The 72089-nt window shown below is 46.9% G+C and overlaps 1 long non-coding RNA gene across 1 annotated transcript; it reads right to left on the bottom strand.

Moving 5' to 3' along the window:
• Positions 1-24076: 24076 nt before the first annotated feature.
• On the bottom strand, positions 24077-25205 carry LOC100938530 (uncharacterized). Its single transcript, XR_151897.3, has 2 exons — positions 24926-25205; positions 24077-24276 (listed from the first exon to the last, which is right to left on the bottom strand). It is a non-coding gene; the product is annotated as an uncharacterized LOC100938530 (long non-coding RNA).
• Positions 25206-72089: the final 46884 nt, after the last annotated feature.

Here is a 72089-nt window from a genome sequence, read left to right as displayed (position 1 = left end):
CAGGTTTCCACAAACATGTGTGGAGGCAGAGGGCATGATGCCAGTTCACTACGCAGCCACCCAGAAAATACAAGGACACTTGCTGGCTTCTGGGGGCCCACGAGTGCCTGATGGTTTGAATACTGGAGAAACAGTGGCCGGTCATGCAAATGTGCTGTTTGTACTCTTTTCTTTTTCTTTCCAACTGTGTGTGATGTGCTAAGCCTTTCATGACTTACAAGCTGATGAGGGTGGGTGGGGGAAAGGTGAGTACTCGTCTTTAAAACACATAGGTGACCTTTACCCTTCTCCTGTGAGAGAAATTCACAAGCTCCCTGACATTTGGGATCCCTGCTAGAAATATAGTCCTGCAGCCGGTTATTCCTCATGACTTTAATTAAATTGAGAATAGTATCTCACCTCCAAGATAAGCCCAAAAAGAAAAGAGACTATGAGATGTCCTTGCTTCTTTCTGCTTTAGAACTTTATTGTAAGCATTTTTTTAAAGAAAAAAAATTAAGGTTATTTATTGACTGAAACCCTTAGCACAACTTTCTCCATTTATTAATTATTATTCTTATTATTATGGGAACAGTACCCAAACAAACAGAAATCAACCACAATTTTCTATTGTCAAAGTTCACTCATAAGACTGGGCAGCTGAAGTGAATCCCCAGGAATGCTTGAAAAATTACATAATTATCTACAAAGTGCACTAATGGTGCTAAAGCAGATGGCTTCCACTGCACTTGCCATCCTTGACCTTGCAGCACAATAATTCCAGAGAGAGACACCACAGCCATTTCCCGCTAATGGGTAGGGGTAACTGCTGTGAGGTGTGAGGTTATTTCTGGCAATTTCAGAGAATTAATTCTCTGAAATAGAAAAGAGTAATACCACGTAGAACGATGGCTTGACAGATAAAACTGTGGCAGAAGGATGGTATTTGAAGTCTGTCCAGCTCAGGGAGAATGGATACAGAACTGAGGGAAGAGGGCCCCAAACTCAGGTGTATTTGCTCCTCCTTTCTGTGCTTGGAAACTCAGCTGGGGGAATGGAGGAAAGAGACATCTATGGCTGAAGACTGCGATTAGATGGAACCTGAAGAATGTTAGATAACGAACACAATTCCAGGGAGAAACAGGTTTAGCAGACCATAACCAGGAAGGGGACTTCATAGATGCTTAAAAAAATGCAAATAAACAACAACCAGAACTTCTTTAATTAATAAGATTTTATTTAAAAACAGCTTCCACTTGCAACTATATCTGCACCTCATGCCGAGCTGAGTAATTTCCATGGTCAACTGGGTGATTAAATGTTGCAGCAACTGAAAGTTAAAGAGTTTTATTCCAGGTTGTCGATAGCAGCAATGAAGATGATAATGACACCGTTGCCATAGCGCTGTGCAGTTTACAAAGCACTTTCGTGGTCCATGCACCGTTTGAGTCACAATTATCAGGGAAGGGAATCGTTTTAGAGGCTGAAGAAGCAGAATGATTTGCTGAAGGGTGATTCAGTCTTTAATCCATCATCATTGATCAAAGTTTGATTTTCTATTAACAATTAAAACGTTTCCTTTTATATCCCAAAGTGTTCTTATTAACGTCATAGGCAAACTTTGAATACTTTTCAAATTTGGGAGATTTTTTTTCAAGTTTCCTTCATACAAATGAAATGATTTGGAAGGATTTTCCACAGACTGGCTCCTGCTGCCGTGTGTCTCCCCTCCACTCTCCATATTCTTCTGGAGTCTAGCACCAGAGTAGTCATTTATATCACACCAGAACTTCAGCTTTTGCCATATTGTGTAAATGTTGAGCGATTGATGTGGGGAAGGGGAGCAGAAACACTCCTGGAAGCCGCATCTACAGTGGCCCGGCTGTCCTCACTGAACTGGAAGCTAAGTCTCAGTGGAAATGCAGAACAGTCTTAACCAACACCACTCAAAATAGCTTATTTTTGCAAATTTTACCAAAGTGTTTGACCATATGAACATATTGCTAGGGTTCTTCCTAGGGCCTGGAGGAAGCCCATGCAGGTGAGAGGCCTCAAAGTTCATCTCTACCAGGTTCACAAAACCTCCACCTGCCTTGGGATGGTGAATGGTATTGGAAAGAACAGGAAAGGAAACGGCAGGGAGGCCCTTGCCTTAAACCACACCAAGGCATGTGGCTTCTTCTTGTGTATGGGTAAGATAAACACAGAAGAAAAGCAGGTGCACTATTCTTCCTCGTTTTCAAAATGGCAGCAATTCTTTGCTAAGAGGTGTAATTCTCTCTTATACCAATAATGGACACATGGATACTAATGTGTTGGCTGCGAGGATTTGTGAGGAGAGGCCTGGAGCTGGGAGTCTAAAAAGAAATGACTGCAGCAGGCACCTGAAATCTTTCTGGAGGTGACAAAAATGCTCTAATATTGGATTATGTTGATGGTTACACAGCTCTGGTTGCATTTATTAAATTGATAACATTTTTTAAGCTTTAATATTGAATCATATGCTCGAAATGGGTAAACTTTCTGGTATGTAAATTATACCCCAAAAAAGTTCTTAAAAATAATTAGAGGAGGTGGCCATCTGCCTTAACTCGGGGTGTCTCCAGGTGTGGCACAGGACGTAGAGGAGGTGGCCGTCCACCTTCACTCTGTGTGTCTCCAGGTGTGACACAGGAAGTAGAGGAGGTGGCCATCCACCTTCACTCTGTGTGTCTCCAGGTGTGACACAGGAAGTAGAGGAGGTGGCCGTCTGTTTTTACTCTGTGTCTCCAGGTGTGAGACAGGAAGTAGAGGAAGTGGCTGTCCATCTTCACTCTGTGTGTCTCCAGGTGTGACACAAGAAGTAGAAGAGGTGGCCATCCACCCTCACTCGGGGTCTCTCCAGGTGTGACACATGAAGTAGAAGAGGTGGCCATCCACCCTCACTCGGGGTCTCTCCAGGTGTGACACAGGAATTAGAGGATGTGGCCATCCACCCTCACTCGGGGTCTCTCCAGGTGTGACACATGAAGTAGAAGAGGTGGCCATCCACCCTCACTCGGGGTCTCTCCAGGTGTGACACAGGAATTAGAGGATGTGGCCATCTGCCCTCACTCGGGGTCTCTCCAGGTATGACACAGGAATTAGAGGATGTGGCTGTCTGCCCTCACTCGGGGTCTCTCCAGGTGTGACACATGAAGTAGAAGAGGTGGCCATCCGCCCTCACTTGGGGTCTCTCCAGCTGTGACACAGGAATTAGAGGATGTGGCCATCTGCCCTCACTTGGGGTCTCTCCAGGTGTGACACAGGAAGTAGAGGAGGTAGCTGTCTGCCCTCACCGGGGTCTCTCCAGGTGTGACACATGAAGTAGAAGAGGTGGCCATCTGCCCTCACTTGGGGTCTCTCCAGGTGTGACACAGGAGTTAGAGGATGTGGCCATCTGCCCTCACTCGGGGTCTCTCCAGGTGTGACACAGGAAGTAGAGGAGGTAGCTGTCTGCCCTCACCGGGGTCTCTCCGGATGTGGCACAGGACGTAGAGGACATGGAGGTCTGCCTTCACTCGGGGTCTCTCCAGTCACAGGACTTGTCAGTGGGGTTTTGTTTTAAATACAGTGTTTGGGGCCTGCCTGCCCAGTGACCAGACTTCTGCTGTGGAGCCCGGGGATCTGTCCGGTCCTATCGTCTTGCACGATCTGTACATGTACCAACGTCTGAGAACCTGCTCTGCACCTGTGAATCAGCCTCATGGCCACCAACCCACAGCCTCACGCTGAGTTCATCACCCCGATCACTCCACAGCTCCTCCTGCGGAACCTTTCCACGGGTGCAGGGAAGGGGGGTGCCGCTGTGCCAGGCCCACCAGCACTTGCTGGACCCCTGAGTGAAGGCCTCTCCTGCTCCCCCGCAGCCTAGCCCTGTCTCTACACAGCCCTCTCAAGACGACCTGTGCTCACCCCTGTTTTTCAGTAGTTGTAGAAAGCACTGTTCAATAACTGGATGCTGCTTTAGCAATTTGGACAAGGAAATTTGGAGCAATTTAAATGTTAAAAACAGGAATCCTTATATTTTGATTAGTATTACTGATTTCCAAAAGAGACGTTTTCCTTTCAAAATCCGAAAAGAAGAAGAGTGGAAAGCACCAGGGAGAAGCGTTTTGGGGCCATCGGTCGTTCCAGGACTTCCTTCCAGAGACTTGAGGCTGCAAGACCCTGCTGAGCTGCTGAAGTCAGTTTCATTCGACTGCGTGGTTTACAGTAAATAGCTTGGACAACTCGGAGAGGAAGTTAATTTATCCTCTTGCTGGAACATTTCATTAGATCAGGGGTCTCCTTTTCTTTCAGTCGGCCAAGAAATTGGAGCAAGCAAGGAGAGGGAGGCGTCCGTGAAGGGCCAGACGTGCCGGCTCCTTTGTGCCGGGAGTGATGGAAGGAGTCAGTGTGGGCAGCGCTCCAGCCACGCCTTCCCTGCTCTGTGCAGCCTGTTTCTTCTTCCTTTTCTTTGTTGGCTGAAAATTCTGGATACTTAGTGGAATAAGTGAAATTTTGTGGGGCGTAAGACACAAGAGGGCAACGAGGTGGGATGAGGGGAGGCTGGGCTTGCTTTTGCCTGGGTGCCGGCCGCGACTGTGCTGCCTGCTTCTGATGAAGCTGCTACATCTGAACACAGCACCCCGAGGCAGTGCTGAATTGGTGGGAGAGGCTCTGGCACCAAGCGAGGCCTTGGGTTCAAAAGGCCTGCCTCCAGGCACTAGCTGTGTGACTCTAGGCAGGCAGTTTCTTCCTCTGCGTCTGTGAAAATGGATTTAACTGAAAAATTCACAGACCCTTGATAAGGTTAAATGAAAAGGTGCCCACCAAGGGCTCTTATACCTGAGGACGAGAAGGCAGTGGCTGAGAAGACTCACCTGGGGACCACGGAGTCATGCCTATTCCTCTTGCAAAGGGCTTGACCTGGGTGGTGATTTAACCCCAGTGCAGCCAAACGTAAGGCAGGGAGGCTGATATCCACCCCTCCAGGCTGGGATCTCACTTCAGGGCGCCCAGCCTGGGACCAGGGGTTGCATCAGAGGCTCCCCATCCTCACGTGGGATTCTCCTTCCTCCAGTCCCTGGCTGGGGTGCTCGGACTCTGTGGTCAGATAACTCTGGAGCTGAATTTCATCTCTGAGTGTTATCAGCAGCATGGTCTTTTTGGCGAGTTATTTTGACTCTCTGAGCCTCCTTTTTATCTTTTAACAAATATTTATTGAATACAAAATTTGTGCCAGGCATTGGGTAGGTATGAGGATATTGATAATGAACAAAAAGAAGCATATTTTCAAGAGGGGGTGGTAGGCATTAAGCTCTGATAAATGGGAGGCTGCCACCCAGGGGCAAGGCACGGATGAACCAGGGATGCTCACAGGGGCATGCTGAGTATGGTGCTGGCCCCACTGCGGTGCCGAACCCATGGTTAGAGTCATTATTATTATTTGTGCTATTACTATGACTATTATCACCCATGCATTTTAGTCCTTAGTAGGCATGAGCCCTCAATCAACATTATATATTGCTGTTATTAGTAATTATTTTCCAGCATTATACACACATGGGAGCTGTCAGACAGGTGAGAGCCCAGTGTAGCCAGAGCTGGGAGGGTAAAGCTACCAACAGAGACACTGCTCAGTCTTTCTTGCTGCCTCCTTTACCTTGGTTTAAACATGGTCTCCCTGGAAGTGGAACCAGCATCTGATATGCTTCAGGGTCCAGCATTGCCAGGAAATTTCTTAGAAATGCAAATTCTCAGAACTGGTAAATTAGAAACTGTGGGATGAGGCCAGCGCCTATATGTCAGGAAGCTCTCCTGGTGACTTGAATGCTGGCTAAGGTTGGGGTCAGTTGGACCCCCAGGGAGGGGAAGACCAGGAAGCCAGACAAGCTGCACATCTGAGGTGGCACCTTCAGCTGCATAGAGAAGCATCCTGAAGCCTCCCCAGAAGTCCAGCAGATGTTGGTGTCATGCTTGTTCATCCTGCAGAATCATGAGCCAATCAAATCTCTTTTCTTTATAAATTACCCAGCTTCAGATATTTCCTTATAGCAATGAAAAAAAATTGTTGGATGGAGTGGATATGTTCTGGAGAGCTATTGTAAGCGTGGTGACTAGAGTCAATCATAATGAATCCTTTACGTGGAAATTGCAAGACAGTAGATCTTAAATGTTCTCACCACAAAAAAAAATGGTAAGTGGCTACGTTAATTAGCTTGATTTAATTGTTTTACAATGTATACATGTGTTAAAACATTATGCAATGTAGTATACTGTAAATATATATAATCTTCATTTAGCAATTATACCTTAATAGTGCTGGGGGTGAGGGGGGAAGAGAATTGTTTGGAGCCTGCAGGAGATGGAGGGAATGGAAAAAAAAAGGAAAGAAAGAAGAAAGCTTTAACCTTCTTTCCATGTTCAACAAAGTGTACATAAATGGGGAAGTCCCTCTGTTTCTCCAGAGTGAAGGCATTTCAGGATGCGAGAGGGAAGTCAACCTGGCTAAGTGTTGGACAAGCACTGTGGGACCTCCCCAAGGAGAGAGAGATTTAATTCTTGCCTTTCCCATCCTTTCTTTCCTTTCTCCCCTTCCTTCCTTCCTTTCTCTCTCTCTTTCTTTTTCTTTCTTTCTTTCTCTTTTCTTTTCCTCTTTTTTTATTTTAAAAAACTTTGCTTGGTTGGGTTGTTATTTTGCTTTTTGCTGGGTAAAAGAACAGATGATATGGTTGGACGTTTGTCCCCTCCAAATCTCCTGTTGAAGTGGAGCCCCCTGTGTTGGAAGTGGGGCCTGATGGGAGGTGTTTGGATCATGGGGGTGGATCCCTCATGAATGGCTTAGCGCCATCCTCTTGGTGATGAGTGAGTTCTCACTCAGGTCATGTGAGATCTGGTTGTTCAAAAGCTTGAGACTGTCCCCTTGTTCCCGCTCTTGCCATGTAATACTCCAGCTCCTGCTTTGCCCTCTGCCATGATTGTAAGCTTCCTGAAGCCTCTCCAGAAGTCCAGCAAATGTTGGTGTCGTGCTTGTTCAGCCTGCAGATACATGAGTGAATCAAACCTCTTTTCTTTATAAATTACCAGCTTCAGATATTTATTTATACCAATGCAAAAAATGGCCTAACACAGAGGCTAGACCATTAAGTAAAGCAGCTGGTGGTAATGGACTTGCTCAATTTCCAGACTTGCATCTTTGTAAATTACCCTGGCACCAAACATAAGCATTAATATGTAAAACATACATCAGTGAAGATTATCTTACCATTTTCAACTATGCTGTCACTGGAGATAAAAACCAAAGCCATAGCTAGACAGAGTGGCCCCAGGTGTCAAATGGATCTTTTCTGAGTGAGGTAGGGGGTGGGGATGAAGGACAGAGAGATGCCAGAATCATCTGATGAACTTTCAAAGATCAGTAAACAAATGGAAAAACACTGATATTTAGGGAACTTTAAAGTAAACAACATGAAACATAATTTCCATAATCAGACCTGCAAAAAAAAAAAAAAAAAAAGGAAAAAGAAAGTCTGACATCACCAAGTGATGGCAAAGATGTGGGGGAGGCTGGACATCACACAAAGATCCTTTCAGTCAATTTCATTGCGGCTTCATTTATCAGAAACTTACAGAACACTTCGTAGGGTTTTGGATGCATCTATAGAGTTTCATGTAGGGTGATACATACTATACAGGTCATTTTCCAAATTTGAAATTAATATAGAGATTTATTTTAATGATAAAACAAAAATGCAGCAGCAAAACAACATAATAGAGAAACTTAGAGAATTAAATATTATTTTCCTATGGTTAGTGTTTGCATAGTATGTCTTTTTTTTGTCTTTTTAGTTTTAACCTATCTGTGTCTTTAAAGTGCACCTCTGATATACAGCAGGGTTGGGTTTGCTTTTCAGTCCAGTCTGACACCCCCTTGCTTTGCTGTTAGGAATGAGACAGCATAAAGGGTGAGTGAGCATTACCACTTGAGCTATGCCTCCTCTCAGATCAGTGGTGACATTAGATTCTCATAGGAGTGCAAACCCTATTGTGAACTGCACATTTGAGGGATCTGGGTTGTGTGCTCTTTATGAGAGTCTAATGCCTGATGATCTGAGGCCGAGCTGAGGCAGTGATGCTAGTGGTGGGGAGTGGCTGCAAATACAGATTAACATTAACAGGGAGGTTTGACTGCAGAGACCATAGCAAATCAACTGCTTGCAGACTCATATCAGAACCCTATCAGTGAGTGGCAGGGGAATATTAAGCTGTGTCTGGTGGCACGCTCTATAGTGGCAAGTGAGTTGATATACTTCAGTTGTACAGCTGCATCTGGTGAGCCTAAAAGTATGTTTGAGACAACTTCACATCGCCATACATTCTGGACTAAAATCAAGGCAGAATATTCTGAGATTGCCACAAAATCACGGAAAAGCCTGCTTCCATTTCCAACATCCTGTCTTTGTGAAGCAGTTTTCTGCAGTGACAGCCACCAAAATGAGATTATGGAATAGACTGGACATAAGCAACACACTTTGGGTGTCACTGTCTCCCATCACCCCCAGATGGGACTGTCTAGTTGCAGGAAAACAAGCTCAAGGTGCCCACTGACTCCACATGATGGTGTGGTGTATAATTATTTCATTATATATTACAATGTAATAACAATAGAAATAAAGGGCACAATAAATATGATGTGCTTGAATCATCCCCAAACCATCCTCCCCACCACCCAGTTCATGGAAAAATTGTCTTCTGCAAAACCAGTTCCTGGAGCCAAAAAGGTTGGGAGGCATCTTTTTGTTTTTATTTTTTCTGGCCACTTCCAACACTTCCTCTCTATCTTTGATTTTCAACAGTATGACTCTGATAGGTCTGGTATGTCTAGGTGGGTGTTATGTATGTGTTTATTCTGCTTGGGGTTCATGAAGTTTCTTGGTTTTACAGCCTGTTACTTTTCCACAAGTTTGGAAATGACCATCGTTTCTTTATGTATTTTTTTCCTGATCAAATTCCTTCTTGTCTCCTTTTTGGTATTCCAATTACATCCATGTTAGATCATTTGGTATTGTCCCACAAGTCATTAATTTTCATTTGTTTTCAATCTTTTCTCCCTCTCTTTCCCCTCCCTGCTTTATTTTGCATAGTTTTAATTTCTCAGGCTTAAAAATCACTGACTATTTTCCTTCTCTAGTTCTTGTTCTGCTGCTAAGTACATCCAGTAAATTTTTCATTTCAGATGTTTTATTTTTCCATTATAAAATTACCACATTTTTCTTTTTATAGTTTCCATTTCTCCCCTGAGATTCCCCATCTGCATGCTCATTATGTCCATCTTTTAGTTTAAATACTTAAACATATTTATAGTGTCTGCCTTAAAACCCTCTTCTGTTAATTAAAACATTGCATCATCTTTGAATATCAAATAAATTTATTCTTTTCGTGGGCTACATTTTTTTCTGTTCTTTATGTGTCTGGTGATTTTTATTGTATGCTGGACAGTATGAATGATCTATCATAGTGAATCTAGATTATGTGGTCTTCCTTTTAAGAGTGGTGAGCCTTTCTCTGGCAAGCAGTTAACTTACTGGCAGATGAGTTTTATGCTGTTGGACCTTGCTTTTAGGCTTTGTTAGGATGGGTCTAGGAATAGAGTACCTCTCTTCTTAAGACTTTGCCATTCTGGGTATCAAATGACTGTCTGGGATGCTCAGTCGGTGTCTGTGCACTGACTGTTCAGGACTGCAAGTTCCGCTAGTCTCAAGCATCCTCTAAAATCGCTAATATCTGTTCAGCCCACAGCTTCCAGGATCTGTTCTCTGCCCATCTTTGCAGAATCTTTCTCTGTGCACTTGCAGCTTAATATTCAGCCATGTAGTCAATGGGATCTATGTAGATATCTGAAGCTCCTTCTCTGCACAGCTATCTCTTTCTCCCATTTGTGTACACACAAATTCCAGTCAACTCGGCAGTCCCGGTTCTGCTTTCGGTTTCCTCCCCACAGTGAGACCATTGGTCTCCACTCAGCTCTAACTCCTTGTGTGACATTTTGGAAAGTCCTCTTGGAGGGAATGACTGGGTCCATGTGGACCACACCTTGTTTGTTTCTCTTCTCTCAGGATTATTTAATGCCTGAAAACAGGTGAAGCTGGATGGAGGGTAAGCCCAATACCTGTCACTCTGATGTGGCCAGGTCTGGAAGTTGAGCCTAACTAATTCCTAGAAGAAGCTGGAACCCATGTCTGCCATCTGTTCTCAAGTCTGACTCCGACTATCATTACAATCATGTAAAATACTATTGATGCTTACTGTGTACCACTAGGCCATGTAGAAGCACCTTACAGTCAGTTACTGGTTAGATAATACCTCACCTCTTAGAGCAAGGAGCGCTGCATTGAAAATATATTTATTACTTAACAAATATTTACCAAGCACCTGTTATGTACCAGGAGCTGCTTTTGGTGCTGTGGATATGGTGATGATTAAGACAGATGAGGTCCTTGTTGTTGTAAGAGCCTATTCTAGTGGGAGATCGGTGATAAGCGCAAAGTAAATTAAAATAGTTCAGACTGTGATAAAGGCTATGGAGAAAACAAAACTGAGTGATGGACAGACTGATGAAGATGGACATTTCTGAGTGACAGTTGCTTAAAACCCCTTTATAGATTAACATTTGAGCTAGATTGATGGTTCTCGGCTACAGGTGATGTTGTTGTTCCCTCTCCTCCAGGGCATGTGACAGTATCTGGAGACATCCTTGGTTGTCACAGCTGGGTGGGTGCTACTGGCATCTAGTGAGGTAGGGGCCAGGGATGCTGCTGAACACCCTGCAATACACAGGAGAGACCCCACAACAGAGAATCATCTGATCCAAAGTGTGAACACCCTGCAATACACAGGAGAGACCCCACAACAGAGAATCATCTGATCCAAAGTGTTACAAATGCTGAGGTGGAGAAACTGGGGAGAGAGCCTCCCGAGTAAGCGCGGTGCTTCTGGGTGCCTTTAGCGGGCGTGCAGTTGGCTGTCACAGGATTCTGCCATAGCCTTCTTGAGCTCAGTTTAATTGAGTAAGAAATGAGACTGGAGAGAGGGTGAGCAATTCTTTCGTATCACACTGGGCTTGCCCTGATCTTTCTGCAAGCTTGAGTGTGTGGTCAAAACAGGTTATTTTATGGGTTGAAATTAAACAAGTTACATGACCTACCACTATGTAGAAGAGCTTGCTGGCCATGAAGTAGGTGAATGGCATACTGAAAACTCTCTGTGGGCTCAGACTTTATTGGACTCTCTGGAGAAACAAATAATCCATATATTGTTGTTGCCCTTAAGGAACTCACAATTTAGCCCAGAATATTCATGCGTGAGTCAGTTAATGGGCAGTTTAGTGTTTGCCTGTTTTTAGGCACAGTGGGAAAGGAGAGATGGCTGTGGGGGTGGCCTCTTTCAGGAAGGAAGTGGGCATGGGAGAGCTCTTCCTCTCAGGCTGTGCTCTGCTTGTAGAATTACCACCTCCCCTGTTCACCACAAACTCTGAAGCCAAAAGGAACTCAAAAGTCAGCTGGAAGTAGCTCCTCTCCCCAGAAATGGCTGCGATTCCTTCTCTGAAGAGGCTCAGAGACAAGGGGTGTGAAACTAGTGCTGACAAAAAGCTGGGCTTCATGTAGAGTGGGAAGCTCATTTAAATAATAATAAAATACTGACTGAATGGGAAGATCCATTTGTGTATTGGTTTCTGAAATGAAAGAAGTGGTCTGCCTTTTCTGTAATTGCTGTCAGGTTTTAAGCAATCCTCTTTTCAGAACTCTCCTTTTAATGCAGCCGTGAAAATTGTTACCAAGCAACAAGCGGGTCTTGAGAGGTAAGCATTCAAGAGTGACTGACATGGAGACTTTTCATCCAGAGGAAGCTTCCGTTATGCCAGACCCGAAAATGGTGTGATGTCAGCTGCTCTGGCCTGCGAGGGCCAGGAGGTGATGTTCGGTTCAGGGAAGATCACAGGTCTGAAAATAAATAAATAAACAGGTGCGTCCTCTCATGCCAGAGAACAACACGTAGTGGATCTGACTTTATTTTGCTGCAAAGGGACTGCATACAAAGGTGTCTTCTTTATCTGGAAAGTTGTGTTCACTTCAGTCTTGGCCACCAGAAGCAAGAGGAATCCTGCTGTGGGACTCTACAGTGGCATTTAAAGATGGCGGGTCCCAAAATCCAGTCCACGCCCAATAATGCAGTGACCATAAAAGGGGCTTGAACTCAGCAAAATCGCCTTTATGGTGCAAGGAGTGTAGATTGATAAGATTCTCATCAGCAGCTCCTTATCTTCATCTCTGCCCTGGGCTCTAACTTGACCATCTCCTCCCTTTGAGGTCGTGGTGAGTGAGACCTACCTCCTTTTCAGCATCTGCCTTCGTTCTAGGCCTCTGTGGACTGCTTTATATGATTTTCACAGTCATAATTCCTTTAGGTTGGAAATTCTGCCCTGATCTAGGGACTTTATGGGTTTGATTCTTAGCCATTAGCTACCTTCTTCTGGAGCAAATTTTTCCTCAGACTTGAGTTACTTGTCTTTGGCCCATAAGCCACAGCCAGCTCCACGTAAACAACAACAACAACATCAATTGACTTTCCCCAAACTCATACATATCAATGTGAACTACTTAAGAAAGCTATGGGTGGTTGGGGGCTTGGGGAGAGATAGCGTTAGGAGAAATACCTAATGTAAATGATGAGTTAATGGGTGCAGCACACCAACATGGCACATGTATACCTATGTAACAAACTTGCACGTGTGCACATGTACCACAGAACTTAAAATATAATCAAAAAAAAAAAAAAAGAAAGAAAAAAAGCTACACAAGAATAAAAAAGAATGCATTTTGAAGACTACGGCCACATGGAAATGCCTAGCAGATGGGACCTCCAGCAACAGAAGCCAGCTGTGTAAAGGTGGGTGCTGTGCAGTTCCATTTCCATGAAGCCCAAGAGCGAGGAGCACAGTCCATGATGACAGAAGTCAAAACAGTGGCTTCCTCCCAGGCCCTTGACTGCAGGTGCAGGAGGGAGCCTTCTGTGTCTCCATGGGAGGTGGTTACATGGGTGTGTAATGAGAGCCTCATTCATCTCCTAAGATGTATGCACTTTATTCTCACATAAGGTACGCCTCAATTTTTAAAAAATGGAGAACCAGTATAATTTGCCCGCAAATAGAAAATTCATAATTGATGTAGGCCCTTGTCAAAGTCAGAAGGCTCTCTTCTCTAGGCCCCATCTGTTTCTTTTAAGGGAAACACACAGCAGAACTTGCAGGCTCTGTGGAGAGGGGGCCAGTGGGGGTCCACTGTCCTGGTCGTGGCTCACTGCCCCCAGATAACGCTGAACCATCAGGACGCAGCTGGTTCCCCACGCTGACTTCTGCTCCTGCCCAAGAAAATTCTTTTGTCAATTGCTGGAGTGGTTTGGGTGCCTTTTAAAAGGGAGAATAGGCCCAGAAGGTTTATGAGGCCTCTCCGGGGCTGCTGCAAAGGGAGGAACGTGTGTTGCCTGTTTTATTGCCTTCCCTGAGGAGAAATGAGATGATGTAAGGTCCAATCATCAGTGAACCCCTCGAGTTAAAGCAACACTGCAGGATGCAGCAAGCCACCTGGGGCTGCAGTTTAGATGGAGCCGGACTCTCTTGTGGAGATTTGCAGAAGCTCCTTGCTCAGCTCTGTGTTGCCCTGTGGCATCCCTTTTTGTGAGCCTGGTGCAGGTGGGCGTGCTCCATTTGTTAATTCCCCTTCCACAGAAATGTAAAATCATTACTTGTTGTTTCAGCACCCAGGCGTTCAAAGGGGAACTTGATCCTGGTCATTGCCTTATCAAAGAGTTATATGTAAATATATATTTTTTCCTGGTACAAATTAAAATTAGTTCGTGTAATGAAAACATTTATCCATTTTATCACCTAAATTCATCTCACGTAGCACTAGGGGTGTGCAGTCATTTACTTAACCATGGAGCCAACTAGTAGTAGCAGAGATTGCCTTGATGTGCCAGGCAGGATTCTAGGCACCTGGGTACAGAGATCGAATCTTTACCTGAACTCGGGTCAGAGGAAATAGACACTCAATGAACAAAGAGGTAAAAAGTGTCCTGAAGAGATGCAGCGGGGTAAGGGTCGGGCGGTGGTGAGCAGGATGCTACCAGGTCAGTGCTCAGGAGAAGCGCCTCTGACGTGGTGGTGTCTGAGCAGATGCCTGACTGCAGGGGGATGAGGGAGCTTCCCTGCAAATTGGAGAGAACAGCAAGTGCAAAGGCCCTGGGGTGAGAGAATGGACAATGTGTTTGGGAAGCAGCAAAGAGGCACGTGTGGCCCAATTGGATGCAGCTACCGGAGCATGAGAGCCAGCACGGCCTGGGCCAGGTCAGGCACCGGGATTCAATTTTGAGCACCATGGAAGCCATGGTCAGGCTTAGAACAGAGGAATAACATGCTTGAGACGAGGACTTGTCCTCCCAAAGGACCACACATGCTTTGAACAGAGAACCAGCAGTGTGGGGCTTCACGGTGGAGGCAGGAGGCTTGGGGGGTGGCCTCTGTGGTTTGAGCACCTTTTCTATTAGGCTCAGTGTCCAGACCCCACTGGATTTCAGGGGCCATTTTAATTTTCTTTAAAATCAGAAAAAGCAAAAGGGCTGGGCAAGTTGGCTTATGCCCAATAATTTGGGAGGCCAAGGCAGGAGGATTGTTTAAGCCCAGGAGTTTGAGACCAGCCTGGGCAACACAGCAAGATCCCATCTCCTCAAAAAATAATAAAAAATAAATAGCTAGGTGTGGTGGTGCATACCTGTAGTCCCAGCTACTCAGGAGGCTGAGGTCAAAGGATTGCTTGAGCCCAGGAGGATGAGGCTGCAGTGAACCACGATCACAACATCGCACTCCAGCCTGGGCAACAGATCAAGATCCTGTCTCAAAAAAAAAAAAAGAAGAAGCAAAGGAATACAATCCTGCCTGGATTGTGTTTGTCTTTTTACAAACACAACTGTTAAAAAAATGTATATAGGCACATACATATATATATATATCTACATACAAATATGCATATATGTGTGTTCATATGTATATATGTAAAATATCTTAAGGACTGTGGTCATTTTGCATACATATAGAATATTTAGATAGACAAACCGATGACAGATAGATGGAGCCAACGGAAGACAGCTGTTAAGGCCATAGTGGTTGACTCGTTAGGATTATGGGAGTATCACAGCATCCCCGGCAGCCATTGCCTTGGTCGAGTATGATGGTGGCCTGCCTCCAGGTGGGAAAGTGGAGTGGGAGAAGGGTTCAGAGTCTTGATCTGGTAGTGCTGACCACATCTGCTGACTGTTGGAAGCGGGGTGTGAAGAACGGAAAGCATCGGTGCTGCGTTTGGGAGCTCATTCTGCAGGAGGACCCATTTCTTCTTCTGCAGCTCCTTCACACACAGAGAGGGGTTTCCAGGAGTCTGGAGCCCAACAGAGAAGCAGGGAAGTGGAGTGGGGAGCTGGCGCAGGTGCTAAGAAAAACTTACAATTCAACATGTCCCCTGGGGATACAGACCGTGACCCTTGGATGCTGCCAACACTCAGGTGCAGATGTGGGCCTTCTGACAAAACTTCTCTGCAGCAGCCTGGGGGAGGAGGCGAAGTGGGCTCCCATTCTGAAGCTGGGCATTGTTCTCCTTGGTGTCAGCTTCTCCAAGTGTTGTCACCACGGTCCCCTTGTAGAGCGCCTTGATTGAGATCAAAGTTTGTGTGCATGCATCATTTTATCCAGAGCCTGCTTCCCTCCTGCCACTTTCAATGAAATTTGCGAGTCATTCCGGGCACCTTCAGAGGAAGCAGCCTTCTCTGTCTCTGGCTGGCTCAGTGAGGAGCAGCTCAAAGAGAAGTTACTTAATAAGCTCTCTCCCGTGCATGGCTTCTGTGAGCACGTCTTGCTTTCCCCGGCTCCTGGCTCTGGCCTGCAACTTTCCTGACCCATCTCATTTTCATGCCCTTTGTGGGGAGTTCCAGCAGGAGGTTCAGATGGGAGCAATTAGTTTCAGCAGGTAATTAGGCTTCTGGGCTTGGGCTCCAAGAGACAATTGGAAATTTTTATTTCAAGTCTATTTAAAGTCCTCCCAAGTCTGAATCAGATGGTAAGGTGTTTAGGAAACCCAATTACATCCCACTAGCATATGAAATGTTCACAATATAGTCAAGGAGGCATATTGCCTTTTACTTTAAAAATGAACCTCTTTCCCGTCTTTGCAATTTACCGTTTGCCTGGTTGCAAGGAACACAAGAAACAGATGTCTCCTGGTCCACCTGCCTCCTGTTGCAGATCGGCTAAAAGGTAAAATGGTCCAGGGACCATGGCTTCAGGCACTTGGCCTGTCTATCTCAACCATGGAATGAGGTCAGAGACAAAGACAATTACTTTAGAGAATATTCCCCACCCAGTGGTCATGTGAACGAGCTGAAAGGTGATCTTACGTGTCGAGGAGAGACTTATGGGGATTCCTGGAACGTCACTGGCTAAGATGCTGCTTCCTGCAAATACCATGCTGTTTCCTTCTGAATTGTTCCATGGTGTCCAGGCTCTGCCTGGTCTTCCCTGGAGATCGGGCCCTATTATTTTTAGAGAAGGCACTCTCCAGTGAGCTTGAATAATCGGGCATTTCCCCCACCCCCATATCTGTCTCCCAGACATTTCCACTCATTGCTCATTTTTATTTTTTGAGATAAGATTTCACTCTGTTGTCCAGGCTGGAGTGCAGTGGCACAATCATAATTCATTGTAACCTTGACCTTTCAGACTCAAGCAATCCTCCTGCCTCAGCCTCCCAAGTAGCTAGGATTTCAGGCATGCACCACCCTGCTCAGCTAATTTTTAAATTTTTTTGTTGAGACTGGATCTCAAACTCCTGGGCTCAAGTGATCTTCCTGCATCAGCCCCACAAAGTACTAGGATTACAGGTGTGAGCCACCATGCCCAGTCTGCCCATTGCTCTTAATTCTGGTCTCTTGAACACACAGACTAGGAAGGAACTCTTTACTGAAGTGAGAATGTTTGAAGTGTTGAAACGGATCTCAAGGACTTAGGAAGCCTACTTGGTGCTAGTCAGATTACTTGAGGAGCTCCAAAATGTTCTGTTCACAGCTGTTTCTTCAGCTTGGACGGGGCTGCCAGTAGCTGACAGGAGACTGGGTGATATGGTTTGGCTGTGTCCCCACCCAAATCTCATTTTGAATTGTAGCTCCCATAATTCCCACGTGTCATGGGAGGGACCCGGTGGGAAGTAATTGAATCATGGGGGTGGGTCTTTCTCATGCTGTTCTTATGATATTGAGTAAGTCTTATGAGATCTGATGATTTGATAAAGGGGAGTCTCTCTGCACCAGCTCTCTTGCCTGCCACCGTGTACGATGAGCCTTTGCTCCTCATTCGCCTTCAGCTCTGATTGTGAGGCCTCCTCAGCCATGTGGAACTATGTCAATTAAACCTCTTTCCTTTATAAATGACCCAGTCTCAGGTATGTCTTTATTAGCAGAGTGAGAACAGACAAATACAATGGGAAAATTAGAGAAAAGCAGCAGTTGGGACACATAAATTCAGGAAAGGAACTTCATCTGAATGAGCACAGCTCCGTGGACACGGAGCTGCGTTAGAGGATGCCATCTGTGTGCAAAGGGAGAAGATGAGCTGGGCAGTGCAGGTGCCTCCAAATCTGTTCATCCTGGTGAGGGAAGGATTTGGACAGTACCCTGATCTTGTTGCTAGCACCCACTTGTATATTCGTAAATTAATAAGAGGATGGGGCCAGGCATGGTGGCTCGCACCTTTAATCCCAGCACTTTGCAAGGCTGAGGTAGGCAGATTGCTTGAGCCTAGGAGGTCACAACCAGCCTGGGCAACATGGTGAAACTCCACCTCTACAAAAAATACAAAAATTAACCATGGGTGGTGGCATGCTTCTGTAGTTCCAGCTACTGAGGAGGCTGAGGTGGGAGAATTGCTTGAGCCCACGAGGTTTTGGCTGCAGTGAGCCATGATTGCACCACTGCCCTCCAGCCTGGGCAACGGAGTGAGACCCTGCCTCAAAAACAAAACAAAACAAACACAAGTGGATGAGCCGGTTCTCACACAGCAGTCAAGAAAGCATCCTGAGGATGAGATTGAGAAAATAATGTCCAAAAAGTCAAACTGAGTGGCCATTTCCACCTTGCGGCTCATGTTTGTAGAAGCTGGAGGGTTTAAGCACGGCATCATTGGTGAAGTCACAAGAATGATAAATCACAGGAACTGCCATCATATGGCAGGAAGAAAGCATTAAAGCTAGTGTAGAATCTGGGTGAAGTCCTGGCTATGTCATTCCCAGCTGGTCAGCACATGTTCTGCTTCTGAGCCACAGTTTTCTCATCTATAAAATGGGGAGGGGAGGAAGCACACCTGCTTCGGAAAGTTGTGTGGGGTGTGAAAGAAAGGAGTTCTGCAGCTTGGTAAATGATAGAGCCCCATATGTATTTGAGGTAGGATTATGTTGTCTAATTTGTGTTTGGCCAACATTCAAAGTCTCTTGAATTCTCAAGGAGAAAAAGCACTCAGGTATGTGGTGAGAAAATTGAAGGACTTTCTTCACTTTCTAGGAAACAATTCAGATACCAGGTGGATCCATCAGGGCTCTGTGCAGGAAACAGAAACTACTTGAGGTGAAAGTGGCTGAATACAGGGAATCAGGTGCTCACGAAATTACCAGATGGAAGGAGAAGTGGACTCTGGGGATTCAGAGACGTGCCACCTTGCAGAGTGAGTGTGCACTGCAGAATGACCTGCCAAGCAGCTGCCATCTCTTCCACCATCAGGAAAGTGAGGAATCAGGAGACTGCCATGGAACTGTTGATCCCAACAATATGTGAAAATGGAGATCCCTTGGTTGGGCAATGGGGCTCAGGAATCTGCTGCCACCATTGTAACTATGAGGACACCCAGACAGTATCATGCAGCTATGGAGGCTGTAATGTCATCTCCACACTTGCTCAGCTGGTGGCCTGACACAGGTGCTGGTGCTGGCAGAATCAGCCATGGGAAGCCAGGAGATGGCCTCATTTCTTCCACATCCCCCTGGGAAGCATCTTTCTGCTTGACAGAACTCAATCTCATCTGTGGGTGAAGGCGTGTTTGTGACCTATTCCTGCCTAACAGATTACAGCAAACTTGGCACACATTTATCGTCTTACAATTTCTGTGGATCAGGGATCCAGGTGGGTTTGGCTGTGTCCCATGTCTCCTGTGGCTACCATCATGGTGCCTTAGTTGAGGCTGGGGTCTCATCTGAAACCCCAACTGGGCAAAGCTCTGCTTCCAAGCTCACTTGGGTTGTTGGTGAGCTCAGTTGCTCCAGGGGTGACATAGGCCTCAGTTCTTTGCTGGCTGTTGTGCAGAGCCACCCTCCACTCCAGTTCCTTACCACAGGGACCTCTGCAATGTGAGGGCTTACATCCTGGAAGCTGAGATGGCCAGAGAGTCTGCTGGCAAGATGGAGCTTACAATCTCTTGTAAGCTAATCAAGGAAGTGACATCTTATCCCCTTAATTACACATGTCATCCCATCATCCTATTGGCTAGAATATGTCACTAGCTCACCTCACACTGACAGGGGTGCAGGATTCCACAGGGGCATGAATACCAGGGGGAGGAGATCACTGGGGACCACGTTTCTATCTGCTCACCACATAAGAGATTCTAGAAAATGTGTTTTTTAAGTTTTCAATCTTAGCAGTACAAGAAGAACTTGTGGAGGAGCTGGGAATTCATGGTAAATGCCAGTTGACCATATCCAGTGGACAACAGGAAAATAAAACCCACAGGGCAACACAAGGAGCACTCTGGACATCATAAAGCAAGTGGGAATCCCTCTACGTAGGTCTGGTGACAGGCAGGGCTTTGCAGCTTAGAGGCTACTTTCTACAAGTGCCACTGCCAGTGAGTGGTCTCCGGTGAAAAGACTGTAAAGCAATAAATTGTCCATAGCAGAGCGGGAAGGAATCCTCTGCTAAGAAAGGCATGCACAATGATGCATCTGAACCCAGTCATCAACAGCCCAGAAGCGAGCACCAGACCCCAGCCTTTCAGATGCAGCACATGCACCATCCTGAGCTCAATGACCCAATCTGATAAACGGGATTAATGACGGTCTCCACCTGCTGGGGTGTTGAAGAGTTAATAACTACTTTTCAATGTTAATTGTCTCTTTAATAATCAAGCGATTAGCACATTGCCTAGCATATTGCAAACGCTAAAAAATGTGGGCTATTTTTACTTTACAATCCAATATCTTCCTTTCCCAGATGAAGAAGCTGTGGACCAGAGGAATAAGGTGACTCACAGCACATTAGTGGCCAAAATGTCTATGGCTACTTAGTGGAGGTGAGCCTTGCAGCCAGGTCTCTTACACCCAATCCTCTTTCCATCATACTCTAAGAGAGAAATTTCCAGTAAAATAGGCAATGGTCCAGTGTTTCAGTTGAAATTGCTGTTTTTGTAGTTTAAAATGGTTGAATGTTCACATGGTTTAGGGGAGAAGCTGGCATCTTGAGTCTTCCTGTCAGGCACAAGTTGAGTTAGCCATCTGGCCTGAGCACACTTGTAGAGTCTCTGGCCTCTTGGTCAAGTGGTCAAGGATAATCTCAAGGTCAGATTCAATGCATCTGCCTCAGATGGCCTTACAGCTAACACAAATGACCCGAAGCTCAGGTTGAGAGCATTTGAATCAGCGGACTTCGTATGATGAGTCTGCATTAGAGAAACCCACACACTCTTCCGCTTCCTAATTAACATGAAGTTCATACTTACACATCAGGGTTTGGCTTGGTGTCTCTACCTTGCTTGCTGGTGTTTCTCTGACAGATAAAAGCTGGTGTGAATTGGATGCTTCATTAACTTGCTTGGAAGGGACAATATTCATAATCAACGTGCTGTCAAAATCTGCTAAGTCCCACCAGCTGTGGTTTTGCTCTGAGACGAACGGGCCCAGGACCTCATGGAGGACAACAGGGAGGGGGGCCAGAGGGTCCAGCCTGCTGCCGGCTTCCCACCTTATGCTTCAGAGTTGAAAATCCCAGGGCCATTGGGGTGCTCTTCTGGGACTGGTAAGAAGCTGAGTCCATGTAAGGCCCCACGAGGCTCCCCAGCTGACAGATGAGAAGCCCCCTCCCCCAGCCACATCTTACTGGTTCCAGCTCACTGGTTATCCTGGAAGCCATTACATGTGCAAGCAGCTGCAGGGAAAACAAGTTTGTGAAGCCGCCTGCAGGCGTGGATAGAAGGGGTGGGGGCAGGATTTTTACTTCCTCTTGCCGCAGGTTTTGCTGGGCCTTCTCCTGGGAACACTATGCAAGATCTCCCTGGAGAGATGACATCACATCATGAGGGTTAGAAAGGAGTTGGCTAAAATTCTGTGTTTAAATGGAAACAGGAGAGAAGGGTAGCCGTCAACCCTCTCTGCACATCAGATTGACCCAGAGAGAATTCAAGCAATAGCTCCACTCAGGAATCCTTCAAATAGCCCAGGATGTTTTGTTGCTCCAGGATGGGGGCTGTGTGTCTGTGCTTTTCAGAACAGCTCAGATGATTCTAGTGTGCAACCAAAGTCAAGTAACACTAATAGATGCAAATAAGTGTGTGCTGGAATTGTGAGGCATTGCTCGTAAAACTCCCCATATGTACATTTAGACCATTCATTGTCTACAAACACTTGTTGTATTTCTTATCATGCTTAAAGCTGCAGATACAGTGAGGAGGACTGGCAAGCTCCTGGCCCTTTCATGGCATACAGGCCAGTGCCTATCAGGGGACAAAGCAGAATTCAGCTAAGAGTAGCCAGCTTCTGCTAGGAGGACATTCAGAATGAGAGTTGGATGAATTTGGTCCATCACAGGTACACTCTATTTATGCCAGAAAAGGGTGATCTCAGGGGGAGGCCTGCTGTGGGAGAGTGACCGTCACTTCCATCATTGGGCATGAATGGTGGGCTGGGCATCTTCCTTGTATGGGTTTGTTTGGAGCAATCCCGTTTTACAGTGTGATGAGTGGGTGAGCTGGGAGGATAAAATGCTGATGAGCGGCTGCAGATAGGAACTCCTGGCCCATGTTTATTTTTAGACATTCAAGGTGGGCTTTGCTCATGCCCATATAGCATTTCCAGGACAGGTCACAGGATGTGTCAGCAGTTCAGAGGCATGGCTTAGTCCTTCCTGGTCAACATGAGGTTGTTGGTATTCACATGATGACCTGTTTATGCTCAGAGCGGGGCACCAGAGCCAGGGATTCAGGGCAGACTGTCACAGTGGAGGCAGGTGACTTGAGGGAAGAGGAGACTGCTGTGGGTCCAAACATAGCTTCTCATATGTTTACTAAACTCTACTGTGTAAGGCATGTGTCCTTATCTATATAAATGAGAATAACGACACCTGAACGGTGGCATCACTGGGCAGATCAGAGTTGAGTCTGTAAAGTCTCAACTTTACAAAGCGCCATCCCTGACACATAACATGTGCTTAATGAATGGCAGCTGGGGTTAGGTTTGTTATCAGCTACCTATTGCCTCTATAGTGCCACATAACAAATTATCCCAATACTGAATGGCTTGAAAGAACTACCATTCACTATTTTTCTTTGAGTTTTGGATTGGCTGGGCAGTTCTGCTGATCTGAGCCAGGCTCAGCTGCCTCTACTGGGATGGCTCGCTGTGCTGCAATCAGCTGCATGCTGGTTGGGGGCTGCTGGTCCAGGGTGGCTCTGGAGGCCAGTCCATTCTCCTCTAGATATCTTTTAGATTATTTTTCTGTCAAGTAACCCTGAATATGTTCTCTTGATAGTGGCAGAGGTCAAAGAGAGTGAATATCTTTCCAGAACTTGGCTTGGGTCACATTTGCTAACATCCATTGGCCAAAGAAAGCCCCCTGGCTGAGCGAGCCCAGAGTCAGTGGGACAGGAATACAAAGAGGCCATTAATCAGGTAATCAATGCAACCACTTGACCACTGTGGTCATGGGAGAGAGGAAGACAGTCTACAAATCTCATGTGTCATTTCTCCTTCACCTGATCTGAGGTGCTACCTACTTTTGTGACAGTGGAGGTAAGACATTTCAAAGCTGAATGTAAGATGTCTATGCTTACATTCAGCTTTGCAAAGTAATGTATTTTGCTGAATGGCCAGAAGACTATGATGAGGGTTTGGAGAGGTAGAAATAAGAATCTAATATTAAATCCAGTAGGTTGCAATGATTAAAAAACAAAATTATAGGATATGACTTAGAAACTGTGAAAATAGCCTCATTTTTATGAGACCTTTCAGAATGTGTCGGTTGAATGCATATTTTCTTTTGCAGTTTTCTCAACAGTAAACATCGAAATAATTGAGTGTTTGCTGTTCAGAGATGCCTCTTTGTGTGAACTAATAAGTGCCTTTCGGTGCTGCATTTTGGGGGAGAACTTAAATAAAAATGGTCAAGCATGATTAACTCTGCCCACTGCCAAGATGTTAATTGCTTCATTTTCCTTCATTTCAGAGTCAGAACAATGGGTCTTAACGGGCAGCCTATCTCTCTCTAAGAATGACCAATCAGAGAACAAGGCCAGGGCTTGAAGGTGATGGTGATCTGCCATTCAAAATAACAGAACCCTGAGGAAAGGTGACAGACAGGTCCTTCTCAGAGCTGGTCTGGACCCCATGAGCTTCCCGGGTCCCCCACCTTCCATGATCGTCCCTCTGAGGGAGTTAGTAACTCAAGAGTCGTTTGGGGGAACGATGTCTTTGCCTTTGCTCATAAATCAGTCCCACTGGTCACTTGAGGGAATTGTCGCATTTTGCTGTGACACATTGCTGCCTTTGAGAGAATAATTGCCAGATTTGGCCAACTTGGGAATAGCTTCCTTCATCTTCATTTCCTATCTGGGGATGCCCTAAAGAGTATTTACTTTCATTTAAAAGAGAGCAATTTCTTCTCATGAAATCAACAGTTTTCTCCATGAGCCAAGCTTGTTTTATGATGTTAAACATTTAAATAAAATTATAAATGTACCATAAAATGCTGATGGATGATTCATTTATTTTTATTTTGCATGTTTTAAGGCTGTGGGGATTACTGTTCTGAAGCAGATCCAATTATAGTTCTTGAATTCTGTGTAGAGCTGAAAGAATCAGTCCCCAGCAACGGTTGAGTGGGCAGTAAGGGATGGCGGTCCACTCTCTGTGCCGTTGCTGTCCCAAGGAGAAGAGAAGAAAGAAGCTGGAGGTGGAAGGGAAGTTTAGGAGCAATAGTGGGGATGGATGGATGAAAGGGAATTATTTCCCCTGTACCCTCTTTCCCTCAGCCAATGAGCCTTCCAGGATGGGCCTATCCTGTCCCTGCACAGCTGCCCTGTCCTTTAGGGTCATCCTGACTTTCTGTCCAGAGCACAGAACTTGAGCTGGGAGGCCCGTGTCTGAGCCATCACTCTACTCCTTTTAGCTCTGTGAACTGGAGCATCACAGGAAACTCCGTAAGCCTCAGTTTTGCCATCTGTGAAATGGGTGAGCAATTACCAACCAAACCACTGGGATACCTAGAAGACCCAGATAATACCCTGCCAACCCCTAAGGTGTCTGCGGACTTGATGAGCACAGCACCAGCCCACACTAACTTCCCTGTGCTGCCTTCACTGGCCTTGTGAATACACTGAGTAGTTCAATCCAGAATAAAAACATAATAGTCACACACCGTCTTTCCTTTATCATGGTGGAAATTGAGGATTTACTCAGTTAAGTAACTTGTCAAAGGCTAAAGGAGGAATCCAAACCCGGGTGAGCATCAGTCCTCTGATCTGTTCTTCCCAAGCTGTTAATAGATTGAGGAACCCAGAATTAGATCACCCACCCGGCACCTATGAAGCACTCACCTGTGCTTTCAAATACCACCCCTCCGCGGCAGGAGGGTCAGGAGGGGGTGGGCAGGACAATTGAACTAAACTAAACTACATTGAAGAGCAGGCCATTTTGCTCTGAGTGTGTGTGTGATGCTGACGGGGCTACATCAGGTTCAGATTTCGCTATGATTTCCCCTGGCTCCTGGTTCTCAGCTTGGGAGCCAATCAGGCAGCTCTTGTGTGCCTCTTAACACACGAGGCTGTGGAGTGGCGTCCAAAGAGGCGCCTGGCGCGTAAGTAGTGGGTGTGAGATGCAAATCTGGGCTCTTAAGTCATAATCCTGTTTGTGACATCGCCTCTGGTTGCTACGGTGATGATTATGTTATCAGAGGATTATGGTTTTCTGTGAAGAATGGGTAGAAAGACCAAACCAGCCTCCAAGAAACCAAAGGCCTCGTTCATAAACAATCACTCTGAAAAATTAAAACAAAGCATAGGAAGGAACACATTAGCTGACAAATGTGTGACACTGTGGATTCTTTTATTCCAAATAAAATGCTTTTCAGGTTTTTAAGTTCAAAGCTTGTTTTAGGGCAGAAAATAAGCCATCATAACAAAAGAACAAAAAGGGGAAATTTAATGAGAAATATGACAGAAGACAAGGAGAGCAGAGAAAACACAAAAGTTGAAATGTAGCAGATAACAGAACAGAAGGATATTAAATGACTTTTAATGAAAGGATTACCCTGAAAAAATACAACTCAGAGAGCAAAATATTTTAATTATTTTATTACAGGAAGAAAGAAAATTAGCTGTCACCCATAAATAAACACAATCCCCATATTAGAGTGAATTTTGAGAAGAAAGTTTTCAATTGAGACTGACCGAATAGAAGGCCCATGTTTGTACATGTATTTACATGTAAGTTGAACATTCTTCATTGACTGGACCAGGTTGTCAATTGATGTTTCAATCTAGCAACAGTTTAGTGTTAGGTATAAACAAAAGCCTTTAAAAAGTGAGAAGTACATTTTTGGAGACCTTGATGCTTCCATTCAAAACACCTCAAATGAAAAACGCCCGTCCCATATCAAATTCCAATTTCCTTTTAAATTGTAAAGAGCTAGCTTGAATACCGGTTTCAGTTAGCATGGGGCCATCTATTTTGGATTTTATGTTGTACATTCTTTCTGAATCAGAGAATAATCCGTTATTCTAAAGATATATTCCATATTTGTTAACCATCCAAGTTTAGACCCAACTGTATCAGTTACCAATGCTGTAATAATGCTGAGTAACAAATCTTTCCGTAACCCAGAGGCTGAAAACAACAGGCATTTCTCACTTATGAGCCAGTAAGAGAGTTGCATGGCACCACGGCTGGGCTAGGCTGGACTCTGGACTCCCAGCTCCTGGCTCTAGGTTCCAGGCTCCAGGCTGTGATTTGGGTTGAGTTCTGCTCTTTGAACCTCCCATTATCCTTGAATTAGTGGCTACCCAGGGCATGGTTTCTTGTGGTAACAGTAGGAACACAACAGGCCATGAGGAAGCACCAGATGCCCTCTAGCCTTGGCTCAGGATTGGCATGTTGTCTCTGCTTATGTTCCATTGGCCTGAACAAGCTACTTATCCAAGCCCTACTTCAGTGGGATGAGGCAAGACTTCAGTGGGATGAGGCAAGTGGCCCCGGGAAGAAGGGAGGGAAGATTTTCTGCATTGTAACCCAGCACATGGTGCCATTTGACCAGAGGCTGCTCCATCCGCTTTGGACCCTGAGGAGGAGGCATCTTATAGCAGCAAGAGCCTGGAATGGGAAGCAGTAGAATTTCAGCTCTGTTCATCACTTCTCAGCCATGGGACCTTTGGCAAGCCTCTGAGCCCCAGCCCCTTCATCTGCAAGGCAGTTGCTGCGGGGTGTGTGGGAGCACAGCCTTGGAAGCCTGGAAGACACACATCTGAGTCCTGGTATTTGCCACCTGCTGGTTGTACCTTCCTTGATGTTCAGTTTCCTTATCTGTGAAATGGGGATAAGGCCACCTCTCTTCCTTGTTGGAAGTCCAGTGCAACTCCTTGTTGGGAGCGGGGGGAGGTATGGCATAGGGACTATCAGATCAAATGAGCAAACAAAAGTGAAGTATGTAACACCTTGACTGGCATGCCATCAGTGTTTATACAATGTCCACAATTTTATCATTTATAAGTATATGGTGATCCCCAGAAAGATATGTGTGCTAATACCAAGAACTTGTAAATGTGACCTTGTTTGGAAAAAGAGTTTTTGTGGAGGTGATTAAGTTAAGGATCTTGATATGAGATCATCCTGGATCCTCCAGGTGGACCTTAAATCCAATGACGAGTATCCTTAAATAGACAGGGCACGGTGGCTCACACCTTTAATCCCAGCATGTTGGAAGGCTAAGGCAGGAAGATTTCTTAAGCCCTAGGGCTTGAGACTAGCTGGGGCAATATAGTGAGACCCCATCTTTAAAAGAAAAAAAATTAGCTGGGCATGGTGGCATGCATCTGTAGTCCCAGCTGCTTGGGAGGCTGAGGTAGGAGGATCACCTGAGCCTGGGAGTTTGAGGTTGCAGTGAGCCATGATTGCATCTGGGAGTTTGAGGCTGCAATGAGCTGGACTGCACTCCAGCCTGGGTGACAGAGCAGAACCGTGTCTCAAAAAAATAAAAAAATAAAAATAGACACACAGAGCAGAGACAGGGAAAGAAGAGGAAAAAACCATGTGAAATGGAGGCAGAGATTGGAGTGATGTGTCCAAGCCAAGGAACACCAAGAGCCACCAGTGCTAGAAGAGGCCAGGAAGGGTCCTCCCGCAGAGCCTCTGTCGGGAGGATGGCCCTGCTGATACCTTGATTTCAGACTTCTAGCCTCCAGAATGGGGAGGGAATATACTTCCCCATTGTGGTCATCGGTTACGGAAGCTCCAGGAGACTTCTTTCTACACACGGGTTGCTGTGTAGGGCATAGCCTCATGTGTGTGGCTAAATGTCCTGGTTGTGACTCCGGTTTGTACCCGGGGTTCAAGTTAGGCCCCTTAATCACAGCAGTTACAGAACAGAGGAGGGTCTTATACCTTGATCCAGACTGCTCCGGCCGCCCAGGAGAGGAGCCAGTCTATACAAGGAGCCAGCGCAGGCAGAGCTCGCTATGGGTGAGGAAGGCTGGATGGGGCTAGGCAGGGGGGCTGGGGAAAGGGCTCAGTGGGGAGGTGATGAGTGAGCAAAGAACTGAATGAGGTGACAGGAATGTGGGGGTCAGAAAGCACTCCAGATACGGCAGGTGCTGGGCCCTGGGCAGACGTGTGAAAGAACCAGCAAAGAAGCTGTGGGCACAGAGTTTTGAACCTAGCAAATAAGAGAAACATCATGCACACCAGACACTGTGATGAGCAGGCTCAGTTTGAGTCAGGGAGAGTCAACTCCTGCAGGATGTCCTGGAACCCACTCACGGAGCTAGAGGGTGAGGGGATCTGCTTTCCCGGGTGCTAGCCATCCTCCATGAGTCCTTCTTCTCCTCCCCTTCTTCTTCCCCCTTCACCATGCACGGTGTGACTTTTCAGATAAATGAAACAAAATTGCCCCTTTTAAAGATCTACTAAGAGCCTCCATCTCCTGGCTCTCTCAGCCTTTTTCCTTGCTACTTGAAAAAAGAAGGGGCCAGGTTGAGAGGAATGGCCAGGTTGAGAGGAGCTGTGCAAATGAATATGAAGCCCACTTCCTTCCAGCTGTGGGCTGAGAGATGGCTCTTCTCCCCCTCTCATTATTGAGGGCCGAATGGAGGCTCTTGGAGGCCTGTACCTTTCAGAGCTCATAAGCCTAGCAGCTGTGTGGAGAGGGAGCCGGTCCTTTCCAGGGTTGTGTCCTGGCTAGCCTAGGCAGTGTGAGGAGTGGTCCAAGGGATGCCCCGCCAGGGTCACTGGGCCCTGATGGCAAGTCCAAATCAATGGCCCATGCAAGCAAGGGGTGGTGAGATGGCCTTTGTATTAGTCCATTTTCACACTGCTATAAAGACATACCCAAGACTGGGTCATTTATAAAGAAAAGACTAAGTTCCACAGCATTGGGGTTGCCTCAGGAAACTCACAATCTTGTCGGAAGGGGAAGAGGCATGTTTTACATGGCAGCAGGCAAGAGAAGTGTGTATGAGTGAGGGGGAAAGAGCCCCTTATAAAACCATCAGATCTCTTGAAAACTCACTCACTATCATGAGAATGGCATGGGGGAAGCTTCCCCCATGATCCAACCACCTCCCATTGGGTCCTGCCCTCAACAGGTGGGGATTATAATTCAAGATGGAATTTGGGTGGAGACACAAAGCCTAACCATATCAGCCTTGCTTTGAGAAATCCAAGCTGACACTTTGCTGACCATCCACTCTGAAAACTCAGAGCTGGGTCACTGTCTGAGGCTGGCCAGGAGCACTGGACAAAAAGGATGTGTTTGCATAACTCCGTGTCTGTTCCTGCTGGTGGTTCCCAGTGGCATCAAGAGCCATCAGTAGCAAGTGTATGTCATGTAAAATCACAAGTGCAGAGCCCTCTTGACCAGGGTGCCTTCCCACTCGGACATCCCGTCAGCGTGAACCATTGCTTCACATTAAGATGCAGCCAGACATCAATAGACACAATATGTCACTAGAATCAGCTGCATCTGGCCACATCCAAGGTGGGTTTATGTGCCAGCCAATGTTATTGGGGACTTCACAGTTTTAAAAGGAGATTGGAAAAGTGGCATTTGGAGGAGTTTGACTGTGGTGATGGGAGGTCTACAAGCCAAGTTATGTAGGGTCTGAGTAAAGAAACTGGTCATATGAAGACAGAAGAGAGGAGGCCAAGAGAAAGGACAATGGTTTAAAAATATTTGAAGGCTTCAGAACAAAAGAGGAGGGCACTTAGTAAGTTCCTGTGAAACAAATGAGCTGGGTTTTTGGTTTGGTTTGTTTTGCTTTAGAAGAACGAAGTTTTAGGAAGTGAGTTGCAATCACATGGACACAGCCTTCCTTGACTAGAAGGTATCCCCTTCAATCTTGTCCATAGGAGATGTGCTATTTTGGGAGATGATTGAATAGAACTGAAAGACCAGACTCCTTGTGCCGCAAGTGAAAGAAAATCCATGGTCACTGGGTCGTCTACATAAATGTCCCCAGGTGGGGCTGCCTTCAGGCAAGGCTGGATCTAGAGGCTTGAACAACAGTCTTTGAAGACATGGTTGAGCTCCTGTTGACTCTCTCCCCCATCTTTTTCAACATCAGCTTCACCCGAGTTTCTCCATTGTGCCTGTGGCCAACTCAGGCTCTGGAGACAGGGTATGTGGGCTCCAGACCTGTGCTTCCATGGCTGGGTGGATGGGATCCCATCCAGGACACATGTTTTTGGTCAGACACATGTTTTTGGTCAGATACATGTTTTGGGATCCACTGATTGGCTCCAGTCCATCATGGCCCATCCTGGGACTCAGTGTGTGGCCAGTTACAGCCACTCCATGTGGCTTAGCATGGCACCAGGCTGTCTTCTCAAGCAGCATGGGCAGTGTGGCCAGAGGATGGGGAGAAACTGCTGGCCAGGAGACAGTCTGCCCCACTGCACCGTCTGCCAGAGGTGACAGAGACATGGTGAGCATAGGAGGTGGGGTCAGAGCAGGTGAGCTCTAATTTTCCTTCAATGGTCACAATAACACAGTGACAAGGGCATTGCAAGAGTTTGGCATAATGTCCCTGTGCTGTAGGAGCTACTGTCATTGCTGGTTTGCAGATGAGACCACAGAGTCTCCGAGAAGTGTAGAAACTTGCCTAAGGTCACACAAGGAAAAGCAGGGGACCGCAAACTGAACTCAGATGGATTTGACTCACAAATGCTCACTCTTAGTCACCACCCTACACTATTGGGGCACCAAGCTAACAGATGGGCCCTGTGTGGACAGAATGATGCACCCCAAAGATGTCCATGTCCTAATCACTGGAACTTGTGGATTGAGTGTGCTGCCTTACATGAAAAAGGAGAATTCAGGCTGCAGATGGAATTAAGCTTGCTAAGCAGCTGACCTGGAGATGGAGGTTATACTTGGTTACCCAGGTGGGCCCACCGTGATCTCCATGGTTCTCATAGGTAGGAGGCAGAAGAGAGGCAGGGTCAGAGGGGGCCAGGGGGATGGAACTGTGGGAACAGCACTGAGAGGTGCAGTGCTGGCTTTGAAGGTGGAGGAAGGGGGCTCTGGAAGCTGCAGAGGTGAGGAAATGGGTTCTCTCCTTGAGCTTCCAGAAAGAAGGCTGATTTGGGCCCAGGGAGACCCATGTCTGACTTCTGACCTACAGAACTGTAAGATAATATATTTGTGTTGCCCTGGCTGCTAAATTCAGCAAATTTGTCACAGAGCTGCTACAGTCTCTGACCCTGGCCCCCATGAGTTCCCAGCACTACAGGAAAGACAGACAAGTGTGGCTGCCCCAGAGGACCTCACAGTGCTCAGGACCATTACACAGTCTGGTGGGATAAGAAGGGCTCAGGGAAAGTCCTGACACCCAACAACTTCGATGCGAAAACGTTGGAAACTCAGCGACAAACCTAATGGTTACATATTTATTTCTCTCTCTCTGAACTGCCAAGCCCCCTCTCACTCTGTCCCCTTGCAACCTCCTTCAGTGAATCTTGCAGGGTCCCCCAGCAGCGGGCACTCTCTCCTTCCAGTCTCCAGCTGTAGGAGGTGATCACAGCAGCTGCCAGGCTTAAGCCAGTATCAGAATACCCTGCAGGGCAGTGAACACAGAGCTGCCCCCGCTACCCCCAACCAGAGCTTCTGAGTCAGCAAGTCCAGGTGGGGCCTGAGAATTTGCATTTCTAACACATTCCCTTGTGCCGGTCACACTTTGGGAAGAGCGGATCCATTACCAGTGCTCTGTTTGTGGCTCTAACCCCTTCCTCTTTGCACTGTTGTCATTGGGATGGGGCCTGTCTTCCCTAATTAACTTTCACAGATGATCTTTATTGAGCAGCCACCAGGGCTAAGGTGCTATACTGGGCTTTTCATATGTAAGATGACCTCATTAAATCTGCACAACCATGATAACATGCACTATCCCTACCTCCACTTTACAGAGAAGGAAACTGAGGCTCGGGGACTGTATCAGTCCATTTTCACATTGCTATGAAGAAATACCTGAGACTGGGTCATTTGTAAAGAAAAAGAGGTTTAATGAACCCACAGTTCCACATGGCTGGGGAGGCCTCATAATCACGGCAGAAGGCAAAGGAGGGGCAAAGGCATGTCTTACATGGCGGCAGAAAAGAGAGAGCGTGTGGAGGGGAACTCCCATTTATAAAACCATCAGATCTCATGAGACTTATCCACTATCATGAGAACAACATGAGCAAATCCCACCTCCATGATTTCATTACCTCCCACCTGGTGCCTCCAATGACACATGATGATTATGCATACAATTCAAGATGAGATCTGGGTGGGGACACAGCCAAACCATATCTGAGCTGTGAAATGACCAACTCAGATTCAAGGTCAGAGAGTCTTCTTCCAGGGCCTGTTCCCATATCCGCTGCTCTGTCTGGGGAACAGGTCCCTGGGGTCCCTCCCCATGTCCACAGCCCCTCCTGCAGCTCTGTGCAGACAGTAGGGGCCCAATAAAAGTGTACTGAAAGAAACAATGAATCTGATGTGAGGCTTCAGCAGTTTCCTTATTTTGTTTCAAGGGAATATTCCTAGAATATAGGATGGCGCTACATTAGAGGAAACATAACCAAGGAAACACAGACCAAGTCGAAATAATTTGGGGCCACTGATGTCATGGAACTCAGGCCCCTCTCACCCTCCATTTACTGAGCAGTTTTGAGTTTGACTTCTTGTCCTTCCTCCAGGGCCCAGAAAACACCATCCCACAAACTGAGAGAAATGTGTAGAAACAGGCAACCTACTATATGACCTTCCTTGCTAAAACCAAGTGGGACCCAGCCCCGCTCCCTTCCCTGTTGTCCAGTCCAAGGGCACGAAGGACACCTGTGCTCAGAAACCAGCATGGTAGAGTGAGTCAGGGCAGGGCTCTTTGTCTCCAGTTTGAATGCCTTAGGGACATGCTTGTGATGGCTCTTGGCTCCTTCTTCCAAGCTCCCAGGTTCCTGCCAGCAGAAACTAAATCTTCCGGAACTAACCTGCTACAGTTTTGCATTGAGACAGTCTCCCCAAGAGCAGGTCTCTTCAGGTACACCATGAAAATCATTGTGTTCATCATCTAACTGACTGTAATTAATTGAGGATAAGAAAAAAAAACAGGCCCAGAAGAAGAAACACAAGGGAAATGAAGATGGATTGTTAAATGGAGCGCTGTGAGGAGGCAGTGAAAGCCTCATATTTCCCTGTTCTAATAACCTTAGTTAATATGCAATGATCAATAATCATGCCATCACAGGCATTTTTAGCTCACCAGCTTATCAATATGAGGTGGTTTCACATCAATGGTTCTGACGTGTTGCCGATACTGACTAGAAAGGCGACAGGCGGCTACTCATCTCTGAATGCCTGTGACCACGATGCCAGATCGATGTGTGTCAAAATACCCTTATTCTTCTGGAAACCAATCTGATGACAGTCATTAAGCCATGAGAGTTGGTTGGGCTGAACCCAGGACTATTCTGCTGCAAACAAATAGTTCATTGATCAAACATTTTTTTTTAATATTCGTGGATTAGCTACACTCTAAAAATGCCCCATTACTATGTGCCTGTGAAATCAGCCCTTTACCAAGATCCACACATTTGCTTCTCTGGATCAACCACTAGATCAGGAAGGAGTATTTTGGTGCAGACAGATTACTGGTGGGAGACAAAGACCAGCACGTGTCATGCACAGACCTTGCCTTTCCTCACCCCGCGCAAACCCCACTGGAGAAGTTGGGCCCTGGTTGACACCCTGACACTGTGTCTCCTGGGAGATGAAGTCACTCTGTGCTGACCCTGACTCCAAACCAGGGCTGAAAAAGGTTTCAGGGATGCCTTGGGGCAGTGCCACCACGTTTCACTCATGCCCGACCGCCACACTTTGCATTCGGGCTGCTGGCTGCAGACTATGTTTTTTGTTTTTTTTTTTCTGAGATGGAGTCTCACTCCGTTGCCCAGGCTGGAGTGCAGTGGCACTGTGTCGGCTTACTGCAACCTCCGTCTCCTGGGTTCAAGCAATTCGTCTGCCTCAGTCTCCCGAGTAGCTGGGATTACAGGTGCCCACCACCATGCCTGGCTAATTTTTGTATTTTTTAGTAGAGACGGGGTTTCACTATGTTGGCCAGGCTGGTCTCAAACTCCTGACCTCAGATGATCTGCCTGCCTTGGCCTCCCAAAGTGCTGGATTACAGGCGTGAGCCACCACACCCGGCAGCTGGCTGCAGACTATTTAACTAGAGACTAGAAATTAGGGGGAGGAAGTATTCTGGGGTTTTGTCTATCTTTACCTCCAATCTTCTTCTTGTAGGAATAGGTTTCCTTGGAGAGCTACCATCTCTAGCTCAGCCCATGTGCTTCTTATGGAGCTGATGCCAGGGTATTATCCCAGGAATGAGCAGGTGAGTGGGGACAGGTGATCAGAGCATCCGGCCCCAGATGCTGTAATTGGTCAGCAGTGATCATGTGACCACATCTGAGCCAATGAGACATGATTATAGAGTTTTGCTTGCATAGCGGAAAGAGAGTCACATGTGTTGGTGCTTTGTTTTCTTAATTGGGGTTTACCTGGGGCACGTGAGCCTGGTCCAGGTCACCAGGTAGGCCTGAGAATGAAGCCCACTTGTGAGGAGGTAGAAACAAAGCACGGGTATATCTTTTGAGCCCAGAGATCAAGACGTAACTGAGATGCCCAAGTTTGTCCTTGGAACTCCCCAGTGACAGCCCACAGTCCCCACCTGCACACTTTTTAAAAACTTCAGCCAGCTGGTGTTAGGTGATCTTTTCACTGGCAGCTAAATGATTCCTGGCCCAGCCAGTCTCCCAAGCTCTGAGCTGAGCAGGAAAGACTTAGGAGGCTGCCGTGGTCACCTTGGGACAGGATTTTCTTATGTGATGATGGAGAGTTGGCAGTGATATTTCAGGGAAGGCCTAGGGGTCTGAGAGAGACTATTGTCAGGGCCCGGCTCGGCACAATCCTGTGACTACCCCACGAGGCCTTGAGGGTGTGGGATCCTGGGAGTCCCGTGAAGAGACTGCAGCCTCATGGGCTGCGGGTATGGCTGGATCCGGGGAAACGCATAGTTTTCTCCCTGGGCTGTAGGATTATTGGTCTGGAATGAACCTTTTGACAAAATATTACCATCCTTCCCCAGGAACCCCGCTGTCAGTTAGGCACATTGTGTTTCTGCCATTTTCTAAGACATTCATGTAATTAGGTGTGTGGGCAGAACAATGGCTCCCAAAGATGTCCACATCCTGATCCCTGGAGCCTGTGAATGTGCCACCTTCCCTGGCGAAAGGGACAGTGCATATGGGGGTTAAGTTAAGGATCTTGAAATGTGGAGGTGGTGCTGGGTTGTTAGGGTGGGCCTACTGTAATCACAGGGGTCTTTACGGTGATTCTATTTGAGAGACTCCACTTGCCCTTACTGACTTTGAGGATGGAAGAAGGGGCATGGAATGCAGCAGCCTCTACGCAGGAGTGCAGGATGATAGGCCCTCCCCTAGAGCCCCCCGAAGGAGCCAGCCCTGCAGAAGGCCTGACTTGAGCCCACGGAGACCCATGTGGGAGTCCTGACTTCAGAGCCGTAAGAGAATCAGTTGTGCTGTGTGTGGTCATTTGTCACAGCTGCCGCAGGCTGCTTGGACGTCAGGAGCCAGCGGGCATTAAGGTGTGGGGTCTGGAGGGGCCGTGAAGCCTCTGCTCCTGGCTCTGCTGCACGAGGACTTACTGATTCTCCACTCCTCGTGGGTAAAACTGGATCCTGACAGTGCACACCACACAGTGTTTCTGCCTCTGAGGCCAGCGGTGCAGGCTCTTCATTCGGTAAGGGTCTCAGGGAGGGAGGCCGTGTGTCCTTGGAAAGGGGTGACCAGAAGCCCCCTCTAGAGGGACAGGGACGGGGCAGGAGTGAGCCTCAGGGCATGTGAGGCGAATGGACCCAGGTCCCAGGACCCAGGCCTCAGAAGAGTGTCCATGCCTCAGGGTGCCTGGGTGCATTTACCCTCAGAAATGCTGGCCAGCCCCACATCTGTGAGACACGGCCTGAGCTACAATTTCCCGGGCATTAAAGAAAGGGAGGCTGCAGAGGGCAGGCAGACAAGCCCATCACCACGGACATGGGCACCATAGTGACCAAATCACCTAAGAGACTTGAACCAGCCCCGGCTTTGCCTCTCACCTCGAGGTCCCTCTGGGATACACTAGCTTTGTCCAAACTAGCTGTCTTTTGTTAGTGGAGCAGCACTCTTCATAATTACACACACACCCAGCCAATTCCAGGGAGAGCCTCCTGCTGACCAGCAGCGGGGCCTCCAGTGCACTCACCCTAGCACTAGAGAAATTTCCAGATACATTCAAGGGATCCTTTTTACTGAGCTGGATTTTACCATTGGGATCTACGTGTCATCTCTAGGCATCCAGGAACAGTGCAGGTGTGAGCAGCAGCAGAACTGGGGGCAACTGGGTGGCCCACCCTGCACACACCTGAGCAGACTCCAGGAGACCAGGGTGGCCTGTGCAGCACGTGTGGGAGCTGCAGGAGACTTTGCGGGGTTCTGAGGGGCCCGCCCTGCAGTGGGCAGCACAAAACTTGAAGAAACCAGACCTGAAAGGTCTCCCCAGGGTTGGACTTTGCGTCAGATGATGGAGACCTTGGTGCGGCTCAGGGTATGGGTGCAGGGAGCTCCTACCACACCCATTCCATGTGCTGAGCTGTGGTGCATAGTCCCTCTTCCAGGCAGAAGGGCCACCTGAACCACGGCCCCTCTCACTTCCTCGTGAGCCTCACTGCCACCTCCCTGTGCTCTGGGCACATGACCAGGCTCTAGTCAATCCTATTGAAGGTGACAAAGAACAATTGCCAATAGCTGTCGCCCCAGCAGCGTTGGGCTGAGTCTTGCAGCCTGGCTTGTGAAATAACTGGACAGTGTGTCTGAGGCCATGGCTGCTCAGGGACAGTGTCTTTGCCTCTGGGTCTCAGCTGCCAGGGTGGCTCTGCTGCCAGGGTGGCTCTGCTGCCACCTGCTCCCTGCTCCTCCCCACCCCCAGCCCCCAGCTCTCAGCACTCTGCTCCTCCCCACCTGCCAGCCCCCAGCACCGTTCATCCTATCAACCTGTCAGTGCATGTTGGAGTCCCTTGCGAGCACGTCTGCTTTCCCAAAACTGGAATGCACTGTGGCTCGGGGCCTGCCCTCCTGGGAGATTTCAAATTGCATTCTTGTCTTTGGATATTAGAAATGTGCACTCTTTATGCATCTTATTTGCTGAGAACTGCCTTGTTACCTGACTGAGATTGATTTCTAAAGTCTCAGTTAAAAAAATTAGGAAGATTATTTCTCGGGGAAATATTACAAATTATAATGGGAGAGCATTTTATTTCAAAGCAATGCTTCTCTCCCTTTCGATTTGCCTTTAACATACACCCCTGCAACATGCCCAGAATCCTTCCTGGCAATTCTCTCATCAATTAAGTTTCCTACAGCGATGCACACTGAGACTGTGCTGGCACGTGCCATCAATCATGCAGGGCATCTGCCGGGCGGCGATGGCTGCAGATGGACACGGTCTCCTTCCACTTGTCTGGAAGCATGGCTTCCACAGGGAATTCATAGCCCGCTCTGCTGTCCCAGCCATGGTCAGCCTGGTGGGATGAGAAGAACCATGGTTGGAGCCAAGCCTCTTGGGCCAGCCTCCTGGCACTGCCGCCTCTGGGTGTGTGAGGCAGGGCAGGGTCTGAATCTCCCTCGCTTGGTTCCCTGTGTAACAAGCTGCCCAGGGTATCACGGGTTCCCGAAAGCATGCATGATCCCGGAAAGGCCTTTCAGGAAAGTATTTAGTGACTGGTGCAAAGGCCCTGCTGCTGGTCAGCAGGAGGCTCTCCCTGGAATTGGCCGGGTGTGTGTGTAATTATGAAGAGTGCTGCTCCACTAACGAAAGACAGCCAGTTTGGACAAAGCTAGCGTATCCCAGAGGGACCCCGAGGTGTGGAGAGGCAAAGCCGGGGCTGGTTCAAGGCTCTTAAATGATTTGGTCATTATGGTGCCCATGTCCATGGTGATGGGCTTGTCTGCCTGCCCTCTGCAGCCTCCCTTTCTTTAATGCCCGGGAAACTGTAGCTCAGGCCTGTGTCTCACAGATGTGGGGCTGGCCAGCATTTCTGAGAATTCCTAAATCCTCAGAATTCTGAGAATGCTGATAGTTCCTGGCTGGCCAGCAGTCATGTCTAGTCTCCACCTCTGCTCGCTCCTGGGTCCTCCTCTCATCTTCTGTCCTGCAGCAGCTGCCCTGTCTCTGGGGACTCTTCTGCTCAGCACAATCCCGCCATTGCCCCACGAGGCCTTGAGGGCACGGGGCCCTGGGAGTCCTGTGAAGAGACTGCAGCCTCATGGGCTTGGGGTCTGGCTGGATCCAGGGAAACGCATCATTTTCTCCTTGGACTGTAGGATTTTTGGTCTGGAATGAGCCTTTTGACAAAATATTACCATCTTTCTCCAGGAACCCTGCTGTCAGTTAGGCACATTGTGTGTCTGCATTTTCTAAGACATCTGTGTTATTAGGTGTAGTGGGCAGAATAATGGCTCCCAAAGAGGTCCACATCCCGATCCCTGGAACCTGTGACTCTTGTGCAGGTGGGAGCCCAGGCCGTGGAATGGTGGTTTGTGGGTAACACTGGGTGACTGCAGCCTGGGGCGTGGAGCACCACGCGTGGCTGTCAACCCCATCTCTTGGACATCTGCCTCCGCCCCAGGATGCTTCCCTGGCCCTGCCCCCTTCCTCCAGGCCCCTCCACTGCCTTGCTGGGGGACTGGTCTTCAGTCTCTCTAGCAAGCCCTGACTCCAGTCTTCTCTGCTGGAGCCCCAGGACGCCTGGCCGTTTCTTTCAGGAGGCCATTGGTACCTGAACTTTCACATTACTTTTTAGGCAGAGTAATTTCACTCTGTCTTAACCTCTCCCATGGAAAATGTCGATGGGCCTTTACCTTTCATAGCTAAAAGGTCCATTTACAATTTTTCCTAAATTGAAAAAATCCACAGCTGAAATTAATTCATCCAGTTTCCGAAAATGAATAAACAGATGTAATCAGTTTTAATATTTTTTAAAAATTGCTTCCCCTGCCCCCATCATGCAGGCAGTAAGCTTTCCTAAAGCCAAAGCAATTTGGCACAAGCACACGCAGGTTAAGAAAACAAAAACCACAGCCTCCTCCCACAGAAGGCTTTTCATAATGATCGCCCAGGGTAGTCTTCCCATCGCCATGACAACCTCAGTCCCGACTGCATGACCAGCACTGGGCATGTGGTCAGGGAGTGAGCCTGCCCATGAAACCTTCGTCCCCAGTTTGGGAATGCTTGCTGCTGGCAGTCTTATCGGTCTCATCGGTGACCTTGTCCTCTCCTAGTGGTCCCGGGGTGTCCTTCCAGTTGCAGCACTCACCCTGGCACTAGAGAAACTTCCAGATACATTCAAGGGATCCTTTTTACTGAACTGGATTTTACCATTGGGATCTGCGCGTCATCTCCAGTGCCCAGCCATAGAGAAAATGAACAGTAAAGTTATAGAAATCCTGCATAGGGGCTTGGCTAAACTCTAGGGTAAGGGAGTCCAGATCACCAGGGCTTTTAATTGCAGGTGGAGTAAGGAAGAGTGCTAGAGAGTAAGAAGGTCAGCGTCTCAGGAGGACATCTGAACAGAGGCTTTACTGGAGAAGAGCTACAGAAGATCTACAAAAAAGCAAGCAATGGGACACCCAATATCATGAACAGTAGGGGGATGGCAATCTGCTAGTGGGAATGCAAACTAGTACAACCACCATGGAAAACAGTGAGGAGATTCCTTAAAGAACTAAATGTAGGTCCACCATTTGATCCAGCAATCCCACTACTGGGTGTCTACCCACAGGAAAAGAAGTCACTCTATCAAAAAGACACCTGCACATGCATGTTTACAGCAGCACAATTCACAATTGCAAACGTAGGGAACCAACCTAAGTGTCCATCAATCAATAAGTGGATAAAGAAAATGTGGTATATACACACCAATATATACACCATGGATACTACTCAACCATAAAGCAGAAGGTAACAATGGCCTTTGCAGCAACTTGGATAGAGCTGGGGGCCATTATTCTGAGTGAAGTAGCTCAGGAATGGGAAACCGAATATCATATGTTCTCACTCATAAGTGGGAGCTAAGCTATGAGGACGCAAAGGCATAAGAATGAAATAATGGACCTTGGGGACTAGTGGGAAAGGTTGGGAGGGGAGTGAAGGATAAAAGACACATATTGGGTCCACTGTACACTGCTCAGGTGACAGGTGCACCAAAATCTCAGAAGTCACCATTAAAGAACTTATTCATGTAACCAAAAACTACCTGTACCCAAAAACTATTTAAATAAAAAACAAAACCATGATGAGATGCCATTAACATCTAATAGAATGGACAAAATTAAAAATATCGGCTGGGAGTGGTGGCTCACACCTGTAATCCCAGCACTTTGGGGGGCTGAGGTGGGCAGATCATGAGGTCAGGAGATCAAGACCATCCTGGCTAACACGGTGAAAGCCTGTCTCTACTAAAAACACAAAAAATTTAACCAGGTTAACCAGGTGTGGTGGCGGGCACCTGTAGTCCAGCTACTTGGGAGGCTGAGGCAGGAGAATCGCTTGAACCTGGGAGGCAGAGGTTGCAGTGAGCCAAGATCATGCCATTGCACTCCAGCCTGGTGACAGAGTGAGACTCCATCTGAAAAAACAACAACAACAACAATAAGATAGATAGATAGATAGATAGATAGATCGATCAACAATACCAAGTGTTGGTAAGGATATGGCAACAAGGATGCTTATTTATTGCAACTGAGAATGAGAAAGAGTCTGGCCTCTCTGGAAAGCCATTTAGCAGTTTTGTAAAACATTATACATACAGTTACTTTATCCCCCAGCACTCTGACTCCTTGGTATTACCCTAAAGAAATAAAATTGATATTCACGTAGAATTGTCCATGAGTGTTTAAAGCAGTACCTGGAGGCTGGCGCAGCTCCCTCTCGGGTGTTGATCTGCATGTTGGCTTGTGATTCACCCCAGTCCTGGGAATGCCTCTAAGATTTCTATTTCATCAACTGTTCCTTGTGGAAGAGCGTTGCACTTACCTTAAATCCTGCCCTTAGGTCAAAACAATCTTGACCATTAATCCTTCTCTTAGGCAGATTCACATGACATTCTTGCCTTTCCCCAAGGGATCAACTCCAAGTATCCACTGCATTCCTTTCCTGTGGTCTATAAGCCCTGTGTCTGAGAAGGCACAGCACAGGGATCCACCATCTCTTCTCAACGCCACCTGAAACACAGATGTGACTTGCGTTCGTAAGCCCCTAGTAAATGTTTCTTTCTGAGAAACTGGATTTGTCAGCCTCTTTGGCCTCTCAGCTTCCTCCGACTTGGGGGTCCATTTGCATAGGCCTGCCCACTGCAGAACACAGTACTCTTCATAATCACAAATGCCCAGTTATCCTTCAGTGAGTGACTGGATAAGCAGACCATGGCACATCCACAGGATGGAATACTACTCAGCAAGAAAGAGGATTATGTGTTGGTACACATGCCACCACGAATCGAATTCTAAGTATATGACGGTACATGAGAGAATGCAGCCACAAAGGGCTGCCTACTGTATCAGCCCATTGATGTGACGTTCTTGGAAAAGCACAACTGTAGGAACACAGAATAAATCCATGGCTGCTACAGATTGAGGTGAGGAGAGCACAGGAGAGTTGGAATGCTTCCGCAAGCGGACTGTGGGGGTGGACACAAGAAGCTGTGCATGTGGAAAAACTCACTGAATTATAAACCAAAGAAGTGAATTATACCGCATGTAAATTTTCAAAAATTAAAAATTAGAGGACAAAGGGAAAGAATGTTTCTTATGACTGGTTGTACTTCAACCTACTGCATTTAAGCAGAGTGACCAGTACAGACCTCCGCGCCTTGGCATGAGCCTCCTGGTGTGCTGGGCTGTAGCCTTCCTGCTCTGTTGTTTCATTGACTATGAGAGTGTTTGGATGTTTACAGCTGCTGAGGAGTTACCATCTGGGCTAAAGGCAGAGCAGACAGATGTGCTTGTACAGGATCCAGGTGTGAGGGTTAAGAGGAAGCCTTTGGTGTGGAGCTTCTAGGGTGAGGAAAACAGATTAAGGCAGAGGTGCAGCCAGGCAGACTCCCAAGGCAACATGGCTGACTTCCTACAGCTTGGAAGCCATGGCTGCAAAGTGCCCCTAGAAAACAACAACAAAAAGTTAAAGATATAAATAAAATTATGATTAATTAGAACCAGACCACTCAGAATACAAAATTAACTGGACTGTGTTTTTCTCTTTATTTTCCACTGCCATCTACTTGTAGGGCAGAGGGAGGTAAGAGTTCTGTGCATCCATTATGATTTCAGCTGTAAGTCCCAGAAAGCCTCACTTAACAACCTAAATCAAAATGGAAAATTCTGGAGATTCCAGGCTTGCAGATCTAGTGTTCGGTTATATGTGTGAGAGAACAAAGCTCTCTCGCCTTTCTTCTCTGTCATCCTGCTGGCTTCGCTTCTCAGATCTCACCCTCATGGTCACAAAGTGGCTGCTATTGCACAGAGCATCTCATCCGTAGACAACTTTGCCCCAAGGCAGAAAGAAAGAACAGTGTTGTGTCTCCCTTTAAGGTAGAGAAAAATCTCCAGGAGTCCCTGGGGACTGCTCTTCATGTTCCAGTTCGTGTTGTCAATGCCAATCATTTTAGGACTACGCTGATCGATGCTGAGCGGACCAGCTTATCTAATCAGGGCTGATTGTCCCCAGCTCCTCTAAATCACATGGCCACTTGATGCATGAATAAAATACGTGTGTGTTCTCTAAGTGAAGAGGAAGGGGTGGGAATAGGTTTGGGTTGACACTATGTGCCAGCCTCTTTTGTGGCTTTTACAAAATACGTTCCATAGAACTTTTTCGGCCTACAATTTGGCACATTCTAGTGCATATTCTCATAGAGTTTTGGATTACAATGGCAAGGGAGCTGTTGATTTGCACTCAGGATTGGATGTACCTGGAAGCCATGCAATCTTTTATGAGAAGAAGTTTGCAGGAGGTGAGCACCGATGGCTGAGGGTGGAGTGGACAGCCTGGAGAAGCACCTGTAATGAGAAATCATGACCACGCAATGGTCCTTGGTCATCGAGGAGAGGTTGCTTATGCTCATTGTATTACTGTCGCTAAGACAGATGGGCACTTCTGCGTTTAAAAATATGTTCAACAATAAGGATTTTCATAGGCATCAGAAAAATGTTTGCTGATTACTCTTTAGTTAGCTTTAATCATTCATCCATTTAGTTAACTAGGTCATCTTCCCCGAGCCTAGCACTTACTTGAGACTTCCCATTGTGGCACTTGAAAAGCCAAAAAAGTAGAGAAAAGGAGGGAGAAGACGGCCTGGCCCAGACTGCAGAGATTTTTGAGGCAACAAAGCAATGACAGGAGCCGGAGGAAGTCAAATGCCTTGATTAAGTCTCTCAACACATGCTTTTGACTTTCTCTTTTGCTTGTCCATGGGAACTTCTGGGAGATAGAACAGTGATGAGCCAAACCCCCTGTTTAAACATCTTCTAATCCAGCAGGGGAGATAATACAAGAACACACATAATTATAACGCACAGTGCTCAGGATAAGTGGCCAAGAGGCCTGGGAAGAAGTAGCGACAAGGAGATTCAGAGAACTCAGGGAGCATCCCTGCCTGGGCCAAGGAGGCCTCTGGGTGGCTGGAGCTGGGAGCTGCCTTTGGCTTAGACCTTGCTCTTCTGACTGATGCCGATGACTGACTTATTACCAGAAGGAGTAGGTGAAGCAGTTTGCAGCCTTTTAGAACTCAGGCTGGGATCTATAATTTAAGTCATTCACAAATTTGACTGACAACTTCACTAGCCAGTCCCCACGTTAGGCGTCCTTCTGCTCCCACCCCACAAATGCACACATACCTCCAGCTTCTCTGAACTACCATTCCACAAAAAACACAGGCGCTTTAAAGAATGATTATCAGCTGGGCGCAGTGGCTCACGCCTGTATTCCCAGCAATTTGGGAGGCTGAGACGGGCAGATCACAAGGTCAAGAGATCGAGACCATCCTGGCCAACACGGTGAAACCCCGTCTCTACTAAAAATACAAAGATTGGCTGGGCGTGGTGGTGTGTGCCTGTAGTCCTAGCTACTTAGGAAGCTGAGGCAGGAGAATCGCTTGAACCTGGGAGTTAGAGGTTGCAGTGAGCCAAGATCGCGCCATGGCACTCCAGCCTGGTGACAGAGCGAGACTCTGTCTCAAAAAAAAAAAAAAAAAGAATCATTATCGTGACTTGTGTGAGCTCTGCCATCACAAACCAGGTAGGTCCTCTAAGGTGAGAAATAGAAGGAGTGGGGTTTGTGTAGAAGTATGTTCTGCCCTTCTGGAAGGAACTTTATTAGGGAATCACACCTGAAATGTTACTTCTTTGACCGCACACCTGGATGAGCTGGTTCAAATCAATCCTAGAATCAGCTGGGCAGGAAGGGGTCCATTTGTTCACCTGGTCCTGTCTCAAATGCTCTTGACCTTTTTTGAGTTGCTGGCCGTATAGAGCTCTCAAATTCTTGATTCTTCACTTTGAATTTAATTAAAACCATCAAGGTCATCCACTGACTCTTTCAGCTCGTTCTGAGGTCTGTTCAATTTTTATGGAATCCCATTAAAGTTCACTGCAGATATGTTAAAAACTTTAAATGTTTTACAGAAAGTTTTAAACCACTTTAGATGACTTTTGCTGTGTAGAACAAGGGCACTGGGGACTTCCCACATCACCCCAAGCTGAAATCACAGAGGAGACAGTCTCAGTTCCCAACACTGTGGGCTCCATGAGGCGGATGCTCAGGAGGTGAAGGCTCCTGTGTAAGACACACCTCCCCAGCACACTTGAGCCATCCAGTACGATGGCCACTGGCCACCTGGGACCTTTGAACACTTGACATTTGTCTTGTCTAAATTGAGGTGTGTTGTAAGTGTGAAACATACGTCAGATTTTGAAGACTTGGTGTAACAAAAGTATGTTCAACATCTCATTTATATTTTTATATTGATTACATGTTGTAATCAAAGTGATAGTATTTTGCATATAGTGAATTAAATACAACACATTTCTAAAATTTATTTTGCCTGTTTATTTCCCCTGTTTTAGTATGGCTACTAGAAAATGTACAGTCACACTGGAGGCTTGCACGCATCACCTCCCTCTGCCTCTCCTCCTTCCTGCAACCCTGGGAAGCCTTTCCTGATGGGAGTGGGGTGGGAATTCCGTTCTTTCTCAGGACATGCATCCTGGAGTACTCCGCCCCCCAAGGCAGGGGCTTTGGGGGATAAAACAGATGACACCCCAACCCTGTCTGCCTATGCATCCCCTTACCCCATGATTAATAACCCCTCTTAGCTTCTTAAACTTTCTCTCTGGTGGGAAAGATGGGCTTGTGTCCCACCGGAGAATTCTATTAGTGTCATTAATCCCATTGTACAGATAAGAACATGAAGGCTTATGAGATAAAACCGTTCATCTGAAGCTCTCAGAGTCTGCAGGAGGCCAAATTTGGGTCTTTCTGATCCCAAGCCTAATCTCTTCTGGTTTTTAGAAATGTGATATTTAAGACAGCCTCATTGATGAGCCCAGTTTATTTTATTATTATTATTTTTTGCATTCTCAACTAATTCTAAGCCCCCTGGGGTAGGAGCCATGCCTCAACACCTCTCCTTTCAAAGCGCCTGTGGGTAAATGACAGGAGCTCTCTGTGTGTCTCCCGAACTTGTCTTCATCCTTGCTTCATTTTCTTTCTTTTTGGAGATGGCAAGAGAGGGCAGGCTCCTCAGTTCCCCACCAACTCTTCAGGGGTTTCTGCAGCCCAGATCTTTTCCCAGCTCTCTTTAGTCACCTCCGTGCATCCCAGAGTGGACTTGGGGGAGCCAGCGCTCAGGGCTGGCCACTACCTTCCTGTCATTCTCTCTGCGGCCAGCACTTTTTAGCCTGTGAGAAACACTGAGCTGCTGCCTGAGGCCCTCCCAGAACACTCAGCGCTGGTGCTGCCGCTGGCTGCATTGAGAGGCACCTGCCAGGTTTTTGAATCAGAGGTGTAAGGGTGGCCACACACCACCTCTCATGGTCAGAAAATAATGCAGACCTGGGCTGCAGGGGGCTGTCCTCCCGGCAGGTGGAGAATGAGGTCGACTCCCCAGGAAAGCAAGGACAGTCAGCTCAGGGGCTGATGGAGGGGCAGACAGATCTGGGCACTGGAACCCCCCTTCCAGTGTGCGAGGTCCTGGCTCCCGGCCCGCTGAGCTTCCTGGAGTGTTGTTCAACTCCATGTCATGTTCGGCCCCCCATCGTTATGGCACCAGCTTGCTGCCACTGGGGTCTTTATGTCCAACATGGTCCCTCAGGGCTTGCTGTCCTCCCCTGCAGAGTGAAAGCCTGGACGTGTCATCTCCAAGTTCCCCTGCAGTGGAAGCTGCTGATTCTGCTGCAAGCCCTCTCTCCCTGGAGAAGCGGCTTGGTGTGGGCCCTTGAGGAGTAATCCGTGTGCTGAGCCGTGAAGCTCCTTGTCCCTCTAGGAACCTCTGTTGCTCCAGCAAGGTGGCTGTCAGGCAGGTCCACCGAGTGCCCTGAGGAGCTCAGCGTCTCTCCTTGTTCCTGTGGGGCCAGGGTCTGTTCCCGCAGATGGGCTCCAGCCTAGAGGTGAGTTGGCTGGAAAGGAGCCCTGAGAGAGGGCAGCCCCTCTCGCCTTCCCTAGCTCTGAAAATGCTCAGCTCTGAAAATGCTCAGCTGTGCACAACTGTCAAAGCGAGAGGAACGGCTAAGCTGCATTGAGAGGCACCTGCCAGGTTTTTGAATCAGAGGTGTAAGGGTGGCCACACACCACCTCTTGTGCTCCAGCCACTCAATGGGGCCTTTAACCATCTCTTCCCCTGGCCTCTGAGAGTGTAAAACACAGGTGGGGAGGAGGCCCTGGGGCACTTGTTTCTTCATCTGAAAGGTGCAGAAGGTGTTTTCTTGCACCTTGTGGTGGATCATGGGCAGCTGTTGGTTAAAGGGAGTTCTGCAGTGTAGCTGAGAGGCTGAGCTGCTGCTGGGTGTGAAACTTCAAATCCTGATCACTGGGCCCTGTGTACCTGTGTTATCCTGGACTAAGGGGCCTTCTTGGCTTCAGATTCCTGCCCCATGGGTGGGAATGGTTGCTGACCTCACCTCGAAGGGCTGCAGAGAGTCTAAGGGTCACGCATGCCCAAGGTGCAGTGCAGAGGCCTCAGGCTGCACACAGCAAGGGCAGCCATTGCCGCTCACCCGCCCTAATCATCACATTCACGTGGTGCATGAGAACAGCCAGCTGCTTCTCGAGTTCTAGCCAGGCCCCCCAAACTTCTCTACCTCCAAGGACACACAGACCATGATGAACTTTGTCTGGCTCATGGAGTTGGAAGGATGAGGCTGCTGGAAGCCGCTGAGACAGGCTGGGGGCTCCGACTGGCCCCACCCACCAGGCCGCCTTGAGCACCCAGCAGGGGCACAGGCAAGTGTAGCCCACTTGTGGCCCATTTCCAGGCTCTGCAGGATGTGGTGCTGTGCTCTCCAGGATGGGGTGTCCCCACCTCGGCAGTACTGACATTTGGGAGCAGAGAGTTCTTTGTCATCAGGGCCCTCCCACCTGGGTATTGCAGAGTGCTCACAGCAGCCCCGGCTCCCTTCGAAGCTGGGGATGCATCTGTAGATGCTGGTAGCACCTACCCAGCTGTGACAATGCAAACGTCTCCAGGTATTGTTCCTTGTCCCCTGGGAGGTAGAATTGCCCCTAGAGGAGAAGTCCTAGCGTGGACGGTCCCGGCTATCATCTGCTTTCACTTCTGCGACCATCCACATTTGTGCTCGGAGCTTCCACCTCTGTCTCTGATTTATGGAATTGGATTGGAGCACGGGTAACTAAATTGCAAAGAGCTCAGGGTCCCTGAGTCCCAGCAGCATGTGCAGAAGTGGCTGTTTCTCCACTGTGTGCCTCTCATTCAGAGGAGTTGGGAAAGACTTCTGCTCCCTCTTCTGTCCCATTTCTTCTCCCCGGGGATAGATGCCTTAGATCCCTATTGCAGGAGATAGATCTCGTCTCATGCAGGAGTGGTCCATGCTCACTGTTACTCTGCATGGGATGCTTCACTCCTGCCAGGTTGCAAAACATCCATAGCAGAGGATCCCCCATCTGGCTCTGGCCGTGGGTCAGGGCCCCTGGGACCCGGGGGAGCTGAGGAAGGAGGTGGGAGATGCAAGCTGGCTCTGTCCACGTCACTGTTTCTCCAATCCTGGTCCCATCTGGATTTAATTCCATTCAGTCTGGGGGCTAAAGTAAAACATTTTGCTTCCCTAAAAATAACTAAGGCTTGGTAATACTGAAAAGAGCCATTTGCATGTTTACTGTGGAAGCCACATGGAAATTAAAGTTCTATCAATTCTAACATAGAAGCTCTCCTTAAATGTAAACACCCACATGCAATTTACTCTGTTTGGAAGTGTGTACACAAAACTGATACCAAACAGTATTAAACGATCATTAGTGACAGACCACTGAGGCTTTTGGGCTGGTGCCTCTTCAGGCTGAAGATGCTGCTGAGCAGTCAAAATGCCTGGCACTGCTCCACGGAACCCGCTCCCACTGTGGATTCTGGATGTGCCTGGCTGTGCTCCAGTCCTCGGTGGCCATGAACTGGAGTGACACTGTGGGAGAGGTGATCTGTGTAGTCTAAAATCAAGTCTACTTGATTAAATATGTTAACGAGACTCTCTACAGAGCAGAGAGTTGACGGCGCACAGGCAGAGGACCTTTGGGCCTAGTGCAGCATGAGGCCATCCTCCCCACCCTTTTCTTCTGCATCTCCAGACCTCTGCCCCACATTCTGAGCCCCTCAGATTGGGTTAGTCCTGCCCCCCAATCTCTGTACTCTGACTATACCTTGAAATTCGCTTTTGTCATTTATAGGTTTGAGTTTTCCTTCCAGCTGTAACCCCAGCCTGAGATCTGACACAAAGCACATATCCATCCATCCATCCATCCATCCATCCATCCATCCATCCATCTGACAAATGATACGGAACACAACTGCTATTCATCTGCCAGCTTCCTTCATTATAAAGGTTGCAATACAGTGGGGGCGACAGAAAATGAGCAAGTGGAAAATAAACACATTTGTGACCGAAGAGGGAGCAGTGGGGCTGGGTTACACCTGGGGCCTGGACACTCCACTCGGGTGGTCAGTGGAAGTCTCCCTGCAGGGTGGACTTCAGACCAGGCTGAAAGAGAGGAATCCGGAGAACACCGGAGGAACCAGTGAGACCAATGGCAGCAGCTGTGATTGATTTGGCAGTGATTGGGTGCCTGGCACCACCCAGGGGTTTTGAACCTGCATCCCTCATCTCACGTCACACTCTGCTGGCCTGTGGCTGTCTCTGCTCTCCACAGTGGGCCTCTGAGGCTGAGGAGGTCATAGGACCCCACCAGTCACTGGGGGAAGCATGGTCCCTAGCAGGGCTGCCTGACTCTGAGGTTGTGCTTGGAGCGGACCTCAGGGTTAGCCCAGCTTTCTTCATCAAGTGCCACGTCCCGTAACTTCCTGGGATGAAGAAGGGCTCCCTCCCACAGTGTCACCCTCTGGTGTCCATAAGGCGAGTGGTGGAGAGGGCTTTCTTGGTTGAGCAGGTGGTCTCAGATGTCCTATTTGGCAAATGGGGGGCATACGCTCATCTCATAGAATTTCTATGAAGGTTCAATGAAATCATGATGATGTGAAAATTCTGGGAGTCCAGCCAAGGACAGCGTCCAAGGTAGTTGCTTACCAGAGTGTGTGTGTGTTTTCTGTTTGTGTGTCTGCACACCTCTGGGGGTGGAAGTCCCTGCTGGGCGGCATGTCCACAGGCCCACGAAAACCTCCCAGACAGCGGGGCAGCTTCCACCATGGCCACACGGGAAGGCCCCGTGTCTGCTTCCTCCTTGTAGGTGGAGGGAGAGGGAGAGTGCTTCTTTTTTGTTTTGTAATTCAGCAAGCCAGCCCTGCTTCCCAGGCCTCCCTCCGCACTTTCTGCTGCCTTCTCTGACCTACCTGACTAGGAAGTCATCCTTCTTTCTTTGAGCATTTTTTGGATTAAAAAAACAAAACAATAAAACTTGCCATTCCCGACAAGCAATCCTCTTGTTTATTGACTTGCCCTGTCAGGTTCTTTTATGCAGACATACGTTTATGATAAAACTTCAGTCTCTCCTTTCATGACAATCAATAATGCATTGTGCTTTCTGGAGCATTCCTGTGTCCATGTGAGATCTGTGCTGGCTCTTGGCCTCCCAGTTCTTGGCACGTCCCATTCCCCCGGGTCACCTACTTCCAGACCTACAGTCCACTTTCTCTTTCTGAAAGAGGACATTAGATGGCCAGCTGGAAGCCACCATCTCTAATTGCCAATTAAATTCCACAGTGTGCTTTTGATATTACACCTTCTCTCAGCTTGAGGATCTCTGTCAGCAGGTGGATAAGTAGCCCATGCCTTGACCAGAACGCCTCACACTATTTCTACCTTGAAATTCCTTCCTTCCTCCCTCCTGACATCCCTCTACAAAGCAGAAGCTACAGGTGTTGGGACAGCAAGTACTATGTCACACAGGTTTGCTGAAAACATAAAGGATGAATGGAAAGACGAGAGCAGTGTGTGCCACATGTTCGTTTTCCTTCCCAGGCAGGTGTCCATGCCCTGGGCCGAGGGCTGCCCTCCTGACTAAGCCGGACCAGCCCAGGGGCAGATGGGGCCAGGTTCCTTCTGTTTCCAAGGCCTTAGGTTTCTCGGATGGCCCAGGCCTGGCAAACCAAAGTCTGAGTCTATTGTGAAGGGAGAGACAGAGGCTTGTGATGCCTGAGACAGTGGTCTCAGAGCTGGTCCACCTGCCTTCGTATCTGCAAACAAGAAGCAAAGGCATGTCCCTTCCCAGAGGGCAGGGGCCAAGCCCAGGCTGGGGCGATGGCGTGGCGTGAGTGTGGGTGAGGAGGAGCGCTAAGCCAGAGCAGGCCGCCTGTTTTCCCAGGCCAATTCCCCTTCCTCTGGAATTCATTCACATTTCCCACGAGGGATTATACCATCAAATCCATCTCCATTATGGCCAAACGCCAGTGCCAGTGAGGCAAATGAAGCTAATTAATGACTTCCCAGAGAGGAACCTGCATCCCAGGGCACCATCCAAACCAGCACTGACTCCTGTTCCCAAGCCCCACCCAAAGGCAGGGGAAGAAGCGGCTGGTTCTTGACTCAGTGGGTGGGGGGGAAACAGGAATTGGGGGAAAGCACTGTACCCGCTGTTCAGCAGCCCCCCGAGGATTCTCCCAGCTGCTGCACGGGGAAGCTGGAGAAGTACGAGTTCCCCGACAATGACTGTAAACTTAGTGGCTCCCTGGATGAACCAATTGCTTCCTGCGGTAGTAAAATGAACAATTCATCGTAGATTATTTGAAGGCAAATCACTTTAAGTGTAAGAAATAAAAAGACAAATTGGCAATTGAATTTTGTGTGAGAACATAAGTGGGTGATTTGCATTGGCGACTGTGCCGGAAGACTTAGCTATATGAGAAGGAAAGAAACGACGAAATGGGGTCAGCCGGAGACATCTTCACTGACGGAGCTCTGGGGGGTGATGGGGCCAGTTGCACCAGCCCCTTTGCAAAGCTCTTTGCAGCTCAGCGTGAGGGAGTGAGAGTGACCAGGTTTCATAAGGAGGGATTAGCCCATGAGGACCCGAGCAGCATGGTCAACAATGTAACTGATTTTTATACTGCACTTTTTAATGGGACAAATATTGATGTTGTCTAGAGTCAGTCTTTCTTGGGTTTTATCCAGTTCCCCAGAGCTCCTGTAATGGAATCTGTGGCTCTATTAGTTCCATTTTTGCAGGGTGAGCCCAAGAAGCAATTGCCTCTTTAAATTGCAAAGGCTCTCCTGGGACAGAAAGCCACATGCCAGAGCTCTGTTGAAAAACATTCACATATAGCCAGCCCCGTCCCCTGAGGAAGCCTCTTCTAGGATATTCTCCCGCATGGAAAAGAGGCCTTGGGAATCTTCTGGATGGAATTCCCACCGATCTCGCTGATAATAGGTATCACTGGAACTGGTGATAATAGGTATCACTGGAACTGGAGACCTGGTGCAGCACGATGCCCCTCCCCATTGTTTCTTAAATAAATATTAAAAAAAAATCAACTATGACTCCCCTACTCTGCTTGGAGCTGGAGATTTAACTGTGCTCACTAACCTCATGGAGCTTGGTGGGGCAGAAGAGAGACAGTTCTTTCTGAGCAGATCTGGTAGAGGCTTTGGCGTAGCGGGGCTTGATTGACTGCAAGGGTGGTTCGCTCCTGAATCCATGCCTTTCTGTGTTGAGAAGGGCACCCTAAATCCCCACCTCCTAGCCCTAAGGCTGTCCTTAAGCCCCTGTAAAGACGGCGTCCTCAAAATACACCAGTCACCAGTGCTGTGAGACATGGAGAGAACTTCTATCTTAAGAAAGTTCGTGGGTCCAGTATATTTGGGAGTGTCACCAACGTGACCAAGTGTGTTTACTGCAAGGCTTTTCAGGGCCTTTCTCAAGCCCATAAGTTCAACCTCAGTCTTCCAAATAGGACAGAGGATGTTATGTTTCCCAACAGACGTCATTCCCACTTTTCTCACGCTTGTCTGGAAATGCCCTTTGTAACTGGCGTCTGTCGAGAACAGTGTGAGGGTAGATGATCCTCTGTGGCATTCCCGTCTGGTGACTCCCATCTTTGGGTGAGCAATTCTGGTGGCAGGGAACACACTATTTGCCTATACCACGTGGGGCCTGATATCTTCTGAAGCTCTGTGATCCATATGTCAACATCAAGATGTTTGCCTGAAGCATCTTGCACCCAGTCTCCCTCTGCCTCCTGGGCCAGTGAAGAACCGTCTTTTGCAGAGACTTGCCTATTTGAGTGGACATATCCTGCTCCTTCTACGCTCCCTCATATTACATGAGCACATCTCATTACCACCCTGGCCATGCCCCTGAGGACACTGGCTGGCTTGTCCCATCACAGGAGATTGGTTTGCATAGACATCTGCAGAGTGTTCCAAGGGGGAGTTGCAAGGACCACCTCCAATGGGCCTATCACCTCCAGCTTTCCTAAGCTTATGCCCCTGTTAATGCATCCCAGTATCCATTAAATACTTTCCTGACAGCTGCATTATGAGGGTGACTTGAATAAAGCCCTGAAGATGCTACTCAAACAACTGCTCCTACACGTTTCTTTTATGCATATACTGGCTGCACTTTTCAGGCTTCGACTCAGAACCTCACGTCTATTTCTGTTCAATGTCAGCCTGTGGGGTGAAGCCTCTCCTTGCTGCTGCGGTTGGTGGGTTGCTGTCCCTTTCACATTTGTATCATCCACAGTTTTGATGATAATTCCATGAGTGTCCACCCAGACAGGTGGTGGAGAGCAGCACGAGGCTGGGCGGGGTGTAGGGGGGGGACCCTTTGGGCAACATGTAGACCCTCAGCCCCCTCGAACAGCTTCATTTTCCAGCTGAGACTTCACTGATTGCAGCTGTTGTCATGCAGGGGATATCAATATGAATGCAGGCACTGAGCCCCATCTCCACCTGCCGAATTGCAATTTCTTGGAGACTATCCCAGACAGTTGCAACTTCAGTGTTCCACAGGCCTCAGTGCTCCACAGGCCTCCTGATGCCTCCACACAGTAAAGACCAACTGTTCTTCTGTACAGCGGCACTGCCTGTGTTCCCTGCCTTGCCAGCAAAGCTGTCCTGGGCATGTCCACAGACCCATGGTGAAATCCACGGTTCTGCATGAGGCGTGTATTTATTGAGTTCCCTCTGCCCCAGGACAAGCACGATGCTGGGAGCTGGGACTTAGTATTCAGTAAAGGCCTCTCAGGTTATTTCCTCAAGGAGATGCCAGTCCTCCCAGTAAGAAGGTGATTGATCATAGAATCATGAAGGAAAGCTAAATTTACCAGGGCTAGAAAACTAGCTGATATTTTGGAAGGCAGACCTGGGGTGTTTTGCATGTTGTAGTACATTGCTGCCTGCTCAGCCCAAAGTCCATGCTCCCTTCCTCTCTAATATTAAAGTGCTGATTTTTTTTTTTTTTTTGAGATGGAGTTTTGCTGTGTCGCCCAGGCTGGAGTGCAGTGGTGTGATCTCGCCTCACTGCAGCCTTCACCTCCCAGGTTCAAGCAATTCTCCTGCCTCAGCCTCTTGAGTAGCTGGGACTACAGGCATGTGCCACTACACCTGGCTGATTTTTATTTATTTATTTATTTTTTTGTAATTTTAGTAGAGATGTGGATTTACAATGTTGGCCAGGCTGGTCTCGAACTCCTGATCTCATGTAATCCACTGGCCTCAGCCTCCCAATGTGCTGGGATTACAGACTTGAGCCACCTTACCCAGCCCAAAAATTCTGTTCTTTCTTCGGTGGAACAAATTGTCCCCTGTCATAAAAGACCACCCTCCTCAAACTCCCATGAAGTGAAATGTACCAAGTGACTAAGTTCTACCTAATGAAATGTGCATGACAGCCAGGAAGGCAGCTTCTAGGATGCCGTCCTTCTTCCTTTCCTCTTTCTTCCAGCCTGAAAATGGGATATGATGGCTGGTGCTCCAGCAGCCATCTTAGACCATGAGGTAAGTCACGTGTTAAGACAGCCGATCAGAAAGACAGAAACCTTTCTCTGGTTTCAGTTCCAGCAACTTTGAATGAAAAATCCATAGTTCACAACATTCTGAGACACGTTTATTCCTTTATTCATTTGCTCACCAGCTGTTTCCTGGGGATGTACTTCGTGGCAGCCACGGTTCCAGGGCTGGAGATGCAGACATGTTCCTGCCCTCCTGGAGTAGATTCCAATATGCCTTTTAATGATCACAGAGTAAGTGAGAATGCCAGGGAGGCAGATTCTAGGGTCTCTGTGGATCTCTGTTCTCCAGGCTCGAGGGAGAAGTGTGGTCACTGGCGTGTGAAAGGACTTTGTCAAGCAAACCTCCATCTCCCAGACAGACTCTCAGATCCAGGGCCCATGTGGGGCTGCAGGACTGGTGAGCAGGAGGCCAAGTTGAGGAAGCTCTCCATAAATAAAAGAGGATGCATCAATAGTGCCATTTATTCTTCTATTTAATACTCATTTGTCAGATGCTCAGAGAGTGAGCAAAAGCAGATGCAACGCCCGCCCTCACTGTTCCCTACGTCCATCTTTAAGGCTTTTCCTGCAGTACCTTCTGCAGGGAACAGGATGGTTGTACCACAGGGAACAGGATGCTTTGCCCAGCTGGTGGCAGAGATGATGCACTTAGTTTGCATCAGTCAGATCCAAATTAAAAATTAAAGACACTATTTGAATTGGATGTGGAAAATTGTAGCCAGGCTAGAGGGAGGTGAGTCACTACTGCTGGGTTTATTTCTATCTTAGAAAATAAAAGCAACTTGTAAAGTCTACCACTTATGCTTTCTAAAACATGGTTTCCTCCACCACCACCAAATAGGAGATGCAGAATTACTGACCCTGGCCGGGATTTTGGTTTCTAATTATGCTGCAAAGCTGCTAAATTTAGGTGGCAGTCATTCCTTTCTCCCCTTCAGGTTGCTGAAAACTGTAGATCTACCCAGGGGGCTTCTAGAAGAATTTTTAATACAAAAATGGGTTCTTAAATTGGAAACTAAAAACTAACTCAGAAGTGCTTGTGTCAAAGAAGGAAAGTATTGCTCACATGACTGGAACTCCAGGTTCAGGCACAGCAGGCTGCAGGGTGCAGGGACCCCATGCTGCCCCCACGAGTCAGACTCCTGCTCTGGGCCCATCATCCAGGCTGTTCCCAGCATGGCTGGGTTCTTGAGCAGGCTCTCTCCTCCTTGCAGGTGAGGTGGCTGGCGGCTCCTCAGACCAGTGGCCCTGGAACCACCTCTCCTTAGACCTGCCTTGATCACAAGCTCATTTCTTCTCCATTTGCTGAGGTCTAGGGAGGGAAAACTCTTTTAGTTGGGACCTGGCTCAAGGTCCCATCCCTGCCACAGGATGGCTGGAGTCTGCCCTGTCCTAACCACAAAGACTGAGGGTAGATAAGGGGTAGTTTCTTACTGAAACAGTTGGGGTGTTGCTACCAGATTGAAGGGAAACAGAAGCTGGGTTATTGAGGAGCAACCATCCCCTACAGAGGGTGAGTAGACCACCACGGTCAACTATGAGTTCCTGGGGCTTCTTAGACCCTTTCCTGGACTATCTCACTGAATCCTCATGCTGTTTCTCTGGGTTGAAGGCAGAGTATTATCCCCTTGACCATGAGGAGCCTGAGACACAGCAGACTGAAGCGCCTTGTAGGAGGTCTCCCAGCCCAGTGTCAGCTCAAAATGTATGAATGTGTGGTCACCTGTCCTACTGCTGGCCTGGGAGCTGGGGCAGCTGGGGCAGCTGGGGCCCTTGATTCAACCTAAGGGCATCCTGTATGTTTGGCTCCATGTTGTCACACATCACCCTTGCCCAGGCCAATCAAGGAAGCAGAGCTAGGACCCGATGATTTTGAGATGCCTTGACAAGAGTGCCTTCAGCCTTTCACCTGATGTGCACCTGTGGCATTGGAGTGGTCAACTGGTGCTGAAGAGACTATGTGGCTACAGTGAGGCACACACATCTCCTTGCTTTGGCAGCAGCTGTGAGCCAGTTCAGTGTCAGTGGGCACAAGTAAAAGTGGTGGAGGCTAGTTGAGGGGACGCTGGTCTGGAGTAGAGGAAATGAGAAGCACGACGCGTATAGAACACCTTGAAGAACCTGCCTTGCCACATCGTGTGGTCCTTTAGTCTCATGCTAGGATAAAGGATAATAGACCAGCTGGACAGAGCTGGTAGATGGAGAAAAGCCAAAGCTCTGGCGCAGCCAATAGTTGACTGTGGTGATTTAGAACTTGGGCCCTTTAACATGGATGATTTGAGCAAATATTTCTGAGAAAATTCAAACATGGCAGAAGTTGCCATGGGGGGAAGTGACATGGAAGAATCTTAAATACTTTGTGTGTGTGTGTGTGTGTGTGTGTGGAGCTGGAGTGGTGAGTCTCTCATCAATGTTAAATCCAGAGAAAGCCCTCCACCAAGCAGGCTTCTTCCTGATCCCAGCCCCTGCCTGAGTCACGGTGCTTGTTCTCAGGTGTTCACCTTGTTCTAGGCTGGCCCCATTTCTGTGCCCTCCACAAAGTCCCACCCATGGGTGCATGGGTGCCACCCATGCAGAGGATCCACCAAACTGCTCCTCTTCCCACCTTCACCTCCTAAAGCATTGTCACACAGGTGTGTTCACCTGTGGAGACACACCTGGAGACCCCAGTGCAGCAGATCCAGGAGGTGGACACCTGCAGATATGCATGTTTTCCCAGGTGCTCCTAAGAACCGTTGTTTCCCTCACTAGAAAAGGCATCCCAACCAACAGTTACAAAGTGTAGTAGCTTTCACTGGAGGTGATTTTGATCCTAAGGGTCTGGACATCTCAGGAGACATTTTTGGTTGTCACAACTGGGAGGTGCTACTGGTATCCAGTGAATAAAAACTGGGGTGCTGCCAAACATCCTACAATGCACAGGACAGCACCTCCCCACCAGAGAACTATCCAGCCACAGATGTTAACAGTGTCTAGGTTAAAAAAGTTTGATGCAGTGGCCCATGGGAAGGTCTTACACCTGGTTTAGCCTGTGAACCCAGAAAGGGAAAGGCCTATTTCATGTCTCATTCACTATCACAGTGCCTGGCACATGGCCATTGTTCACAGCTACTTGATGAATGGAAGGGCAGATGGATGGATGGATAGATGGATGAATGAATGGATGGATGGGTGGAGACATGAATGGATGGATGGAATGATGGATGGATGTGTGGATGGATGGAGGAATGGAAACATGTGTGAATGGTTAGGTGAATGGATAGAAGCATGGTGAATGCATGGGTAGATGTGTATATGGATGGGTGAATATATGGATAGATGGATAAATGGATGAATGCATGGATGGATGGTGAAATGATGGAGGGATGGATGATGGATGGATGGATAGATGGTCTATGGATAGTGGATGAATGGTAGACAGATGAGTGGAGGAATGGATGGTGGATGAATAGACGGAGGATGGATGGTGGATGGGTGGATGGATGGATGAATGGTGGATGGATGATGGATTGATGGATGGATGGAGGATGGATGGGTGGATGGATGGATGAAAGGTGGATGGATAGTGGATGGATGGTAAGTGGTTGGATGGAGGATGGATGGTGGATGGATGGATGGTCAATGGGATGGAGGATGGATAGTGGATGAATGGTAAACAGATGATGAGTGGAGGGATGAATACATGGCTGGATAGATAGAGTTATGCAGGGACTGCTGGCCTGGGCATTGGTGTGTGGTTCTAGTCCCAGGCTCTCACTGAGGAGCACTGGGAGCCTAACCAAGGAACTGAGTAGCCTGTTGTGTGCTTGCTTGGTCGCTTTTCTGCTCAGCCCCCTAAACACAGGGCTCTGCCCTAGAACTACTTCTCCCCTCTTTCAACTGTCCTCCCTAAGATAGCCAGCCTCCCAAGGCAGGCAAGATGCTGAGATGACCCCAACATCTCTGCCCCCTGGTGGACACAAACTCTCTGTGATGGGTAGTGTGGGTAGAACCTGTGACGATGAGGAGACATCACTCTGAGATCAGGTTACATCCTATGTCTCAAGGGAGCTGGTCTTCGCTGGACCTGACCTAATCAGGCAAGATTTTTCAAAGCAGAGAGTTTTCTTTGGCTGGTGGCAGAAGAAGTCAGAGAAAGACATGTCTTCTGCTGGACAACATGGCAGGAAGAATCCTGGAGGGGGCCAGGGCAGGGGCAACGTTAAAATTGTCTACTACTAGGATGGGCATGGCCAGTCAATAGCTGCAGGCACTAAGGCAGGGGTGGGAGCTGGGAGGAGCCCCTCCAGGGACTAAACTTTGACTACTGGAGCTTGGAGAGGTCCAGGGAGGCCCAGAAGCTGAAGCAGGGCTAAAGGGCTGAAGGGAGTGGACAGTGGGTTTTTAACCACTGATGCTGCCATGCAGACTGGCACAAGGCTCCTGGGCGTGGCTTCCATGTTCAATGTCAGCTTCTACCTGCCGTGACCACCTCTGCTCGGGCAGGGCTGCCTCCCACTTCTTCTGGACACCTCCAGAATCCAACACAGCCCAGGGACCACTCCATCCAGAGGAGGGGTGCCCTGATGCCATGTCATGTATAAGTGAGCAGAGTGGGTCTTCAGGGCAGACGACAGCACCTGTGAGGTTGCAGGGGACGGCCTCCACCTGCCCCACGGCATGTTCCTGGGCAGTGTTGTCCTTCCACCTGGCACCCAGGGCCTTCGGTGGCTCTGGGCTCTTACCGCCCTCCCGACCCATCCCACTCCATGGGCCTTTTAGGAGCTCACTTTTGATCAGATCAGTGTGGGAGCCTCACACAGAAGCCAAGAGCAGCCCCACGGGGCCCCTGGACCTCATCACTGATGTCAGGGACCCAGCAGGGAATTCACTTTTGGCAACATCTCTGGATCCTCGGCCAGGGAGAAAGACCGCATCTCATCTCTGTCAGTCTTGAGGCTGACCCAGCAATGAAACCCCACAAGGAAGAAAAATGTCATGTTCTCATCATGGGGTGATCTGGTATTCAATCTCCCAACAAACATCTACTTTGTTGCCAGATGTAAAACAAAAATGTAATTTTTGTTTTGGGGTTGAGGTTGACTTGCAGAGAAAAAATTCCCATGTGCAGCTCTGTTATCCAGCCTCTCGCATGGCTTCACAATCCAGTTTAAGATCCTTCACAGCCCCCTGCTCTCCGTATCTCCAGTCTCAGGGGGTATGGCAGGGTCTCCTGCAGGTGTTTTTGATCCCAGCAATGCAGGCGGATCCTGGCCCTGCAGCCCCCAGTCTTCCCTGGCATAGCACTCCCCACATCCAACTGTAATTGGCTTCTTCCTCAGTTCACAGCCCGCTCCCTGAGGGCAGTGGGAGTTTCTGATGCATTTCTTGAATCCACCTTAAAGTCTGGTAGGTTAAAGGGACTGAATTCACACAAGTACAGTGAATAAATGCACTGATGGATGCAATGAGTTTATGTGAGTCAGGCACGAATTATACCGGCGGTTAACATCTTCTCCCAAATCATGCCGGGGTGATTGGTGAAAACCTCTGTGTTTTCATTGCTTTATGAGATGGGCATTCACCTCCACCCCTGACACAGCCCCAGTGACCTAGGGTGCAATTCACTTACGATTTACACTTCCCATCCACTTCTAAAAGGACTTGAGTGGAGAATACTGGAAGGCCCAATGCAAGGAAAACTACAAGGGAACAGAAGCCGTGGGAGGGAGACAGAAGGAGCGGATGCAGGCGGCACCTGAACTGAACAGATGACAATGTTTAGAGAATAAATGTGCCCCAAGTCTCCTGGCAGCTACAGTACACATCGTTTTTGTTTTCAGACATGAGAAAGCATTTGTGGAGACTACCTATTCCTGGAAACTAAACTCAAACAAGAAGGGCTGCTTCTGTTTGTGCAGGATTAGTGCGGTACTGGAGAGCCGGGCATCCCTGACAGGTCAAGAAGAAACCGTTTCAGCACCATTAAACTGGACAGAGTAAGTCCAGGGGCTCTGTCCGTGCCATCAGAGGTTTGACAGTTTTAGACACGGTGGTGAGTATTCTGGTGCCTAGAACACTGCTTGGCCCTTGCTGGGTTCTCGGTAAATATTTCTGGAATGACTAAAATGAATGAATCAATCACGGTAGAGGATTGAGCATTGACCAGAGTGGCTACTCAATGATTATGAAGCCATACTAACCGCCATGATGTGCAGAATGAATATTCTGGACCAGACCCTTTGCTGAGAGCCTGCGTTCATTTTCTTGGGCTGCCACAACCTAGAACAACAGATTGGGGGCCTTCAACAACAGACATTTATTTTCTCAGTTTTGAGGCTGAACGTTCAAGATCTAGGTGTCATAGGGTTGGTTTCTTTGGAGACCTCTCTCCTTGGCTTGTAGATGGCATCTTCTCCCTGTCTTGGAATTGTCTTCCCTCTGTGTGTGTCTGTGTCCTAATTTTCTCTTCTTATAAGGACACCAGACATTGGATGAGGGCTTACCACGAAGACTTCATTTTGCCTTAATTACCTCTTTAAAGGACCTATCTTCAAATACAGTCACATTCTGAGGGACTGGGGATTAGGTCTTCAACATATGAATTTGGGGAAATACAATTCAGCTCATCACTGTGCTCTATATGAATCGTGGTCATCTTCTACCACCAACATGTGGAGAGAGGCCTGACTACAGGCAATTGATGTAAGATGCATATGTGTTTGTGTGGTGTGTGTGTGTGTAGGGGGTTCCTGTCCTTGGTCACATACAGAATAGTGTCAGAGCGAGGCTCTGACATACAGTGCTCAATGACACTAGATGTGCAATGAATGTGTGTCAAATGGACCAGCCCACTTGCCTAGCCGCAGACCATTTCCACTCTGCTCACCTCTCTGCATCCCCGCATCCTGACCTTCAGCACAGGACACTCACCATGCCAGCAGGAGGCTGTGCCACTCTGGAGGGCAGCTGCCCTTCCCTGGGCTCTGGCTGACAACTGGCTGCCTCCCAGGTGTTTCAGCTCCTGCAGGTCCCACCCGCTTGCCACTGCTGTTGGAGGTGCAGCCTGGCTTGGCAATGGTGAGAACGGACGGGATTCTTTTCAGAAGGTGTAGAAACTGCATCCCCACCTGGTATTGAGGTAGGCTTGGAAGGATGTCTGAGCGCAGAGTTATGGAGACTGACTTGTTCTGCTGGGGATGGGATAATAATTGGATGAAGCCTAGCAGAGGCAAAAGCTGTGACCTCCTCTGTCTATATGTGAAGTTGCTGTGGCCTTCTCAGTCTGTTCATGAAGTTGCTATGGCCTGCTCCATCTGTGGGTCCGCATGTACGTTTTCTCTTTTCAGACACTTTGCTTTCTTGACCTGGAGCTGGCTGAGCAGGGAGGATCATGTACCTAGAAACGCCCTGGCCCAATGCAGTCTCTTATTGTTGGAGTATAAATCAACTCTGATTTGGCCTCTTTCCTGAATGGGTTTAAACAAACAACCTCACAGTTCAATCCCGGTGTTTTTAACAGATGGCTCCAAACCAAAGCCTGTGGATGCGGCTCACCTGGGTGTCATGCCGTCCATCCTCTGCTGCAGAGGCACAGGTCCCTGAGATGATGCCATCACAGCCTGGAAAGGCAGTGGGCTCAGAACCTTTCAGGGGAATGAGGGTATCTTCTGCAGAGGTGAGGGGGCTGCATGGAGTTGAGGATGGTGGTGAGAAACACTGGGTAGAGGGGGGTTTGCCCTGTGAGGCCTCGAAGGTCAAAGGTAGGGTCCGAAAACATCCCCTGGAAATTTCACTGTAGCCGTCACAGGGTCCTGGGTATGGAGGGAGTGGGGGACACAGGGACCCTGGCCCGGCCTGCATCTCCTGACCCCTTTCCCTTTCACCTTTTCTAAGAGAAAGCAAGGCATGCATGTCACGTGAAAAGCGTATGCAGGCCAAGCAGAGAGTCTGCTCTTCTCTCTGCCTGGAGAGGCCAGTGTGAGCCCTGTAGACATGGAGGCATCATGGTTTACGTCTATGTGCTGGAGCTGCAGGTGGAGGCAAGGGGGCTGGATTCACTGAGGGCTCTGGGTTCTCAGAAAACTGATGGCTCTTCATCGGGCAGCATGGAGCTACAAGTGGCCTCGCATACCAGCAGCCTGTGTGTCACACAGAGGATTAAGTGTGACAGAGTATGCCCTTGAGCCTAGGATTGGACCTCTGCTCTGTCATTTACAAGCTCTGTGACCGTGGGAAAGTTGCTGGCCCTCTCTGTGCCCTGGAGTCCCTCTAATAGAGATGGGATGATGGTAAAACACTGCTTAGGAAGCAAGACGTGTGCCCTGAGCCATTGGCAGCACCGTGGTGAGACTGTCAGCGCTGAGAAACAGTCATGGGACATTTTTTAAAGGTGATTTACTTTCCTGAGAAAGAAGAAAACAAGAATGATCAATGCCCTAAAACAAAATAGCAATACTGTTGTTGATGCTTAGTACCATAAAGGCTTAAAGTGATGCTTTAGACACACGTGTGTATGTATGTTGGTGTTTTGCCTGTGCATGTGCGTGTGTGCCAGCATGGGCCCAGCAGGTGTAGCAAGCTGCCCTGTGTAAGATGTCCTATGAAACGGCCATGAGTGTTGGAATCTCCCTGGGCTAGGACATAGGAGGCGAATGGTTCTCAGGCTGGACTCACATTAATATCATCTGGGGACTTCAGGAAAACTCTGTGGCCCCAGCACCACCCACGACCACCTAAGACAGTGGCCATCAGTCGAGCACTGAGCTTCCTGCAGTGCCCTGGTCTAGGGTGTATGGGAACACACCCATAGCTAAGGGCCTAAGGAAACACAAAGGAGACCTGATGATCTGGATAGCTGCATCAAAATTAAAATTTGTTTGTATATAAGAAAATGTACTTGGGTGAATCTGCAAAATAAATCCTGCCTCACTTAGAAATATGGTTTTAAAGAACATCATAGGCCGGGCGCGGTGGCTCACACCTGTAATCCCAGCACTTTGGGAGGCCAAGGCAGGCAGATCACCTGAGGTCAGGAGTTTGAGACTAGCCTGGCCAACATGGTGAAACCCTGTCTCTACTAAAAATACAAAAATTAGCTGAGTGTGGTGGCGGGCACATGTAATCCCAGCTACTTGGGAGGCTGAGGCAGGAAAATCGCTTGAACCTGGTAGGCGGAGTTTGCAGTGAGCTGAGATCGTGCCATTGCACTTCAGCCTGGGGGACAAGAGTGAGACTTCATCTCAAAAAAAAAAGGAACATTGTATTTGGGTTCTCAATACACTATTTCCAGGAGGTCAATTAAGCTGTTCCTATCTTAACTTAAAATTTATAATATTTTCTATACAAAAAAACTCTGAAGTGCAACTCAGTGGACTAAAAATATATAGAATGCATTTATAGGCAAGGATTTTTCTAGATTATGAAGGGGCAGGTACAATGATCAGAGCTTGTTCTTAGATATGACTCAATAAATCTTGGTTAATTCCTGTGGTGAAAACAAGAGAAAAAGCCCCTTCAACACTGACATGGCAGCCTGAACGCGGGGTTTCCTGGGGAAAGGGGTGCCTGGGACAGGGTAAAGAAGAACCAGCTTCATGGGAGAGTGATCCATGCAGCCTCAAAGGCCTCCACATTCAGAAAGTCCCCCTGATGGGCTTAATGCTTAATCACAGTATTGGAATTCTTAATAATTTGAACAAGGACTTCACATTTTCATTTTGCATCAAGAGCTTCAAATTTCATAGTTGTTCCTGCAATGCAGTGTTGTGGTCTGAAGTCAAGGCCCTGGGCTACCACTTACCACCTCTGTGGTCTCAGGCAAGTCATATAACCCCTCTGATCTGCAGTTTCCATATCTTGAAGAGCAAATAAATGTGTTCCTGTCAGTTACATGTCAGTATAGTTATAAATTGATTCATAGTTAAGGGACTTCCAGTTTCAGAGACTGCATGTAAAGAGTGGAAGTCATCCCTCCCATCCTTGCAATAAGAAAAAGCAAAACAAACAGAAATACATGAGTTTTTTGGATTTATCAAGAGAATCATCCAAGATCAACTACCCTGAGCAGAAGTTACTGGAGCCATAATGTGACAGGAGAACTTCTATGGAGATTCTGATGACCTTATGGGACTCAGTGTGAATTAACATGAAATCGAGAAACTTCTGGGGGCATGGTCTTACTGGGGAGCCCAAATTTTCTTCAGTTTTACTTTCAGGAACCCCACCATGTTCTCATGGTAAAGATCCAAAAACGATCTCATGGCCATGGTGGGAATGTAATGCTTGTGAAGGACCCCCAGAGCGTGCCTCATAATTAAGGCCTACTCTGCAGAGAAAAAACATTGTCTTCATTTTATTTTATTAGACGTTGTCCTAATGCTGAAATGGCATTCCTCCCATGTCAAGCCCACTCTCCTCATTACTCACCTAGGGAAAAAAGTGGTTATACTACTGGAGAAACGCTTGTGACTGTCACAGCCCTGAGACACAGGCCCATTACAAGACAGATTAAATCAGAATATTGTGAAACACTCTCCTTCCCTACACCTTACCACCCCACTGACAGGTTCCTGCAGAAAACAGTGCAAGAGTTGCAAGGTGCAGACATTCTCTGAGTAGGAAGACTTAGGGAGACCTAAGGAAAAGAGGAGACACAAAAAGCAAGAACAGTAGAGAAGTTTGAAGCCTCTGGCACCTGCAGCTACAGCAAGCACAAAACACAGTCAGACTCTACCTAGATTAACACACTGTCTCACACTAAATGCCTATTTCCTTATTGCCTCTTACAACATAACTGCCTTACAACAACAATATCAACAACAAATACAAGACGTGCCAAAAAGCAAGAAAACAAAACAAAAAAGCCTTAAGACAGCACCAGAACAAGACTGAGCTATGACTCAGAATGATCAGACATGGAATTTAACACACCTGTGATTAATGTGCTAAGGGCTCTAATGGAAAAAGTACGCAGCATGCAAAACAGATGGGTAATGTCAGAAGAAAGATGGAAACTCTAAGAAAAATTAAATGGAAATGCTAGAAATAAAAATTATGATAACAAAAATAAAGAATGCTTTTGATGGGCTTACAATAGGCTGGGGAATAGCTGAAGAAAAATTAGTGAGCTTGAAACTCTCCAAACTGAAATTCAAGAAGTGAAAATAATTTTAAAATAGAACAGGATATTCAAAAACTATGGGGAAATGCCAAAAGATATAACATATATTTTGTTGAAAAAACCAGAAGAGTAAAAAGAAAAAGGAGCATGAGAAACATTTGATGTAATAATGGCTGGAAACTTTCCAAAATTAGTGATAAGCACTAAAGCATAATTCCAGGAAGCTCAGAGAACACCAAGGCATGTTAAGTATTTTTTTTTAAAAACATATCTAGGCATATTACACACAAACTGCAGAAAACCAAAGACAAGAAAATATTGAGAAAGTCAGAGGAAATAATAACACCTCTAGAGGAAAAAGGAAAAGAAATACAATAGATATTTCATCAGAAACTATGCAAGGAAGACAAGAGTAGGGTGAAGTATTTAAAGTGTTGGGGGGAAAAATTCCACACCAATCTAGAATTTTTTATCTAGTGAAATTATCCATCCAAAGTGAAGAAGAAATAAAGACTTTCTCAGATAAACAAAACAAGTAGGGTTTTGTATTTTTTGCCAGCAGATCTGCTCTGCAAGAAATGTTATAAGAAAATCTTCAGAGAGAAGGACAATGCTGTAGGTCAGAAACTTGAATCTACATAAAGAAATGAGGAGCATCAGAACAGTAATGAATGAAGGTAAAAAAAAATTAGTTTTCTTATTCTTAGTTGATCCAAAAATAGGTGTTTGTTTAAAATAAAATAATAGTAGTAATGTATTGGGTGATTACAGCATATGAATAAGTGAGAGGAATGGCAGTGATGTTAGAGAAGATAGGAGGAAGAAATTGAGAATACATGGTTATAAGGCACCTGTACTATGAGATGGTATACTGTTATTTATTTATTTATTTATTTTGGAGACAGAGTCTTGCTCTGTCACCCTGGCTGGAGTGCAGTGGCATGATCTCGGCTCACTGCAACCTTTCCCGCCAAGGTTTAAGGAATTCTTCTGCCTCAGCCTTCTGAGTAGCTGGGACTACAAGTGAGCGCCACCACACCTGATTAATTTTTTTTGTATTTTTAGTATAGACGGGGTTTCACCATATTGGCCAGGCAGGTCTCGAACTCCTGACCTTGTGATCTGCTCGCCTCAGCCTCCCAAAGTGCTGAGATTACAGGCGTGAACCACCGCGCCCAGCCTAGTATATTGTTATTTTAAGGTGGACTTAGATAGTTAAAAATGTATGTCAGTTGAAATACTAGGGTAGTCATCAAAAATATTATAAAGAAGTACAATTACATACTAAGAATGGAGATATAATGTGATTATATTAAGTGCTCAATTAAAACCAGGAAAGACCAAAAAATGTAGGGAGAGGATAAAGGATGAATGTACAGAATAGAAAAGAGTTGCAAATATGGTAGATATTAATTCAAATATATTAATAATCATTTTAAATATGAATTGTCTAAATGCACCAATTAAAGAACAGAGACTATCAGAATAGATTAAGAAATATGAAGGCCCAACTATATTTTTTCTGTAAGAAACCTACTTTAAAAGTAATGATTCAGACAGGTTAAAAGTAAAGTAAGAAAAGTTATAGAAAGACATAGAAAGAAATAAGAAATAGATATAGAAAGATATAGAAAGAAAAAGACATAGAAAGAAAAGGTTAAAAGTAAGAAAGATATAACATGCTAAAGCTCAAAGGAAAACTGGCATAGCCGTGTTACTTCCAGACAAAGCAGACATCAGAAGAAGGAAAAAAGGAAAATTATTAGGGATAAAGGGTGGTATTGTGTAATGACAAAAGGACCCATGTTCCACGAAGACATAGCAACCCTAAAGCTCAAAGGAAAACTGGCATAGCCGTGTTACTCCCAGACAAAGCAGACAACAGAAGAAGGAAAAAAGGAAAATTATTAGGGATGAAGGGTGGTATTGTGTAATGACAAAAGGACCCATGTTCCATGAAGACATAGCAAACCTAAAGGTCTACACACTTAACAAGAGAGCCTCAAAATAGGCAGGGCAGGAAGCTGGTAGAATTGCAAGGACAAGTAGACAAATATACTATTATAATTGGAGATTTCAACACCTCTTTATTGGTAATTGATAGGTTAAACAGGCAGAAAATCAATAAGGATTAACTGAAGTTCAACTGAATAGCACCATCAATCAATTTGATCTAATTGATATTTAAGAAATTCTCCATCCAATAACTGTAGACTACACCTTCTTCTTAAGCTAGTGGGTACCATTCACCAAGACAGACCACATTATGAGCCATAAAACAAACGCTAACCAATTTAAAATGAGAAATCACAAAGCGTGTCATTAGACTACAATGGAATTAAACTACAAATCAATATCAGAAAGATGGTCAGAAAACACCCAAACACTTGGAGATGAAATAATATATTTTAAAATAACACATGGGTCAAAGAATACATCTCAAGTTAAATTAAAAAAAAACATTTTAAACAGAAGTATACAAATATAGCATCCCAATTTGTGACATGCAAAGAAGACAGTGCTTAGAGGGAAACTTATAGCAGTAAATGCATGTATTAGAAAATAAACAAAAAATCAATAATATAAGCTGCTTCTTCAGAAAAAGAGAAACAAGGACAACTTAAGCCTACAGCAAGCAGTAGAAAAATAATAAACATTAAAGCACATATCAATAACATTTAAAACAGGAAACTAACAGAGAAAATCAAAACCCAAAGCTGTTTCTTCGAAAAGATTAATAAAATGGATAGTCATCTTGCCAGGCTAACCAAGATAAATATAGAGAAGTCACAAATCACTTACATCAGAAATGAAAGAAGAGGCATCATTACTGATCTCATGGACATTAAAAGCATTGTAGAAATACCACAACAACTCTATGCCTGCAAATTTGATAACTTGGATGAAATGATCCAATTCCTTGGAAGATACAAACTGTGAAAACTCACACAAGGATAATTTGATAATATAAATGGGCCTACATTTATAAAACAATTTGAATAGATAATTAATAACCTTCCAAAAATGCAAACACTAGTCCAAGATTGGTTTACTGGTGAATCCTACTAAACGTTTAATGAAGAAATCATACCAATTCTCCATAATTTCTTCCAGAAGCAGAGGGAACACTTCCCAACTCATTTTATATGGCCCACATTATCCTAATGCCCAAACCAGATGAAGACATTGCAAGAAAGAAAAACTATAGGCCAATATCTCTCATGAACTTAAACACAACAATCCTCAAGAAAATATTAGCAAATTGAATCCTATAATGTATAAACATAATTACACGCTATGACCAAATGGGATTTATCCCAAGTATGCAAGGCTCATTTCACATTTGAAAATGAGTTAATACAAGCTGTCACATCAACAAGCTAAATAATAGTAGTCATACAATTACATCAACAGATGCAGAAGAAGCACTTGACAAAATGCAACATCCATTCATGATAAAAATTCTCAGCAAAGCAGGAATGGAGAGGGACTTCCTCTACCTGATAAAGAATGTCAACAAAGAAACTACAACTGACATGATGTTTATTGGTGGGAAACTGGATTCTTTCCTGTTAAAATAAGGAATATGGCAACTATGTTGCCTCTCACCACTTGTAGTCAACAGCATACTGATCCCAACTAATGCAATAAGACAAGAAAAGGAAATAAAAATATACAGGTTGTGAAGAAAGAAATAAAACTATCTTTGTAGATGACACAGTTGCCTACGTAGAAAATGCCAAAGAATGTACAAAAATCTCTTGGATGTGCTAGACTAGTATAGCAACATTGCAGGATATAATGTTAATATACAAAAGTCAATTGTTTTCCTATATACCAATAATGAACAATTGGAATTTGAAACTTAAAAATTACTATTTAAAATAGCACCAAATAATAAAATACTTAGGTATAACAAAATATGAACAGGCACTATTTGTGGAAAACTACAGAAGAGTGATAAAACTAAAGAAGATCAAAATACATTGAGAGATATTCTGTCTTCCTGGGTTGGAAGACTCAATATTGTGCAGGTGTCCATGCTTCCCACTTTGATCCATAGAATCAATTCAATCCCAGTCAAAATCTTGGCAAGCTATTTTGTAGAAATCAACAAACTGAATCTAAAATTTATGTGGAAAAGCAAAAGACCCAGAACAGCCAACACAATGTTGAAGGAGAACAAATTCAGAGGACAACGTTGTTTGACTTCAAGACTTGCTCTACAGCTAGAGTCATCATCCAGACAGTGTGGTGTTGAAAATAGAATAGACAAATAGATCAATAGAACAAAATAGATGCTAGAAATAGGCCCAAACAAATAAAGAAGACAAGACCATACAATGGAGGAAGGAGAGTCTTTTCAGGAAATGAAGTTGGAACAAATTAACTCGCACATGCTCAAAACTAATCTAGACACAGACATTCCACCTTCCACAAAATTAACTCTAACACATCACAGGTCTAAACGTAAAATCTGTACTTGATTTAGGGCCTGGACTAGAATAGTCACTCAACTAATATGTAAGATTGTGACTTTAAATGCAAATACATTTCATTCTATATTTGAAAATTCCACTGAGAATCTACCCTTGTAATATTCCCATAGGTTTAAGAATCTACAATGGGTAAAAAGTTTACTTTACATATCGTTGCCTCTTTGTGCAAACAGAACTTGCTGGAACCCCAGAGCAGGGATGAAGAGTTTGGTAGACAGGCACATTACTGGATCCCATCTCTATAGACCCTGACATTATACATCTGGGGTGGACCAGAGAAAGTGCATTTTAACTCAGTAACAAGCAAGTCTCATAGCCAGTCATGTTTGAAAAGCACACAACATGGAGTGGGTAGAGTCAGGAACAAAAGCACTTAAAGCTGGAAATGAAAATCCAAAGAAGAAAGAAGTCATTTTTGTAGAGGCATCAAAATCAAAGTGTATGGATGTGAAATAGAAAATAAAAGCCATAAGTAAATTCTCAAAACTCATCACTTTAAGGTAAAATGATGGGTCTCAGGTACGTTTGTGTTTTAATTATCACGTGGACAAAATAACAGAGTAACATAGCAGTTTCCATATATTATCCTAAACCTTAAAACTTTTTCTATAAAGTGTTATTCCGAACCTTCAATGCATTAAATATTCATTAAACGCCTTGGGCACTGTACTCGCTGTGAGCGGGGGATTAAAAAATCAACTCGAATTGACTGAATAAATTCCTACCATAGTAATTCTATATTGTTATATATTGTTACAACATGGATTGAACTAAACATATAAGCACAGGCCTTGGTTTGGAATTTCCCAGGCCTGCTGTTTAGAGACTCAGGGAATCCTGGGCTCCTTCCTGACTTTCAGACAAAGGACAGTGCTTGCTATTGAATCAGGACGGATGGCCTTCTGGGTGCAAGTGAGTAACAGTGGGCTCTGGCATGAGCCACTGTGCATGGTCTCTCCATGCCTGGACTCCATCTATACGCAGTTGGCTAGTCCAGGCCTATTGGGAAAGAGCCACTGGGATGCTATTCATACTGAATATAGATCTCTCTTGTCTTCCAATATGCACTTATCGATTAGGAGCTGGAGGAAGTTTCCTCCACTCAGACTGCATGGAGCTGGCTGAAATCTCTCTCTGTCTCTGCCTCTCTTGGAAACCTGTGATCCAATCACTGGAACTACCTGGATGAGGCCAAGCCAATAAGCAAGCCACGCAGGAAGCCTCACCTCATGTTCTGACCGGAATTCTCAATGGCGCCTGGCTTTCCAAATGCTCTGCTGATTGCACTCAGGAGTGTGAGGCCAGGGGCTTTCGGTTGCAAGTGATAGAAACACAATGCAAAGTAAAAATAAACACGAAGCATAAAGAGGGCACATATTGGCATTTTCGACAGAACAGTCTGGTGAGAGGGCTCAGGCTGGGCTGACCTCACGGCTTCTGGCTGCTGCCTCTCCTACCTTGTGCTCAGGTCCCCACCTCTGTGGGGGCAGCTCCAAGCTGATGTGGCCCTTGGTCCCTGCAGTCTCAGACTGAGGCCTACTTCTCCCTTGGCGGTGGCAGTCTTATGCCAGGGTCCTGCCTGGGGCCCATGCTCACCCATGCCCAGGCCCGTGTGAGTATG

The sequence above is a fragment of the Pongo abelii genome, chromosome 21 (genome assembly GCF_028885655.2).
Source record: "Pongo abelii isolate AG06213 chromosome 21, NHGRI_mPonAbe1-v2.0_pri, whole genome shotgun sequence".
In the NCBI taxonomy this organism is placed as follows: domain Eukaryota; kingdom Metazoa; phylum Chordata; class Mammalia; order Primates; family Hominidae; genus Pongo; species Pongo abelii.
The sequence above is the reverse complement of the archived record's forward strand: the minus strand, read 5'-3'. Positions and strand labels throughout refer to the sequence as shown.